General features: G+C 41.8%; 1 protein-coding gene across 1 annotated transcript; it reads right to left on the minus strand.

Moving 5' to 3' along the window:
* Positions 1 to 26,961: 26,961 nt before the first annotated feature.
* SEC61G (SEC61 translocon subunit gamma) lies at positions 26,962 to 55,743 on the minus strand. The gene is made up of 4 exons (XM_044065101.1): positions 55,606 to 55,743; positions 38,944 to 39,043; positions 38,330 to 38,432; positions 26,962 to 27,072 (listed from the first exon to the last, which is right to left on the minus strand). Exons 2-4 carry the CDS (start codon positions 39,035 to 39,037, stop codon positions 27,063 to 27,065), a joined length of 207 nt encoding a protein of 68 aa, XP_043921036.1. The 5' UTR covers positions 39,038 to 39,043; positions 55,606 to 55,743; the 3' UTR covers positions 26,962 to 27,062.
* Positions 55,744 to 72,089: the final 16,346 nt, after the last annotated feature.

The following is a 72,089-nucleotide window of genomic DNA, read 5'->3' on the forward strand; positions in this document are numbered from 1 at the left end:
TGCTTCAGGCTGTTCAAGGTGGGATGAATCAGGTTCTGTGGGTGTGAGATCAACTCCAGGGTTGGATGGAGAATCCATGGTCGATCTAGTAGGTGAGGCCAAAGGAAAGGGAACCAAATCTGTCGAGGCCAGTAAGGTGCGATGAGGATCACCTTGCTCTTCAACCAACGGACTTTCTTCAGAAGCTGGGGAAAGGGTGGAAATGTGTAAAGAAGACCTGAGGGCCAATCGTGGACTAAAGCATCCCTGGGTGACTGTCCCGGAGGGGGAATCAGGGCGAAGTAGTTGCTGCATTTGTAGTTGGTTGAGGATGCAAAGAGGTTGCAGCAAGGACGGCCCCAGCAGTGGAAGATCTCCACTGCTATCAAGGGATTCAGGGACCACTCGTGAGGTTGAAGAATGCACCTGCTGAGTCTGTCTGCTATCACGTTGGAACTCCCGGGAATGTGAGTTATTAGAAGAAAACAGTTGGTAGCCATCACCCATTGCCATATCCTCATGGCCTCTCGACAAAGGGGGTAAGATTTGGTTCCACCTTGCTTGTTGATGTACCAGACCACCGCCATGTTGTCTGGTTGAATTGCAATTGTCTCAGACGGCAGCAGGGGGTGGAATGCTTGCAACGCCAGAAGCACCGCCCTCAGCTCTAGAACATTTATATGCAGATGGGCCTCCAGTTCGGACCAAGTGGCTTGGACTGTCTGTCCCTGACATACCCCCCACCCCATCAGGGAGGCATCCGTAGTCACTGTGGCCTTGGGTTGCTGAGGGGAGAAGGGGCGAGACCATTGTAAGAGATTGTGTGTCATCCACCAATTTAAATCCTGTTTGCACCTGTGGGTTACTCGAATCATGGCTGAAAGAAGATGCTGAAAATGATACAATTGGGTGAGCAGTAGCCATTGTAGAAGCCTCATGTGAAACCTGGCCAGGGGAACAATGGTGATGGAGGCTGCCATGGAAACCAACAGCTGTAGAACCGAGCGAGCTGTGGATTTTTCCTTTGAAAGGATTGGAATTAGTTGTTGCTTTATCCTTAGAATTCTGTGCTCTGGAATAGCAGCTCTGCAGTTTTTTTGTGTCCAAGACAAACCCCTATGAATTCTGTCGACTGAGATGGGGTTAGATTGGATTTCTGCCAGTTTATGGTTATGCCCAGCCTTTGAGCAGTGAGGAGAGGGCATGCCAGGGCTTCTTCCAGTAGATGTCTGGTGGGGGCAGAAATGAGCCAGTCGTCTAGGTATGGAAACACCTGGAATCCTTGAAGTAGCAAGTGAGCTGTGACAACTACCATGCACTTTGTGAACACTCTGGGGGCTGTAGAGTCCGAAGGGCAGTACTCTGAACTGGTAGTGACTGGCTCCCGCACGGAAGCACAGAAATCTTCTTGATGGCCTGTCCACCTTTATGTGGTAATACACATCTTGAAGATCTATAGAGCACATCCAATCATCTTTTTCCAAAAGCAGGAGGATAGACTGTATTGACACCATCCAGAATATTTGTACTCTCTCAAACTTGTTCAATACAGAGATCCAAAATTGGTCTCCAGTCCCCAGTTTTCTTTGGCACCAAAAATAGTCTAGAGTAGAATCCGGATCCTATCTGGTCTGGAGGAACTAGTTGGATGACTCTCTTTCTTAGCAGCTTTTCTATCTCTAGTGCTGCTTCTTCCCTTTGACTGGGTGGAACGTCGGGAAGATATTTTTAAAGGGACGGGACAAAGATCAAAGGGGATATGATAACCTCTGGTTATAATCCTTTGTACCCAGGAATCGGTGGTGATGGTTAGCCAGGCAGAAGGGTACAAGGAGAAACGTCCCTCAACCACCTTCAGAGGAAAGGAGTTGGGCCGCTCTTCAGGAGCGCTGGTAGGATTGACCAGGGAAAGAATCCCTGGAACCCTGGTTACGCAGACCCCCTCTGCCCCAAAAGGAGCATCTTCCCTGTGAGTTTCCCCCTCTGCCTCTGGGGGAGAACTCGGCCTGTGTGTCACTGAAAGGACCCTGAGATTTCTTGAACCATATCTTCCCACTCTCTTGGTTTTGGGAGAAAGCAAGTTTGGGGAAGAAAAACGGACACCTACGGCAGAAAGGGTCTTACCATCCTGTTCACATCTGGCTAGTGTGCTTTTTAACTTTGGGCCCAAACAACGAGGAGGCCTCAATGGGGGCATTAAGAAAAAAAAGACTTAAAAGGTTCCGCGAAGTAGCACAAGCGCATCCAGGCGTGTCGTCTCAAGACCGCAGCTGAACCTGCTGCTCTAGCTGCTCCTTCTGATGCGCAAGATATCAGTCGCATAGAGGAGTTGGATATAGATTCAATGGTGGCCAGCTGAGAGGCCACTTTGTCACGGACCAACCACTCACACCCTATTTCCTATGCTCAAGCATTGGCCAAGTTCATGTCCGCTCAGCCCATCAGATAGTTAACAAGTCAGTGACATCTACACCTACGACCATGTAGTGCCCAGCTAGTACAGCATACTATAGCTTAACAAAAATTAGGCCCGTGAAAATTTGCAAGCTCCCGATTGGCCAAACCACACAAACTACAGGCCATAAGCTCTCAAAACCCATGAAACCTCAACCATGAATTACTCTAAACAAAGAACTTGGCCCAGAATTCATTTATATAACTTATTTCTATTTTATTAGGTTAGAACTTTATACTGAATTTCTATTACATAGTAACACTGTTTGAGACGCAATGTAAGCAGACTCCGCAAGTATAGGGACACACATCAGTTTAAATTATTTTTCACCCACAATACTGGACTAACATTACAGAACAATAAAAATAACAATGAAGAATAAATGTAATTAGATAAAACCCACATATGGAAATATTTTATTAAGTGCTTATGTATACGCTACGCTATGCAAAGCTCAAAATGAAAGATGTCATTCGCTCAGTTCGCAGCACGATTAGTTAATGCTCACAACACAGAAAGTGTTCTTTTGGACTTAAGGCTCCAAGTAAGCATATACCCTCAGCATAATCTCCCCCACAGGGATTTGCTTATCATGTGAATCTGCACACAGCACAAATTTAAAAGTGCACACAGCAGAATATTGTTTAATGTTGTAAAAACATGTTATAAGGTTTTGCTTACACCTTCGATTTACCCCACGGGGAGCCGCATATATCTTACTATAATATGTATTTTGCACACAGCACGTCTTTTTGGTTTGTATGGATCTGGTGCACCCTGCACGATTTTATTTTATACTAGTTGTAACCTACAATGTACTTGCTATTACTGGGCTTAGCTACCACTAATAAAGATGTTTCTTTTGATCAAGAATAAAGGGTTTTTCTTAATGTTAACTTAGCTAACAACCAGTAATACTACTATTTTGTGTAAGGTCATTTTGAGTCTCTACAAACCAAGTTTGTATTGGATCCAGATTATCACCTACGGGATCACCTTACACACACGATTTTTAACATTGATTTTTGAATTATTACAGATTTTCATTCTAGTTTGATTACTGTATAAAATTATTTGTTAATCAAGAATGACCTGACTGAGCAACTCTGCACAAGAGAAGTCTTTGGGCTAGCACTATTGCCCAATATTTCTCAAGCTACTTGTCTTTTTCTGGAGTGAGGAATACAATCTGGGAAGTTGTGTTCAAACTTGCTCCCAGGAATACAACCTTTTGTCTGGGTACCAAATGTGATTTCTTTTCATTGATGGTATACCCCATGAAGTTATTAGTCTCTTTACAAATGTCAGGTGCTGAAGTAGCAATTCCTGACTGTCCACCTGAATCAGGCAATCGTCCAAGTATGGGTAAATTTGAATTTTTCTCTGCCTGCAATATGCAATGGCTGGAGCTAGGCATTTTGTGAATACCCTGGGTGCATTAGATAAGCCAAAGGGAAGTGCATAGAGCCTGCTCTGAAATGTAGATATTTCCTGCAAGATTCCCTTATGGGGATGTGCAGATATGTTTCTTTTAAGTATAGGGTGGCTAGCATAGGAAGCAGCTGTTGCAACATAAGCAGTTTGAATCTTGGAACCACCAGGAAGATGTTGAGAATAGACAGATCCAGGATAGGGCACCAAGAGTTTTCTTTTCTGGTTACCAGAAAGAGTCTGGGAGTAAAAACCTTGTCCCCTTTGCTCTGCTGGGACAGGTTGAATCGCCTTGATATGGAGAAGAGAAAATACTTGCTTTTGGGCATCTGCCCACTGATTTGGGGGGAGGTCTGGCCATCCGCTTGGGGTTGGCAATGAGTGGAAGTAGAATCTGTAGCCCTGGGATACAATGTTCAAGAACCATCTGTCCTGGGTAATGTACTCCCAGTTTTTTGCGTGCAGGGCTAGTTTTCCTCCTAATGGTGCAAGTACTTGGGCAAGGCTTGGAAGGGTAAAGGACAAGTCACTGTGAACTTTTTCCATAGGATGGTGGCTTACTACTCCCTGATTTTTAAGTGGGAGCACTCCATTGTTTAGATCTGTGCATACCCTGAGACTGTAGTCTTGAAGGTATGCTGCCCCTGGGTTTGGACTAAGAAGGTCTAGGCGGGACTGGGAGACCAGTTTTTAGAAGGTCAATGCCCACTGAATCTAGGTGGTTGTACCTGTAGGAAATCTTTAACAGTTTGCATAGATTTAGCTTTTTCCTCCAAATTTTTGAGGACTTCTGCTTTAGTGCCAAACAGATATTCTTGGTTTAATGGAGCATCTAGTAATTTTGCTTTGACATGGTCTGGCACGATTTGTTCCTTACGCCAATTATGCCTTCGAAGAACAGACCCAGTGACAGTAGCCCTGCAAGATGCTTCTAAGGCATCAAAAACCACATTGCAAAGTATGTTTTCCAACTTTGTTAGCAGAATGCATTAACTCTTGTAAATCATGTTCTGCACAATCAGGAATCAACATTTTTTTGTTTAATTAGTTCTATATGTTGCTGATACTTTAACATGTGAAACTGGCAATTTAAAGCCCTGATGGCAAGAGTAGCAGAGGTGTATAGCTTCTTACCCCATCTGTCCAAATCCCTAGAATCCCTGTCCGAAGAGGTAGGGTTTTTGGCTGTAGTAGCCTTAATGCCTTTAGGTCCCTGGGAACTGGTCTCTGGACCCACAGTAGGAATTTGTGAGAGTCAGGTACTCTGTAGTACCTGTCAGGTTTCCTGGGAGCTGGTGGGAAAGTATCAGGGGTAAGACTGGATTCCATGAAGACATCTACAATTTCCACAACAGGAGGGATAGCTAGAGGCCTGTGCTGAGGCAAGTTTAAAAATTCTGAGTCTCTTTTTGGACTGTGGGTAGTCCTGGCACTCCCAGCGGAAATGCTCTGAGGGTATGCAGGGTTTCACCAAAAGAAAAATCCTCTGGTGGGGAGGCAGAGAGAATGGAATACTCTGCATCAGAATCCTCATAGGTAGATAAAGGTATGTCCTGGTAATCAGAAGGGTCAGAGTCATCGGACTCATGATCTGAGGAATCAGAAGGAAAATCAGTTCTTGGTCTTTTAGAGGGGGAAAGGCTGGCTTCCCCTAACCAAGGTAAATAAGGTCTTCAGCCATTCTAAGCATTTGCATCTGTGACATGGGGCCCTGAGAATGCGCTTTGGTCATCTGTTTCCTAGGCGTAGTGTGAACTCTGGGCCTGAGAAATTCGGTATTTTTGGTTTGAAATGAAGTAGTCTGTTTAATATGAACATCGGAAGGTCTGAATACACCCTCAGAAGCCGGTGCCTGCACAGCAGCTCCAGACCCATCCAAGGTAGAGATATCTGCAGGTTCCATAATCGAAGCATCTTGCAGCATACCAGACTCAGAATGGATCTCAGTATAGGCCTGCGAATCTGTAGAAGCAGGTATCAGGGACTGCGAAAGCACCTCACGGAGTACCGATGGACTGGTGACTAGCTTAACGGAAGCATCATCAGCAGTTTTGGACCTTTCCAGTCCGTCTCTGTCTTTATCCTTACGTTTTTTTGGAAGATCAGAAGTCGGATGGCTTACCAAAGCCATTTCAGAATACAGCGAGCAAAATAATTTAGCAACAAAATCAGCCCAAAGAATGGTTCGGGCGTTAAACAAGGCACAAAACCAACAGCGAGGGACATCGTGGTCTGGGCCTAAACAGGTGGTGCAGTAAGAATGACAATCTCTGTGAGGTATTTGCTTTCCACAGGCAAGACAATTGTTAACTTTTTCCGACATCGGTTAGAGCAAGAAAAAAGGATGTCCAATGGGGTACTTAGCTTTAGAAGACTTCAGGATTATCAATTCGAAAAATTAAAATTTCAGGTAGCGAATTGCTTCGGGCTCCTCCTCAGCAAGAAAGACTGATGTAAAGGAGTCGGCTGCTTGTTTTTATACCCCTGACAACCTGACATCATGGAAGCAGCAACATCAGACACTGAAATATTAAGACTGGTATTCGGGCCGAATGAGGGCTACCTGCAGGCAGATAACCCAAGTGTGATGACTGCAACAGTGAAATACGAAGAACATCCACACAGTTCCCCCTCGACATCCGGAGCCTACACCTGCAAAGCCTCAGAGGGTGTGTGAAAAGACTGATCCAGGTCAGCCTCCAGTGGTGTCATGGCAGAGGAATCTGATATAAACACCCAATGACCTACAGAGCTATCACCTGCTTCTAGAGGGGCGCCTGGTGGAGGCTGTTCAGCTAAAGAATCCGGCCAAGATTTCTAGGCCTTCTTCTTACCTATCAGGAGTATCTCAGGGTTAAAGGATTCCGCCACTGTATCCTGGGCCAACTGTTTTAAGCCTTTGGTTTTCCAGATAAATGGCCAAAGACAAACTGCTTCAGAGTGTCTTGGGCACAAATGCTTACAAATACAAGAGGTATGGTTACGAGAAGCACCCAAGAGAGAGAGAGAGTGTTTGTGACAACCCTTATGGGGAATCTGCCTCCCACACTGACATTTTCCCTCTTGGATGGCATGAGCTGCTAGGTATCACTGTTAAATCCAGGCTCAAAAAAACAACCCCTGTCCACATCCTGACAAAACATCTGAGATAGCCACCCTTTTCAACTTGTATTTTATCAGCACTCAAACCTCATCGCTACCTTTCCTCAAGCCTAGTGCAATCCAACTCAACCTGCACAAAACGCCACTAGCCCCACCTAGCTTTTCTCTCTCTACTATACATAACTAAGCTACTTCTCAAACTCAAACCTGCCACCAATGCATCTGACAATTCACCCTCTGAATACCTTCAAATGTCTGCTAAATCCACTGCCTACCCTATTAGTATACTGATTTAACAGATCCACCCAGGAGTCCTATGTTCCTAACATTTGACAAAACATTCTTCCTCTACACAAAAGCGGCAATTGCAATGATATTTCCAACTTCTGCCCTATCGCTATTCTTTCCCCTATCTTTAAAATCATGGAAAATGTATTCATATTCAACTTCTAGACTTTCTTCATAACCAAATCCTTTCCCCAACTCAGCAAGAGTTCAGGCCAGGCCACAGCACTACATCAGCTTTTATTCTACATGGACGTTAACAGAGCTACAGATGCAAATAAAATAGTTCCCTCACTCTTTTGACCTCTCTAAGGCCCTTGATACAGTCTCCCACACCCAACTTCTCACAACTCTCCCAACTAAGCATCTCCCCCATCCCTAAATTGGTTCTCGAATTACCTAAGACAACAAGCTACCAAAGGGCAGCACTCTTTCCCCATTCATTAACTACAGGGGTTCCCCAAGGCTCGATAATTGGGCCGCTTCTTTTCAGTATTCACCAACTTTCACTCAATTAGTTAAGGTTCTATAACACAGTATGCCGATGATCCAACCATTATCTGCTCAGCCAACTCCATTTCTGAACTTCAACAAATTACCCAAAACACCTTTACATCCACCGAAACTTGGATGCCCAACAATCATCTTGCCCTTAACCCTAACAAAAAACTTATACTATGCACCCCAAAAAAAACACTCCCATAAACAAGATCAAGCTCACTAAACACTCAAAACAAATATTGAAATTGTGTCTGACAAAACTACTAGGAGTGACACTGGACGAAAACCTAACATCTGACCAGCATGTTCACAATATCAAAACACACCAAAAACTGGGTTATCCTCTATGTCGATTTCCTTAGCTGCTCCAAAAGACAAACTCTTGCCATAACTTACTTCCTACTTTTCTCTAGCATATGGTGCCCCCACTTAAATATTCAATCCTCTATGAAATCCAAGCTCACGTCCTGCTGCAATAAAATAGTCAAATTTATAACTAATGCCAAATACTCCTCCCACCACTGCTCCTCTACACTCACTGAACTGGCTGCAACTCCCTCATTACCTTACTTATAAACTAACCACAGCCCACAGAATTATCCTCAAACCCTTAGACTGCCCAGAACTTACTTCCATATTCACAATCTACCATCTCAGTAGACGTCTCAGATCAAAAAGCCAAATTTTCCTGAAAGTAGAAAAAAACAAACCTTCCTGCGGCCAGATGCTATACTCATTTGCAGTAGCCAAACTGTGAAACACCCTTCCACTATCAATGAGGACTACTAGGAACACTTCTTTCAAAACATCTCTGCGACACCTCTCTACCCTACAGTACTGCACATTCGCCTACTCTGCACCTCCCAAAACCGGACTCCCAGTTTACCACCACCATTTCCAATACCACCTTAACCTTACTTCAGTAGAACTCTACTACCTAAAAGAGTAACTCAAAATTCCATCTATACTGATCTGATATAATTGACAAGCATACCTACAATGTAGGTATTACCAAATCGCTATTTCTTCCACAACTTATTTTCAATAATTAATATACTTACTATGCTAAGTTTGTGATCTTGACAGGTTTACCTTAACTGTTAGTCTTTACTTGTATATTCCACTGAGACTCGTACTTTGCCTGCATGTTTATATGGAACTTACTACCTGGGCCTCCACTGAAAATGGCCTCACTTCGGCCCAATGGACCATCCTGGTAAATAAATAGTACAGCAACAAAAACTCCAAACCAACTGGCGACAACAGCACTCAACCCGGCGGCAAAAGTTCTGGGTCATTGTGTCCATACCTTTTATGCCCTACATTCTATGCAGGGAGCATAAATGTGAAGCATGGTGCAAACAAGATTTTTTAATCTAATGTACACTGGTCAAGCACAGGCTGCCCAGGATGAGACATCCCTTATATTTAGGAACACTGCAACAGTGACACAGAAGGACATCAAAGCAAACACTGAACATTATCCACATCCTGCAAAACAAACACCAGGTTTTGAGATAGTACAGAGATTGAGGATAAACCCCACACTGCACAGGAGAAGCATATAAAAAAAGTATAAATTCTGAAGCAAGAGCTGCTGAGAGAGGGCTTGAATTAAAAGGTTATCCAAACAAGACAATATCTGAATTCCCTGAACTTTGCAGAAGGCTTCCACAGGTGCCAGACATTTGGCAAAGACCACTGGATCTGTAAGAAAAAAAAAAAAAAAAAAAAAAGCAAACCAGAGAACTAATAAGGAGGAAGAGAGACAGAAATGCAAAACCTTCCTAAAGACTGACTGAACAGGAATGTGGAGGTAAGCATACTTCCTGTCCAGAGATACTAGGAAGGTTCAAGTAAGCAATAGAGGGAAACCATCTGAAAAAACATCCTGAAAGAATTGAGAAAAGAAGTCTAGAATGGGACTCCAACATTACGCCTTCCGGGGAACCCAAAACATTCTGGAATAAAAATCTATTCCCTGCTGAGAAAGGGAATAGGCTGGATGGTTCCCTGTTCCAACAGATCCCATGAAGCCAATGGAAAATAGGGGAGATGGCAAGGAGAGGTCTAAGGAAGGCCCAAGAATGGAGGAAGGGACTTCCAAGCCGTAAATTAAAACTTTGGATAATGCAGAGTACCCAGAAGGCATCTGTGGTTATTTTTGCCAAACAGGAAAAGAAAAGGAAAAGAGAGAAGAAAAAAAAAAAAAAAAAAAAAAAAAAAAAAAAAAAAAGAGTCGGCCTGAGGGACAGAGGAATCTGGCCAAAGGAGAGTGAAGGAATGTCAGAGGCAGATTTTTTTTTTTCCCCCTGAGGAAAGATTTTAAAGGAATGTCTGCGTTTAAAACAAATCTAGAAAGTTCACACCTCTGCCTAGATTCAATGAGGTTACCAGGCACCTCATCCCGAATATTTGGGGAATCACTCTAGGCCATTCAGATATAAATCAGCCATGGTTCCCTCTCTACATCTGCACAGGCTCAGACAGAATGGTAGAAAGCTCATTGTCATCCTCCAGCAAGGTCACTGCAGAGGGAATGGACATTGGCACCACAGTCCACTGGTTCTTCATCCAACCTAATGGAGAAAGCTGGTGTTGGCTGGACAGCAGCAGGATCAGCATGTGCCTTATTTTTTTTTTCTTACGTCGCAGCTAAACCTCAGGGCAGGTGGATTCAGCAGTGGTACCCTGAGCCAAAAGCTTAAGACATTGGTTTTCTAGAGACTGACAACGGATGACTACAGTAGGTCTTAAGACAAACACCTGACAAATCTCAGACTGCATTGTCATGTGTAGCACCCAAACAAAAAAAGGCACTTCCTGTGTCTATCTTTATGGAGAACCTGCCTCCCATACTCACATTTTCCCCTCCTTGATAACATGAAAACAGACAAGGGGGGCCCACAATGACATCTTTATAAGGCTCAGTAGATGAACCAACTTGGTTAACACTGTACAGACCGAATTCAAAGAAAGCATTCAGACAGGTGGCAAAGATGTTCTGATGGTTAGGCATCTATACCTTACACTCTGCACACAGGACGTGTCTGACATACAATTCCTAAAAGTTGCAAAGTCTTTGGTATGCTAGCTGAAGTTCGGGTATCCTCAGCAGGATATCCCAAGAGAAAAGGATACTGCAATAGTGATAAGGAAGGACACCTCAATATTCTAGGTTTACACACTTCAGAAGGTAAATTAAGGGGGTTTCTCCACAAAAATATTTTTGTGCTAACAAGCAGCAAAGAAAGAATAGAAGTGAAAGTTATGGTCAAATTAACAAAGGGTGGAATCTCAGGAGCCATTGGATTTAACACAAGAAAATAGTGAGAGGGTCAGATTTCTCTCGAAAACACTGGAATGTTTTGTTTCCCTTGAAATAGAGATACCTGTCCTCCAGCTCCACCCTAAGCTCAAAGGCAATTAGCTTGTAAAGCCTCTGACTCACTAAGAAACAGACACTGCTCTCTCCTAACCAGAACACAGCACTATACACTACTGTAATCAAACAAGAAACAAACCAAGACATTTACTTCTCACACAGCAGTATGTAGAAAGCAATGATAAAATTAAGAAACAAGGGTTGGAATGTGTGGAAAAGAAGATGGGGTAAATTTGGAAAACTTTAAAGCTAATACAAATATCATAAACACCTACAGTGTGCTTGAAAGAAGCCTGGTGATAACCACTCCAGTATGCCCACACAGGACAAAGGATTGAATATTCATAAATCATAGGCAATCCAAACAAGAGTTTTTAAAATCAGCTTCTGTCTCATGCGCAATATCATGGGACACTTACTTGTCCTTTTATAGCCCTTTATAGCTTTCACACCAAATGAGAGGAAGGCTAATGTCCTTATAGAGATCAATAAGAAAGTCCTCACCCTGGCAACAAAAAAACATAAAAATGGGGGTGGGTTGGAGAAAGCAGATACCATAACAGGGATCAAACATTTTACTGTGGGGGGGGGGGAATAGTTAACCTACACAACTGTACTATGTTCATCATTTGATCTCTACAGAAGTAGCCTTGGCTAGAAGGGTAGACTACCATAGTTTATAATGACAAGAGTAAGAATGAGGGCAGCTCAGGAGCCCCTGCAGAATAGACAAAGCAAAGCCTGCTCTAGACCTGCAGGAGGAGTTTAGTTTGCAGCATTTTTGTAAAAGGTACTACAGAAGACCAATAAGCTGCTTCTAGAATACTTCTAGAATTAACCCCTTTCCAAAAAAGCCACAGGTGGAGGCAAAGTCCTGGTAGAGTAAGCTTTGACCCTGCCTGGAATTGCCGTATTACAATGAGTATACCAAAAGCGTATAGCATAAGACAACCAAATGATCGCTGTCAAAACAGATCATCTTCATAGGAAATGACTGATCAAAGTTTCTGAAAGTTTTCTGTCAAGACAAGAGTTGTCCTTTCTTCATTTTTTTAGGTGGACAAAATGGAGAAACCTTTCTTCACTTATTTTTAGCTTCAGGAAAGAAAGCAGGAAGATACCTTGGAGCAAACAAAAATATGGATACCACTCATGCATGAAACTATTTGTTCTTAAGGAAAACCCAGTCTTTGCAGAAAAGAAGGTAAGGCTGAACCATCATAAGGGCTTGCAACGTGGGCATTTTTTTTCACAGAAGTCAGACCAATCAGCAAAATGGTCTTCCATGTTAAGAACCTCAAAATAAACCTGATAAGCTAGTTCAAATGGTGCACGACACAAAAAGTAATGATCCCAGGAGGAACCTCCAAGTATCTAACACCGCTTTCAAAAATATTTTAACATGGTAATGCATCGACAGGGGAGGATCCATGGGCAGAGTGGCAAAGGTAGTTGTAAATCATTGACGGCGGTGAAGGCTGAAAAATCTGTGAAGCTCCCCGAATCAGCTTCACTCTATCACACTTGGACCTCTGTAGCAGATGGTTCAAAACATCTCATACCTGAAGAGAACTTCAAATTTCAGCTTCAACATCCTCAAGAAGGTTGTGTGTACCCAACCAAACACATTCTCATAACAGCTCTAGAAGTTGCATCAGACAAATCATAAACACACACAGTGTTTGAGACAGATGCAAAAAGATGCAGAGAGTTTATATCAAAACAGGAAAAAGCTATAAATGTCCCTCATATTCTCAAAAGAAAAAGAAACATGCGGGCCTGACAATTAGGAATTCTAAAAATAAGTGTTGTGGAAGAATACACAGCCCCCTGGGGGACTTGCATTGGCTTTCCCATTCATATCAGAGTGAAGAGGGAGTGATTAGCATTTACCATATGTTTACCAGCAGGACTTACCAAGGAATTAACCTGTATCAGAGCTGGGGTTAGAAAATAAAAAGTTAACACTGGGGGAACTTTATACAACCGGTTTTCTTAAAGGCAGCAGGCTGGCTGACAATCAAGCAAGTTACAGGCTGTAATGAAAACAAACGTCTTCCAACGCTGGACACACCGCATGTTTACAGATAATTCAGTTGTAATAATCATATGTCTTTAAAGACAGTGGAATATCATTATGCGCCCAATGAAACTGTGCATTTTGTATATGCTTTCAAAGAAAAAAATCCTTCTAAGGGACTTTCAAGAAGAAAACACTCAGAATTAGAAATGTGACCAAACACAAAAATTGTCCCCTTCACAAATCACTTTCCTGTTCAACATCTTCAAAATCCTTAAAATGGTGAATTCCTTTTACCAGCAAGACCAGAACTGAAAGGGTCAAGAGCTGAACTAAACTTGTACCAAGCTCAAACAACTCTTGTCCAAAGCAACAGGCAAATATGTTTAAATTCTGGCTTCTTTTTGACAGGGATTTCTATAGAAGACCTACTTTTGACAGGCAAATCCTTCCCAAGGACACATATTCCAGTCCAGCTAAGCCAAGCTGTAGTCTGTGCTCGTAACACTCAGTCCATGGTGGCTGTAGAACTATAGTAGGGAGGCAAGGAAAAATAGGAATGGTTTGAGGAAAGGCCACTGCACAGTCACCTACTTGTGGCTGAGGCAAACTTGTCACCTGCTGACAGGTCAAAAAACAAAAGAACCAGTAGGCTATTCCAAGATAGAGAAAATGTTGCCTGAATCCCAAAAGAATGACAGCAGTATCCAGTAAAACAGGTTAAGTAACAAAAAAATAAATAAATAATCCACCAAAAAAAAAAAAAAAAAATAGTTGAATTACTTTTAGGAGCAGGAACAAAAATCCCTTTAACACAAACTTTTGTAAGGCAAAGTACAAATGTCATGCCACAGCCTATCAGAACACTTTCATACCTTAAAATGTATAGAATTTCCAAAAAAAGTTAAATTTCTGCCAAAAATAAAATGAGGAAGCCCCACCACGACCACAGGAACTAATCTGCCCAGCAATGAACAATTAGCTGGCTATCAAAACTCAAAACCCACAGAGGAGTATTCTTCATCATAAGGAAAGCTTTGAAGGTCTTTGTCCCCAAACCATTGTTTTCCTTAAGACTCTGTTCAAGATGTTAATGGTTTTGGTGTGTGAAACATGGCCTTAAAAATTTTGAAAGCTGGCAAGCCGTTATATCCTTGGCAGAATATACTCCATATAACTAAAGCTACTGTAGCAGTGATCAAATCAGCAGCAATGAAAATGCCTTCTCTTAAGACATGCAACAAAGCTGGTACAGAAGATGGATTTACACAGTACTGCACAAGTAAGCACTTGACCACATAAAACTGCAACATTCTGGAGTACGTATAAATACCATGAAGATAAAACACAGTCAAACTGGAACTGCTAAAGAACAATCCAAAACGGAGGACCAAAATGGTTCTTATTAAACAGAGGGATTGGAAGTGGAACTTGCTTCTCCTAATAAAAAGGAGATCCATTATAAAGTTAAATGATGGTCTTATTGCAACAGCCAAGTTCAAACTCTTGCTGCCTGAACAAATTCAGACCTTGCTATATGGGTAAATTGTTCATCACAGCTGAAAAGGTCTGCTGAAGAAACTAATGATGCACATAATCATGAATGACAAATACAACAGCTTTTAAGGTGGAGCAAAATCTTACAAATGTTTTGGAAATAAAAATGCATTAATAAAGGAAAAGGAAAGTACAGTTGTGTACACTTACCATAAATGTAGATGTTAGAGTGTATTCACTGCTGCAGTCATTACATTTGGGTAATCTGCTGGCACGTTGCCCTCAGTCGGCCTGATTAACAAAGTCTTGGGTCCTGCGTCGGTTGCTGTCCCTTCTTCCATGAAGATCAGGTTGTCAGGGGTACAAAACATGCAGCCAACACCATTACATCAGTTTTTCTTGCCCCAGATGTCGTGCCCCCCAAATGGGGAGCCAAATACTTAACTAATTAAAAACACAAAAATATACCTCCAAACAAAAGCAAATACACCAAAAAGGCTGTTAAGTATAGTAAAGGAAAGTAGAGGTGTAGTAAGAGAAAAATGGGGTTGGAGGAAGGGTAACCAGAACTGCAACAGTGAATACACTCATCTACATTTATGGTAAGTGTACACACCTGTACAATGTTATTAGCGTTTCACTGTTGCAGTCATTACATTTGGGTAGATTCACAAAGCTATGGTTGGGAGGATAGACTTGTACCGCATTAGGACCAGCTACAAGGCCCCGTAGGACAGCAGTGGCAAAGCCAGCTCTGGATTTAGAGAAGAAAGGTAAATGGTAATGTTTGGTGAACGTATGAACTGAGCTCCAGGTAGCAGCTTCTAGAATGTCTCTGGTAGGAACACCTCTGAGAAAGGCTGTAGAAGTAGATGCAGCCCTGGTGGGATGAGATCTGATCCCCTGGGGGATAGTTTTACCATGGTGCATATAACAGAAACGAATACAATGGCTTATCCATTTGGATATAGTCTGCTTTGAAATAGCCTTTCCCTCTGCCCCTACAGCAAATGCCACCAGTAGTTGTTCAGATTTTCTTGGAGATTTTGTCCTGTTTAAGTAAAATCCAAGTTGTCTGTGTACATCCAATGAATACAGAATCCGCTCCCCCTTGTTCTGTGGATTGGGAAAGAAAGTTGGCAAATGAATGATCTGATTAAGAGCCACACTGGATACCACATTAGGCATGAAGGATGGATTGGTCCGTAGAGGCACCCTGTCCACATGAAAAAAATAATGAAAGGCTCCACTGCCGTAAGAGCCTGTAATTCGGAAATCCTTCTAGCTGAAGTGATTGCTAAAAAGAAAGCCATTTTGCAGGAGTAAGTCTGCAGTAGCAGCTGGCTCGAAAAGAGGGAAAGTGAGTTTTTCCAATACAAAATTGAGGTCCCAGGCAGGGGTTGGAGCTCTCCTGGGAGGTCTCAAGTTTTTGGCCCCTCTTAGATACTACTTTTAGCAGAGGATGGGAGAAGAGGGGAGAGATTCTGTGTTGTAATGAGCTGAAATGGCTGTGGCATGGGTTTTTTATGGAGGAAAAGGGCAGGCCCTTGTGAAGCATCTCAGTTAAGTATTGTAAAAATCTGAGGAATACTGGGCACTGCTGTGCTTATCCCCTTGTGATCGATTCTAGGCACAGAATCTTTTCCATTTGTCAGCATAAGATTTTCTAATACTAGGCCTTCTTGCCTCCAAAATGACATCCAACACAGGCTGGCTGAGGGATGCTAAGGGTGAATTTAGGTGATTAGCCACACTGCAAGATTCAAAGTTTGGAGCCGAGTGTGCAGAATTTGGTTGTTCTGCTGAGACAGTAAGTAAGGTGTCTCAGGCAGGTGCCATGGTGGAAGGCTTTGCACATTGCGCAGGAGTGGGTACCAGTGTTGGAGAGGCCAGTCTGGAGCAATCAAAATAATTTTTGGTTTGCCCTGTTTGACTTTTAGTAGAACTTTGGAGAGCAGAGGGGGAAAAGCATAGACTGACAGAGCATCCACTTTCCAGGTTATTTTGTGAGGAGTTCTTGTGCAGAATTTGTCCAACTGATAGTTCTGGGGTGAGGCAAAAAGATCTATGTCTGGACTCCCCCCATTTGCGTGTCAACATGTTGAAAATCCGTGGTTCCAGTTTCCACTCGTGTCGATCCATGAGATTTCTGCTTAGTTCGTCTGCCAGAGTATTCAGTTTTCCTGGCAGGAATTGAGCTTGTAGTTGTATTTCATAGGTCAAGGCAGTGTTCCACAATGCCATGGCTAGTCTGCAAAGGGGGTAGTAGGGTGTACCCCCCTGCTTGTTTATGTACCACAACTGTGATGTTGTCTGTCTTTATCATTAATTGTCCTGGAAGGTAGTCCTTGAAGGCTGTCAGTGCATTCTGTACAGCCAGCATCTTTTGATCAATATGAAGGTGCATTTGATTTGGGCTCTATTTGCCCTGAATGCACTTCCCTGCCAGATGAGTCTCCCCATGCATAGTCTGATGCATCTGTAGTTAGAGTTTGGGCGTCAGGGGAGGAGTGAATGGCAGTCCCTTGTTTTGGTGGCAGGCCTCTACCCACCACAGGAACTCTAGTTGCAGGCAAGGTATGATAGAAATCATGGTTTCCAGGCTGTGACAATGTTGACTCCATAAACTTTTTAAGTACCACTGAAGTTTCCTCATATGCAGTCTTGCATATGGAATTAGAGGAATGCAGGAGGCCATGAACCCCAAAGGCTTGCAGAATTTGTCTTCTAGATAGCAGAGTTTTTGTGGCCACCTATTTGAAGTAAGTTACCAAATTAATTTGCTTTTCTGGCATAAGGTAAGCCATCTGGGCAGTTGTATTCAAGCTTGCACCCTGGAATGTAATTTTTTGAGAGGGTATCAGTTGTGATTTCTTTTCGTTTGTCCTTGTTTTCTGCCTGAATTAGACAATCGTCCAGGTATGGATATATCTGAATATTTCTTTGCCTGCAAAACGCAATTACTGGAGCCATGCACTTTGTGAAGACCCTGGGCGCAGTAGATCAGCCAAAGGGCAGTGCAGAGAACTGGTAATGCAAGTAGCCTGCTTTGAAGCGGTATCTTCTGCAAAATTCCCTGATTGGGATATGCAGGTAAGCCTCTAAGTCTAGAGTTACCAACCAGGCATCTTTGCCTAGCATAGAAGTAACTGTTGAAGAGTCAGCATCTTGAATTTTGGAATGTCCAGAAATGTGTTTAGAGTAGATAAGTCCAGAATTGGACACCAGGATTTGTCTTTTCTGGGTACCAGGAAAAGTCTTGAATAGAAGCCTTGCCCCTTTTCCTCTTCTGGTACTGGTTGAATAGCCCCCATGTTCATGAGGGACAGTACTTGTTTCTGGGCCCCTGCCCACTGATTTGGGGGCAGGTCTGGCCATCTGTTTGGGATTGGCAAAGTGTGGAAATGAAATCTGTATCCATGGGATACTACATTTAAAAAACACTTGTCATGGGTTACAAGTTGCCAGTTTCTTGCATGAAGTGCCAGTCCCCCCCCCCCCCAAGGGTCGGCTAAAAGGTAAGTGTAAAGGGAAGTCACTGAGACTGTTTACCATAGGGAAGTGCCTTATTGTTTCCAGATTTGGAGGAGGCACCTCATTGTATTGTTCTAAAAGTCCCTTGTGACTGAAAAGTACAGTTTTGTACCTACCATAAATGTAGATGTCCAATAGGTATGCATCTGCAGTCATCACATATGGGTTATCCTGCCTCAGGCAGCCCTTCGGTCGGCCGGATTCCAAAGTCTGGGTCCGGCGTCGGCTGATGTCGCCCTCTCCCCGACGTCAGGGCGCCTGGGGTATAAAAGCGTCAGCTGACGCCATCTTCCTCTGTTTCTTGGCCCAGATGCCAGGTGCCCTCAAAGGAAGGCTAAATTTGGAGAAATGCAATAAATTCCAAACATGCACAGAAATATATATATGCATATATATATATATATATATATATATATATATATATATATATATATATATATATATATAACAACAAATACACCATAATAGATTCTGGGAAAGTACCCAATAAATACCCAAGAGGGGAAGGAGGGAGTGTAAACCTGACTGCAGATGCATACCTAATCGGAAATCTACATTTATGGTAGGTACAAAACTGTACTATGTCCTTCAAGGATGCATTTGCAGTCATCACATATGGGTAGAATACCATAGCCATATTGGGGGTGGAGGATCTATGTAAAGGATGGTGTAGCTAAAATGCCCTGCAGGACTGCCGTAGCAAAGCCTGCTCTGGATCTGGAATATAAAGGTAAATTGTAATGCTTGGAAAATGTATGCACAGAGCTCCATGTAGCAGCTTCTAAAATGTCCTTGGTAGCCACCCCTCTTAAGAAGGCTGTGGAGGTGGCTGTGGCTCTGGTGGAATGAGGTCTAATGTTAGCTGGTACAGCTTTTCCATGAAAGGAATAACAAAAATGTATGCAATTCCCTATCCATTTTGAAATTGTCTGTTTGGAAATTGCTTTTCCTTGTGCACCAGCAGCATATGCCACCAACAGCTGATCAGTTTTTCTGTAGCTTTTAGTTCTGTCCAAGTAGTAGCGCAACTGTCTGTGTATGTCCAGGGTGTGCATTAGTTTCTCCCCTTTGTTTTGTGGATTTGGAAAGAAGGTAGGCAGGTGAATAACTTGGTTTAATGAGACCCTGGATACCACCTTTGGCATAAAATGAAGGATTGGTTCTCAATGAGACTCTGTCCTGATGAAAAATAAGAAATGGCTGTACTGCCATAAGGGCCTGTAACTCAGACACTCTTCTTGCTGAGGTTATGGCCAGAAGGAAGGCGGTCTACCAAGACAGGAACTGTAGTTCTGCAGATGCTGCTGGTTCAAAGGGAGGCAGAGTTAGTTTTTCCAATACGAAGTTAAGGTCCCAAGTAGGCACTGGAGGTTTCCTTGGAGGATTGATGTTTTTAATTCCTCTTAGAAACCGTCTTAGGAGAGGATGAGAAAAGACAGGTGGGTCAGTATTGTACTCTGCTGAAATTGCTGAAGCATGAATTTTAATGGAAGAGTAAGACAGGCCATTATGGAGCATTTCTGCCAAGTATTCCAGGATATGTGCCATGTTCATCACGGTCGCATCTAGGCCCTTTGTGGTGCTCCAAGTGTGAAATATTTTCCATTTTGCTGAATATGCCTTTCTTGTGGAAGGCCTGCGAGCTTTCATGATGATATCCTTCACTCTCTTGGATAGCTTATCCTGAGGAGGAGTCAAGGTATTTTCCAGGCTGTTAGTTGCAAGGTTTTCAGGCTGGAATGCAGAGTTTTGTAATTGTGCTGTGTCAGGAGAAGTGGCCATTGAGAAGAGGCCATGGTTTTGTGCATGACATGCTCTTTAACAGTGGGTACCAGTGCTGTCTTGGCCAGTCTGGAGCTATCAGAATCACTTTTGGCTGCTCTGTCCTGATCTTCAGTAAGACCTTGGTCATTAATGGAAGAGGTGGAAATGCATACATTGTTAGAGTTCTCCAGCTGAAAGATAGGGCGTCCACTTTCCATGCTTGTGGGTGGTATGTCCTTGAGCAGAATTTCTTCAACTGATGATTGTGGGGGGAGGCAAAAAGATCTATGTCTGGCCTTCCCCATGATTGTGTTATCTGTAGGAAGATGTCCAGGTGCAGCATCCATGATATTTCTGCTTAAGCTGTCCGCCAGTATATTGTCTTTTCCTGGCACAAACTGGGATTGCAGCTCTATATTGAGTTTCAAGGAAAGTTCCCATAGATTCATTGCCAGTCTGCAAAGAGGGTAGGAATGGGTGCCTCCTTGCTTCTTTATGTACCACATAACTGTGGTGTTGTCTGTCCTTATTAGCAGGTGGCCTTGATGCAGAAAGGGTTTGAAGGCCTCGATTGCATGCATCACTGCCAGCATTTCCTTTTGGTTTATGCGCATGCGTAGTTCCTTTTGTGACCATAGTCCTTGAATACATTTGCCCTCCATGTGTGCTCCCCAACCGTGGTCTGAAGCGTCCGTTGTAATGGTTTGGCTGGCTATTGGTTTGCTGAAGGGCAGACCCCTGTTCGACTGGCTTGCTTGAGCCCACCACAGAAATTCCTTTTGGAGGCATGGAATGAGTGGGCTCATTCTAAGCTGCGACTGTGCTGAGTCCATAAACTCCTTAGGTAGCATTGTAGTTTCCTCATATGCAGCCTTGCTTGTGGAATCAGAAGAATGCAAGATGCCATGTAACCCAGGGCCTGCAGGAATTTCCTTGCAGTCAGCTGAGTTTGTCTTGTCAGATTCTTGAAGTAATCCGGTAGTTGTCTTTGTTTTTCTTCTGTGAGAAAAGCCATTTGGGTGGTTGTGTCTAGATCCGCACCCAGAAAAGTTATTCTTTGGGATGGAACAAGTCTTGATTTGTGAATGTTGACTGTATATCCCAAGGCCTGCAGTAGGCGGATGGCATAATTCAAGTCCTTTACCAAAGTTTGTTGGCTGTCCGCTTGTATAAGGCAGTCGTCCAGATATGGGTATATTTGAATCCCCTGAAGTCTGCAGTGTGCAATTACTGATACCAGGCATTTTGTGAATACTCTGGGTGCCGTAGATAAACCAAAGGGCAATGCTGAGAATTGATAATGCTCTGAACTTGCAAGAAATCTGAGGTGCCTTCTGCAACTTTGTCTGATAAGGACATGCAGGTATGCCTCCTTGAGGTCTAGAGTCACCAGCCAAGACCCCTTGCCCAGCATGGGAAGGAGTTGCTGTAGATTCAGCATTTTGAATTTTGGCACAATGAGATAAGTATTCAGTGCGGACAAGTCGAGAATAGGCCTCCACTGATTTTCTTTTCTTGGAACAAGGAATAGTCTGGAGTAAAATCCTTGGCCTTGTTCTGAAAGAGGAACCTTTTCTATAGCTTTCATTTGCATTAAGTTGGAGATTTGTTTCAAAGCCTCTGCCCTTTGATTTGGTGGCAGGTCTGGCATGCCTTTTCTTTTTGGCAATGTGTGAAAATGGAACCTGTATCCTTTGTCTATTATTTGCAGTGTCCATTTGTCTCTTGTAATACTGTGCCAATTTTCTGAGAATAAGGAAAGCTTTCCGCCCAAAGGTGCTTCTAATTGAGCCCTGGTTGGCGGAGTCAAAGCAAAGTCATTGAGTCTGTCCTTGTGCAGAAGTTGAAGGTCCTGCACTACCTCTCTGGTTGGGAGGCTGCCATTGACGTCCTCTGTAGGAGCCTCTAGCTTGCCCTCTACCTCTGGCACGCCTGTTCTTGCCTCTCTGGAATCTTTGTGTGTCCAGAAAGGACCAATTCTTGGTAGGCCAATTTCTGCTGAATCTTGGTGGTTGGACTTGTAGAAAATCTTTGACTGTTTGTACAGATTTTGCTTTTTCCTCAAATTTCTTTAAGCCCTCCTGAGCAGTGGAGCCAAATAACTTTTGCTTTTCCAGTGGAGCATCCAGAAGCTTAGCTTTAACATGGTCTGGCAGAGATTGTTCCTTCAGCCAAGCATGCCTACGTATGACTGCACCTGTCATAGCTGACCTACATGAAGCTTCCAATGCATCATAACCACACTGTAAGAAATGGTTGCTAACCTGCTGGGAGTTATGTACCAGATCCTGAAGTGATTTGCGATCTAGGGGTTCAGGAGAAGACAGTTTCTTATGCAATTCATCTAACAAATACTCTTGGTACTGTATCATATGAAATTGACAATTTAATGCCCTCATAGAAGAGTAGCAGAAGTATACACTTTTTTACCCCATCTCTCTAAAGCCCTGGACTCCCTTTCAGAGGGGGGTGGATTTTTAGTAGTGGTAGCTGCAACCCCTTTAGGGCCCTGGGAAATAGTTTCTGGATCAGCAGAGTGGGCCTTGTAAAGAAAAAGATGCGAGTCTGGGACTCTGTAGTACCTATCGGGTTTGTCTGGGACCCTGTAGTACCTATCGGGTTTGGCAGGGGCAACAGTCAAAACAGGAGGAATAGCCAAAGGTCTATGCTGGGGTAAATGCAGAAAAGTTCTCAATCTTTTCCTGCAGTCAGAGAATTCCTGGCCCTGCCATTTGAAATGCTCTCTCAGTGTGAAGGGTCTCTCCTAAGGATAGTTCTTCAGGAGGGGAGGCCGAGGGGATTGATTCCTCTGCATCAGAATCCTCGTAGGCCGAAAAAGCCTCCTCCTCGTAGTCCGAGAAAGCAGAGCCATCAGAGGCCTCCTCTGAGGAGTGGGGATCAGAGGGCTCAACCCTGGGCCTTTTGTCTAGAGGGGGTTGAGAGCCTCTGTCCGGATGGGGTTGAGAGCCCCTAATTAAGGAGATAAGGTCCTCTGATAAAGTTAGAATCTGTGAACTGGTAGAGGGTTCCCTGAGGAATAACCCTGGGAGGCATAGCTTTTGTATGTTTAGCAGCTTTAGCCCTGGAGAAAGCCTTTATGGACATGGATGCAGGAGGCCTTGCTGCACCACGTGCTGGTGTAGTATTGTCTAGAGGAATGGTGTCAGAAGTTTCCAAGACACCAGTTTCTCGGGGAAATTCAATAACCGACTCAGCAGGGGCCTCCGGGGCAGAGGTTGTCGGTTGAGCGGTTTCGGGGGTGGGAAGTACCAAGGACTCTGTTTCAGCCGAGACAGAGACACTCGCGGTAGGCCTGGTCGTGGTTTCAGCCGAAACTGCAGCCTGCGTGTGTCGGTCCTTGTCCTTCCGTTTCTTTGTTAAACGGGAAGTCGGAGTCTCCAATGGCATATTGTATGAAAAACTAGCCCCAAAAATTCCTCTGCAAACTCAGCCCGACGTCTAAGAGTGCGTCGGTTGAAGGAAGCACAGGCTGAACAGGCCGAGACGTCGTGGTCTGGGCCTAGGCAGGGGAGGCAGTAAGAGTGGAAATCCTTATGAGGTATTTGTTTCCCACAAGTTAAGCAATTATTAACTTTATCTGACATCGGCTGAGGCAAGAAAGAGTCCCCAACGGGGTACTTAGCTTTTGAAGTCTTCGGTAGCTGAATTACAGGAGCTGGCCGACCAGCACTTGCGAACTGCTTCTGCTTCGGGCACCACGCGGCAAGAAAGACTGAGGAAGATGGTGTCGGCTGACGCTTTTATACCCCAGGCGCTCTGACGTCGGGGAGAGGGCGACATCAGCCGACGCCGGACCCAGACTTTGGAATCCGGCCGACCGAAGGGCTGCCCTGAGGCAGGACAACCCATATGTGATGACTGCAGATGCATCCTTGAAGGACATCTTGGAGCCTTTGGGATGTCTGGGTTTGATTTGAGTGGCTCTCGAAGGAACTGGAAAGGATCAGTTCTTAGTAGGCCAGTGCCTACTAAATCTTGGAGTTGCACTTGTAAGAAATCTTTCATAGTTTGCATAGATTTAGCTTTACCTTCCATCTTTTTAAAACTTCTTCAGCCTTATTTCCAAAGAGACGGTCCTGTTGTAAAGGAGCATCCAACAATTCTGCTTTAACAGGATCAGGCAGAGTTTGCTGTTTGAGCCAAGCATGCCTTCTTAGCGCAGACCCAGTTACAGCAGCCCTGCAAGAGGCCTCCAAAGAATCAAAACCACACTGCAAAGTATGTTTTCCAACTTGTCCAGCTGAATGCTGTAAATCTTTTATTTTCCACACAGTCAGAAATTAACAATTTTCTGTTTAAGCAGTCCCATGATATGCTGTTGATGTTTAAGCATATGAAATTGACAGTTTAAAGCCCTGATTGCCAAGATTGCAGAAGTAGTATAAACCTTCTTACCCCTTCTAACCAGCGCCCTGGAATCTCTATCAGAAGGGGTAGGATGCAGTAGAGGCCTTAATGCCCTTGGGACCCTGAGAAATGGTTTCAGGATCTGAAATAGGATTTTTGAAAAGGAATTTGTGGGAGTCAGGAACCCTGTAGTATCTGTCTGGCTTACAAGGAGCCGGAGGCAAAGAATCAAAAGCCATACCAAATTCTAAAAAAAAATCAACAATGTCTACAATAGAAGGCATAGCCAAAGGCCTATGCTGAGAAAGAAGAAAATCCCCAAGTCTCTTTTTAGATTCAGAGAAGTCCTGACTTTCCTAGTGGAAAATGTTCCCTTAAAGTATGTAGTTTCCCCAAAAGAAAAATCCTCAGGGGGAGAAGCAGAAGGAATGGAATCTTCTGCAGAGTGCTCATAAGTAGGTATAGACAAATCCTGTTCATTAGAGGAGTCAGAAGAAATAGAATCCTGTTCAGATGATTCATAATCAGTGTCTTGCCTAGGCCTCTTAGAAAGGCGGGGGGGGGGGGGTTGGCTACCCCTGATCAGAATAATTAAATCTTTAGCCATTTTGATAATTTGTTTTTTGGGCATAGGGGCCTGCACATGTGGCCCAGGAGGCGGTTTTTTAGACAGATTTTGGCCTTAGTTTTGAAGATGGCGTCTGTCTAATATACAAATCTGTAGGCCTGAAAACACCCTCAGAAGTCTGTGCCTGCACAGCGGCTCCGGACCCATATAAGGTAGAGACATCTGCAGGTTCCATAAATGGGTCTCAGTAGAGGCCTGCGAATCAGAAGTAGCGGGCATCAGGGGCTGGACCTAGACTGCCTGTCTTTCTTTGCGTTTTTTTTAGGTATTCCGGTAGTCTGACTGCTAACCGACATTTCTGGACAATTAAAGCGCAAACCAAAATATTACAAAGCAAAAATATACTGACGTTTAATAGTGGGTTGATTAAATTTAGCACAAAACTGACAGCAAGGTACGTTGTGGTCAGAGCCTAGGCAAGGAATACAGTACAAATGAAAATCCTTGAGGTATTTGCTTCCCACAAGTAATGCAATTACTAACTTTTACTGACATCGGTAAGGAGCAAGAAAAAGCTTCCACAACAGGGTACTTAGCTTTTTAGTTGAAGACTTTGGTTTGTGAAACTCGAAAACAAAAATTTCAGGAATTGGCCGACCGGCACTTACGAATTGCTTCTGCTTCGGGCACCGTGCGGCAAGAAAGACTGACGTAATGGCGCTGGCTGCATGTTTTATACCCCTGACGACCTGCCGTCATGGAAGAAGGGACAGCAACCGACGCAGGACCCAAGACTTTGTTAATCAGGCCGACTGAGGGCAACCCTGCCAGCAGATTACCCAAATGTAATGACTGCAACAGTGAAACATGAAGAACATCAAAAATGGAAAGGGCCAAGGTTACTTGAGCTGGCTGAAGACAAATTGTTGAAATCCAGAAAATGTAATTTAGTCACAGTGCAGTTTGATGAGATTCACCTGTAGCAGGACAGAGAAAAGGTGATCAGAAAATGGTATTTATACTTCCTTAGGTTTATATAAAAGTTTGGGGAGGGACTGCAAACCACTCCCAGGAAGAACACAAGGCCAACATGAGAAAACAGCAAAAAGGTTGGTAGGTGTTTTGAGATGCATAAAAGGTACCACAGAAGAAGATCAGCCACCACCACATCTACAAAATGTTCACAAGGAGACAAACTGAGAATACAATATGCAATTCTAAAGACCTCAACTCTGCAGAGAAATCAAAAGGATAAAGCGGGTCAAAAGAAGACTGCAAGATCCCAACCAGAAGCCAGAAATAACATGCACAGTTCTGCAAAGCAGAGAAACTGCCTTGAGGGCCATAGATGTGAATCAGAATCTAAAGGCAGAATTTTTCTTTCAAAAACATTTCAACAAAATGATATTCAGTGAAAACAAAATGAGGATAACTTGAAATGCAAAGTACCTTTTTCCACAAAAAATAATGGCAGACAATCAGAACAATTTTTTTCAAAGGACACAAAGTGAAGAAGTTCAAGAATGTGGCAGACAGAAATAAGCTGTTGGTTAAGTAGGATCCAAATCACAAAAACGCAGACTAAGCCAGTCGCTCCTTCCAACATCCTGTTTCTTTATTGCAAGTACTGATGACAATTACTGCAGGTCTGTGCTGTTGAAGGTATTTCTCTAAAGAAACTCTCTGGAATTGTTCCAGGAGCTGCCAGGTGGTAGAGCGTTCAATGCTACAACTTGTAAGCTGCTGACTAGCAATAATGTTAAAGACTACCAAATAAATACATACCTAAACATACATTAATAAATATATACAAAAACAAGGTAACAGGATCATTATGTGCACATTAATGTAAAATGTGAATATGTTCTGACCAGACAGGAACAACATGTAATAGATAAAAAATGGTGGAGAGAGACTTGCAAGAGCAGTACTTCAACATTTAAAACAGTGCTACAAGTAATCAAGCTGTACAGATAAAAACAAATGTGTTCAAATTTCTAAGAGAATATCATGCCAGCTTATATTTTTAAAGGTCAAACACGGACTTAAATAACCAAATTTAAGACACCGGATCAGAATTAATGTCACTTTATTCGGTCATACAAAAATACAGTGAAAAATTTAAGATATCTCCTGTCACAAAGTTCTGTAGGCAAGTAGATCAGACGAGTCTTCAACCACCACTGTAAGAAAGAGTTAAAACAGTTATGTTAGGTATAAAAAGAAAATCAACCGCCACCACTTTCAAACTTAAGCTCTAATATAAATTTTAAAACAAAATCCCAAAACCACAGCTTGAATTTGCACAAAGTAGGCAAATGTGACATACGCATGGGATAACAGGAAATACATACATGTAAATTTTATTAAATGAACACACACGTGAATCCACAAATACAGGAGGGACAGGCTCTGCTGCTCATATAGATCAATGGGAGGCAAACAGCCATGGCACTGAAAGCAATGACAGTTGAGAGGAAACACATGCAAACCCATTTTAAAACCAAGTGTGTGTGCGATCCTACCCTAAACTTTCAGTGCAAATAAAAATTCACATTCATTTTTCTAACATACATTTGTTCTTCTCGACAGTCTCAAGGGAGATAGAGACCGGATTGGATACCAGTCGGAACATACTCTCAGGCTTGAAGAGCTGCCAATTCACCTTTGTGTCACTGCAAATTTTAACTGGTAAGCTGGTTTGCTATTATACCTAAAAAAATGTATGGAAGCTCAACACAGAAGACAGTATAACTGGAAGGAAGACAATGGATAAACGCCTTTAGAACAATGCTGGATAAACTCGTTTAGAACAATGCTGGGGATTTACACTATAAAATGTAATCAGGTAGCCCTAAAAGATGTTTATCAATGAAGAAAAATTACAAGTGTTCAGTTTAATATACAACTCACTGCATTTCTGAATGTGTATTAATATTAACATGTCTATACATTCACACACACATTCCACATGCAACTCCTCACCCTGGATGAACAATAAGGGGGTAAAGTAAAGCACGTCCGTGTATACATAACAGATTTACTACCATTATCCAAACAAGATGATTCTACTTCCCCTAGGCTACAACTCCTCACCCTGAATGAACAATAAGGGGGTAAAGTAAAGCACGTCCGTGTATACATAACGGATTTATTACCATTATCCAAACAAGATGATTCTACTTCCCCTAGGCTACAAACAGGACAAAATGTAGTAAAACAAAAAAAAAAGTCAAACAATATAAAACACGCACAAAAACATATAAAAAACCCCAAATCACCAAGCCTAACCAAAACACAAACTAAAACATAAAAAGGCAAATTCTTCCCCATTTACCATAACAGGAAAGAAAGCAATAAAAAACATACCCTAGCAATGCACACAGCATCCCTCACCTAAAATCAAACTTGAGGCACATAAATGACAATTAATAAAAGAGGAAACCCATGTGAAACAGTTCTTAAAAGGAGCCAATTACAATGGGAAATGTTTAACATATACCATTATTTTCACAGATAAAACATCATGCAAAAAGACAGATTTAATACCCCAAAAACATTTTGAAAACTTAACCCAAGAAAAACTTCTATATGCAACTACTGCAAGGTAGATAAAGTTAAACCTGACCCAAGATAACCAAATACTACTACACACTTCTAAAAATAAAAAAAATAAAAAAAAAAAAAATTCAGTAAAACAATGAATGCAAATTCAATTCTACACACACACACACACACACACACACTACAAAGTCCAAAACTGCACTTAAAAACTAGACTGTAGTGCAACAAAATATCAGGTGATGTGGGGTATGGAAAATCATGTAGCAACTATTCACATCACAAAACTTTCCCAAAACAAAAAAAAAAAAAAAAAAGCAATACGCTCCAGGCCTCCAGATTTTTGTGGTCCACAACAATGCTGCAGGTCACTTGGATGTGTGTTCAGAAAGTGACATGAAAATGTGATCCATTTCCAAACCCTCATAGCTTCTTAGATAAAGGTAGGATTGCGGATCTGCTATGCTTGTTAATTTACCACACAACTGCCATTGTCAAGAGTGACAATACTACACCTTGGGGTGGATGTTTTGAAATGCCTGTAGTGCTAGGAAGACCACTCTCATCTCCAAGACAAGTGCAACTGGGTCGCTGACACTACCCACCTCTTTGGACCATCTTATTTAAAGTAATGTCCACCCAAGCTCAAAATGCAGACATTCATGGTTAGAGTAGCTACTGGTAGGGGCAGAGAAACTGACTTCATTTCAGTAAGGTTTTGTAGATTTGCCAAGACAGGAGTTTCACACATTACTCGACACCAGAGTGTCTTTGACAATGTTGCAGTTTTAGGAGTCTACTGAAGTATTCTCATGCGGACTCTGGCACGTGAAATAGTTTGGATTATGGTGGCATCTGATTTCAGATTGGGCACAAATCTTACTTGGTGTAGATTATGGATGGTACATCAGAAAAATGTCTATTTTTAGAGTTAGACAAGCAATGCCCAACCGACACCCTAATGAGGGTAAGACTTGGTCTGGCTCCATTTGAAACTGAAAAATGTTACAACCTCCAAATATAATCTCCCTGACCAACTGTCCTGCACGATGGCCTGTCACACAAGTGGGTGCAGAAGGCCAGACATCCTCTGAATACATCCAGAGTAATACAGTCAAGCAATGTTCATACTGCTCAGTCTTGGTAAAGGGACCAAAGAATACTTGTTTATGCTGTCCACCTCAGCTTCTAGGGCAGTGGCCATTACAGATGTCCCCTTTAACTCAGAACTCCTGTCAAAATGTTGCTGTAACTTTTCAAAACCAAACATTCTTAGCTCTCTTTGAAAGTCACCATTGGAGGAGCAAATAATTTTACCACAGCACAGCAGTGAGCATGTTGCCCCCTCACACTACTGCAGCTTGCCTTTAGTTTCTGACTAAACAAGGAGAGTCAAAGGGGTCACTGTTCTGTAAAGCCAATCAATTGCAACCAGGCCTGACATCTCATAGCAATGGCTGTGGCTTCAGAACAAGCTGCCTTAAACTCTGCATTGTGAAGGGGATGCATGGAGAGCAATGAAATCAAATTTATAGTTGCCAACAGTCTCTCCCAACTGTTTAAGAACACCTTTGGTGGCCAACTGTCTCAGTGTTTCTAAGGTCTTACATCATATGCACCAAGTAACTGATCTCCCTGAAGGAGGAAAAATGTACTGGATGCATAGACATGCGTTCCTAGCTTAGCCATCATTCTAGAGTATTTGGGTGAGGGACAGCCTGGGTACCTTGTGGAGACCATCTACTGTGGCCCCTTACTCCAATATGGCTTAATTTTGGAGATCTGCAGCACTGTGCTTCCTAGGTATGGGCTCAACTACACTGGTCTGCCTCTAAGCCTTGATACAAACCATGTCAATTAACTTATTAGGGTGGAGCACCCAAACTGCTGTGGCAAGGACCAATATACTTCCTGTAGGATTTCCTTCTCCTAGGGAGGCGGTAGTCAATGACCACAAACTCCTCTGGACACACCATCTCTAAGATCTCATCAAATCTGGGTTCTGTTGGGGGGGGGGGTATAACAGCTTCCCCTTGGTAGAGATCCATGCCTGGGGAGGGGGACGCTAGAGAGTCTGTGCAGTCCCTCTTGTGTACGCTTTCTTCAGAGGCTGTGTGAGAAGTCATTGTTACCTTGAGAAGGAATATGTTCCCTTGGCCTTTCTGGTCCTAAGTTTCGTCAAGGCAAGAGGGATGATTGGTCTAAAAAGACTAACAACTGTGTACAGGGGTGGAGCTAGTGAAATAGGTCCCAGGTCCTGACAGATCAAAGTATATCTTCGACACAGAATGACCCAGCTGTGTGCTTTGGGCAGACACCTCTGGCAATGACTGTATAGGCAGGAATCCCAGTTCCCAAGCGTTTGGAACAGGCTTCAAACACCAAAAAGCCTGAAGGCCAAACCGTTAGACAGACTACAACCCCATAAGCAATGGAGTAGACATCAGTGCCAATCTTACCAGGCCTAGTGGAGGCACCACCACCAAAAAGGGTAAATTCAAAGGTGACCAAGACATCTGCAGGGGTTCTCCTACCAGTTCCAATACGCCTGATGCGAAAAACAGACCCAGGGTAGGAAAAGTAATGGGGACTTGGGTCTGTTCTGCCACCTCCCCAGGCACAGAAGGAACAGGACTACACTGAACAGAAGCTGGGCCTTGACAAAGACTGCAATCATGTCCCATTTAAGTTGAAATCTGGAGAGACCTGGAGGAACAGGAGGAGGTGAATGACGCAAGCTGGGAAGTCCGACACCTTGACAACCACTGCCGATGAGAAAATTCCTGTTCTCCTCAGAACAGTCAGAGTCAATCAGGCCCAAAGATTGAGCTAGAGCTAAGCTCTGGGGGAATAGAAGGAATGGCTGAAGCAGCTCGGACACCTTGACAACCACTGCCGTTAAGAAGCTTCCTGGTATCATCTTCCTCACAGAAGGAAGAATCAGGCCCGAAGATTCTTGTCAGAGAGGTCTGGTGAGGACGACTGGTAAACAAGGGTGAAAGACCTGACTTGGGAGAAGGGGTCAAGACTCAAGAATTTTGGCTGGAGACAATTTTTTTTCCTGATAAAGTATCTGGCTCCAACAAGCACCTCTTTCTTCTCCATTCTCCCAGTCATGTCTTTCTTCCACTTTTTTCCTTGGGTGGATCACCTTTCAGAAACCCCCTTAAAACCTTTAGAAAAGTTTGTTGCAGTGATCCAAAGGAGTCCTGACTGACACTTTTACAAATACTTCAATCTGGCTATATTGGTTGATTACCCAAGCATGTCCACACAGGAGAAAGGCTGTGGATCAAGGAGGCCCTAGAGAATGGTCCCAGCAAAACTAGTCTTGATCAGGACAAAATAATCCAGTATGTAATTCCCTGTAAAAATACATACAGAGGACCATGTAGCTGTTCCCAGGAAGCTCCTAGAGTCCATCCCTTTCAATATGCCAAAGACAGGGCCCTTAGATAGTGTACTTTAATACTGCCTGGAACTAGTCTATCGCAGGGGTTCAACAAGACACAGTGGCTGAAGACACCCAACTGGGAATAGTCCGTTTGACATGGATTGTCCTTGCTTAGCCCCAACATAAGAAATAAATAGCTGGTTGGCTTTGCTAGAAAGGACTTTGTTCTGTCAAGGTTGTACCTGAGCTGCCTATGTATATCCAGAGTATATAGAATCCTTTATCCATCGTTCTCAGGGTTAGGATAGACCACTAGGAGGAGACTGATGGCTTGATTCAAAGCAACAGTTAACAACCTCAGGCAGGAATGACGGATTTGTTCTTGCAAATATCAGAGCAAACAGAGAAACCACTTTCCATGCAATGATGCTTAAATATGCCCGATGTGCAGGTTCAGATAAGACAATGATGAATATTTCTGGAATCTTAAGCTTTGGAAAAAGTTAACCTATTTGCAAAGTGATCTCAGGTGAAACACTCAAGAAGACTCCATGGGCAGACATTATGAAGTGGCTGCAAGGTGTCCCTTGACAACGGAGAATGAAGGTCAGAGTCTAGTAACTCACAAATTAGTGCACCAGTAGTACAATCCCAGATGGTGCCGCAGGACCACAACTAAAAAAATTCTTCCACATAAAGACAAGTTTTTCTAGTAACAGGTTTTTCTAGTACCAGGATTTCTTGCCTCCTTTAGTACCCATTTCACATACTCAAAAAAGAGGTGCCTAGAAGGAATCAGAAATCAGCCAGATAACTGGTCTTGTATGAGTAGATCCAGAAAGACAATCCAGTGTGACAGAAGATTTCTGAAAGACAATCTGGAATCCCACATTAGTCAGAGTTGAAACGCTCGTCAAGGGCTCTTGATATCTGGGAGAAGACACTGTAAAAAAAAAAAAAAAAAAAAAAAAAAAAAAAAAGTCATCCAAATAAGGAAAAAACTACGAGTGCCATTCAGTCTGCTATATGCTAGGACAGCAGCTAGAAGCCTTCTAAATAAGCCTGTAGCAGCAGATAACCCAAAGGGCAATGCAAAGAACCGAATGTGTGACCCACACCTAGAAGTTCAGAGGTCTCCTGTGTTACCATTAAGCTTCACTGAGGAAGATTAGGTAACAGACTCTGGAATGGTCAACACAGTTTAACACTAGAACTTACTCATACTGAAAGAGAGGGAACGATTTAAAAATGTTCTCCAAGACTACTTGCAGTTGTGTAGCATTCTGGAATAGAAGCCTTCACCTTGTGAATAAAAGGCACTGGTTCTAGTACCCCTACTGTAAGCAAAGAACCACCACCACCACCACAGGAAGAAATTCTGTTAAGATTCCGAGGATGGAGAGGAACCTGCCTAAACAAAAAAAAAAAACCACCACAACACCAACTGCATCCCTCTTGAACCATTTAACACCAATGAATCGTCAAGCTGTTGTCAAAGGGTAAACTGAGCCAGTTGCTGGGACCGGTTTTGAGAGATTGAGGTAGGTGAAAAGGGAGAGGCACGTTAGCATAGCCATCCTGAGGTTGTATGCGGTCCCTTAATTGGAAAGGTTCCAGTTTTGTTAATTTTTCCCTCCTGCCATCTCTATTTGTTTCTTAGGTGTGAAAATGGATCTTGAGACTTGAAGAGTGGAGCCTGAAAAATCTTGAAACTCCCTAATTTCCCTCTTTCATCAAACTGTTTGTGGACCCGAGTAGCAGATGGGCCAAATAAAACCTTTTTTTCCCCTCCAAGGCTGACTTGAAAACAACCTTTATTTCAGCAGAAAGCTTCTGATTTTGTACCCAGGCATACATCTTCAAACAGTAGCAACAGAGGTCCTAGATTCAGTATCGGCACAATCATACATATTTAAGGCATGTTTAGATACTAGAGACAAGTAAAAAATAATAATGGATTAAGATAGGCATGAAATTCCAAATATGGGGCTGGTTGATTCTACATGCCAAAGTGGAAGAACAAACATTCCACTACCAAACCTGTCCCCAAAAATCTTTCCCTCAATATCTACAGGTGAAGGCTTGATGACACCATCCATCTATCTGCATAAAGGAGGATTGACTATTGTGAATCAGGATTGTTACAGGCAGCATAATGCATTCTCCTCCACAGCTGGCATTAGGAGGAGTAAGAGGAATGTGTGCAAAACACAAATGCACTTAACATATTATAAAAATCTAGCCAACAAGCAGTGCTAACATTGGCTCTAGATGATTACCATTGTTGGTGGATGAAGGAATAAATCTCAATACAGTTGAGATGGCCCATTAATTCCCATAAAAACCTCATTCATCCTGAAACAGGAAGTTGCCTGGAAATAGTTTAAGAAAAGAAAGGAAGTTGTGAAGACCAGTCTTCTCTGTATCAGAGCTTTGGACATCAGAATCTGTAAAGACGAAGCCTTAATATCAGACTCGTCTGACCAATCATCCTCCGGACTATTTCGACTGACCTGCAGTTACTGAAGCTGTGTACCAGTACTGATTACCTTGACAATGAAATTGTTACATACAAAAAAAAAAAATTTTTTTACTTATAAGACACTGTCTTCAAACTGAATGTTTTTTCTCAAACTATTTATTTGGAAACAATCTAATCTAGATGAAGAAACTGCTTCAAGAGTCTCTTCCCCAGATGTATCCAGTAGCATCCCCAGTGAAACTTTATGTCGCATTAAGGATGGTTCTCCAACATCCATAGTAAGGGCAATGGAACAGCCAGAAAGGATGTGGCTGATCCCTGGTTTGTGGTAGACTACACTAGAAGTTGTTGAGAATTATGCGAGTGGTCGGAGGAATAAGAGGACCACTGCAGAATCACCCACTATCGGCCGAGTTGCAGACTGATCCTCCACAGTCAGTAAGGGCTCTCAGGCAAGCTGTTTTTCCTTCTGGAACTGCAGAAGTCACAGCAGCAGGACTATGGTAAGGAACCATATTGTAAATGAAGACGCATCAGATGTGGCTTGGATTGCTGGAATGAGTTAGTTGAAGGGAACTTGTCAAATATTTACAGAAGCAGCATACTTATACACTTACTGTGGTTTTGTGGACTTTGCTTTAGTGGGTAATGCACAAGCAGTACACTTAAAACCAGTGAGAAAACTTTTAGAAGTAAAATTATTTGGAGATAAATAAATGACTGGTAAATCGTCACACTGTGAACACAAGCACTACATGCCCAAAATGAAAACAGTGCCCTATACTTACTTTTATAAAAAGGTTTGCAAAGCAGTACATCTGCAAATCAAATAAGCCACCTAAAAATCAGTGATCCCAGACAGGAAACAAGACAGACACGGATTAAGAAATACTGGGTTTTTCTGTGGAAGGTCTCCAACAGGGACTAGTCTGCTAAAAAGGAGCCGAATAGCCAGCTGCCACTCTTCTGAAGATTCTCAGATGCTTCCTCACGATGTGGCAAGAAAATACTTTCCAAAACTGCTAATTTTCTTTCCTCAAGCCTGACCAATCAGCAGTGGGGCAGCACCAGAACTTACTGGACAACTGTTTATAAGGTTTTGGGCAAGACACAACCCACACAGTCCAAGGCCCAATGCAGCAGTGAGAATGCTGAGCATCTGCAGAAACTGTATATCCAATGAAATTCTCAAGTAACAGTAGTAACTGAAAAAAATTCTGGCAACTACTAAAACTGGGGAAGCCAAAGGATGAGCCACAGGAAACAAAAATATCCAAATCAGACTGGCCCAAGAATTATCTGCTTGTCTCCACAACAGAGACTTCTCCACCAGAGAAGGCAGAGAAAAGTGGTACAAGTTGTGCATACATGACCATAACAGTAGATGTCAGAACGATCACTGCTACATCCTTTTTTTATGCCTTATGTTCTGTGCAAGGAGCATAAATAGGACAAAAGGCACAAACAAGATCCATTTCAAGCTTTTCAAATGGCCAGACAGGGCACCCCTTCTTTCAAGAATACTGCAACAGTGAAGGACATCTACTGTTATGGTAAGATTTTACACAACTGTACAATCTCAAAAAAAACCTCTCAGTGGGGAAAAGAGAAGTTTGACCCTGCCATATCAGCCTGCAATTCATTTTACCTGCAGAGGTCAGCACAATCAGTAAAACTGACTTCCATATTAGGAACCTCAAGCCAGATGAGCTAGTTCAAAACAGAGCAAGTGCTAGCTTCTTTAACACAAAATTAAGATCCTAAGGAGGAGTTAAAGGTTCTCTTGGTGGCCTCATGTAGCATCTCTTTCAAAAACATTTTCAAAATGAGAATGTACCAAAACAGGGGAATCCATGTGCAGACATGCAAAAATGGCGGTCACCTGAACCTTGACAGAGCAGTAAGACAGGCCACTGGAAAGGAACCAAAACAGAGAGACTAGCCCTGAATGGATGCTAGTTATTTTCTGTTACAACACCTAGAACATCTTTTCCAATTTGTTTATATATGGATTTTCTGCTAGCAGACATTCTTGCCTCCATTAGTATCTGCTGCACATCCTAAAACAGGTGCCTAAACGGTATTAAAACCCTATCATACAGGCAGGCAGTCAGCTGTAGTTTGGCACTGGGATGTAATAAAACACTACTGTTCTTGTGCAAGTAGATAAATTTTGTAAGGAAGCTTGTGGTAATTACCCCTGGCTCTTTCCAAAAGGGAGAACCACTGCTGCCTGAGCCTGAAGGAGAGTCAACACAATAATCTTTGGGAATTCTTTCCGAATGTTCAGAAGTACCCTGGATACACGGGTATACAGGAACATTCATGTCCAGAGAATAATGGCATCTGTACCCCAGGGCCTTCGTGCATGGCATCCTGGAACAGAATATTGCCAGCTGATAGGCAGATCTGTTTTTGTTTGATTTCTGAACTGACAAAACTCCCCACAGACGGATCAAATCTAAAACAACTCGGATATAGTTTCCATTTTTGAAGCTCTGTCTTTGCCATGCTCAGTTTGCCTGTCACACAATTTTGCTCAACAGAATGCAGGGTACCTGGAGAACGAGACTACACTAAAGCTTTATCCCATGCTAACAGGGATAGTCTGCATAGGGGTAAGATCTGGTTCCCTGGTTGCTTGTTTATGTACAACATCACTCTGCTGTTTCCCTGTAACCACTCCAAGATGTCCTGGGATCACTGTTGCAGTGATTAGAGCTAGCATATGTTTGTGTGCTTTGGTCTCTTCCCCCCCCCCCCCCCACCCTCCCAGACACTGTTCCCAAAGCAAGTGTAAGGCATCTGCTGGGACAAATTTGAAGCAAAAAGGGAGACCTGAAATTCTCCACTAAGTGATTTCTCTTTTCACAAATCCCAGAACTGGAATATGAAAAGATACTGGATGTTGGTATGGACACCAAAGAATCCAGATCTTTCTCATGAGGACCCTTGCAAAAGGTATCATGAGAATCAGGGAAGTCATGAGCCCCAGAATACACAGGTATTCCCTTACAAAAGTCGGAAAGGAAAACCCTTGGAATAAATCTAAGTTTCACTATGAAAGAAAAGCTGACAGACACCCCCTTAACACAATCCTATGTGACAGTATATACAAAAAAAAAAAAAAAGTTCTATCAGTCTGTATAGGAGCTCTTTCACCCTAGAAAAGTTTACTAATATTTTGAAAATGACTCTGCAAAGATAAGCACGGCATCTAAACATGGAAAAATGGGGATACCCTGTTTCCCAAAATGGGCTATGACTACAGCTACGCACTTGAACATTCTTGGAACAGTGAATAGCCCAAAGTGTAAAGCAGAGCATTCATAATAATGTGATCCAGATACACAAAACCTTATAAAATATCTGAAAACTGATGAATAAAACTGATATGAATCTCTTAAAACCCAAGGTTACTACAAATTTCAATTGAGGAAGAAGGGGTTAACAAGTTGTTGGAAAACATTTTGAACTTCGGCACTACCAAACTGATTTAAGAACTGCCCCCCCCCCCCCAGGCATTTTCCTTCTTTCTTTGGCACCAAGAACACTCTTGAATGAAATCCAACTACCTGGTGTAGAAATAGAACCCTCAGCCTTCTGCACCAAAGGTGTGCTACTTGTTGTGCCACTGACACTGCTTTAGCTCTCCGTCTTGCACAACAAGCTGCAAGGCATTTCACTGAGCAACAGAACTCCGAGCTATATAGCAGGCCAGCCCAATACAGGGTGGGGGGCTAAAAGATATGTACAGAACAGACATCAGTACTGACAGGCACTACCCTGAACCACCCTCAGGCAAAGAGAAGAATGCATTACAGGCTGTAGGCCAATATGGGGCAGTAATAAGTGGCCTGGTGAAATTTGGCTAGACAGAGAGACTAACGTTTGCAGCCTTATTCTTAGGAATTACAGGATAGACATCACACCTTTCAGGTAAGTACATATTAAGTTTTTTTTTTCGGGCAGTATTCAACATGATACTACAATGTCTACTTACACAATGATATTGTTGATGGGAATGTGAATAAGTTTCACAAAGAAGCCAATGAATCCCATGATGGCAAAACCAATTGCTGTTGCCATGGCAATCTTCTGAAATTCTGCAAGAAGAAACAAGGTTACATTTTTCCTCTTAATGTTACTATCATATAAAAGTACTGAAACACTAAAAACTTTACACTGCACCCTCAAAGGATCCAAAGTAACTCCTCAGCTAGGCATTCTGCATCTTACAGCACAGACTTAAAAAAATACCACTGCACACTATTAGCATAGCAAAATTGCACTTGTGATGCAAAACTATTAAAGGTCAGGAAACCTATGCCAAACGAAACAAAAAAAAACAAAACACCCAACAGTACAACATGCCCAACTGCAGAAACTGGATCCTTTTTCACTAATTAATCCAAAGCAGAAGCCTTAGATGCTTCATCTAATCATGATTTATATTACAAGCACTACTAACAAAGACCATTAGACTGGCATCATTACTTAATAGGTCATTTGTCACTTGCCATATGTTTATTTATTCTCCAAATGGCTGCCTAAAAAAAATAAATTGAGGAAAATGCCAATGATACATGCCACTTCTGTAATTCATAAACATCATACCTTTCCTGTCTGGCTTTGTACACCTTTTCACAAGTCTGATCGAATCTTTCACAAACTGTCGGCTGGGCTCAACAAACTGCATAACCTGGTCCATGGTTAACTGGCAATATCAGGGGAGAGGAGAGACAAATAAAAAATTAAAAGGAGAATATACACAAATGATCCAATGTTCAGAGTAGCAAAGGTTCATGCAATTATTTTTCAACAACTTGAGGATAGTATAACCACTAACTGGGGAACAAAACAGAAAAGATCAATACTATACTCCAAATATATCAGCAATAAACTGAAACAAGCCTCCAGCCACTACTACTCTATAATGAAATAACCTCACTGGGTTAGAAGTGCTTAAGATTGGGCAGACAAATGAGTACGTAGATGCTACAGCAATACAGAAAGATAACTTCACAGATGAACTGAAGAACTCCAAAATGTAAGACGTGGGCTCAATAATGACTATACAATAAAGGACCATTGGTATTCAAAAACGAGTACTCAAACTGGACAATCCAACCAGCATGCTCATCGTTAATTGAGCATAAGTCAAGCGAACAGGACTTTCTACTACAGTATGCTGGTTAACAGCATTCTAAACCCTCTTATACCAAGGACACACCAAAATAATTAGGCATGTTCTGGAAAACTAAACAGAAAAATCTCTCATATTTTAGCACCGTCCCTTGCAAAGTAATTTATTTTATTTTTACACAGTGAAAAAACGATAGAAATGGTCTTCTCCTTTACCTCTCATACAACATTCCAGAAATCGCAAAACAGCAATAATCCACTCCTTTGTGTGGGTATATCAGGATTTACTCATAGTTGGTGTGGTTTCATCACAAGGGCAAAGCCCAGGTGACTAAACAAAGCCAAATGCTGGCAAATCCTATATTACTGCTTTATGAACCTACATACTGGCCAAAGCCTTTACAAAACAGCAAATGTGCACATACAAGAAAGACTCCCAAGCAACAGTGGACAATTTGCTATGCCCATTTGACAAACATCTCCTCAGAACTTGTACTTATAAATCACCGGACCTATAATCCAGACGAATAACTCCAGCCACAAACCGATATGTATATGCTCAGCTACCACCATATACCATACAAGTAGGTAGACCTATCTGGCAATTATAATACTAATCAGTGATCATGGAGATATGTTATCAACAATTTTTACACTACTCAACTCTTTCTGGAAATCCTGTGATATGAAGTGCTTCCGCTTGAGAACTGCATGGGGGTTAAGTGTGTAAGAACCCCCCACACCCACCCACCGTATTGGGAAATATACAGTCTACAAAATCTGTAGATCAGGGGTGCATTTGCATTATGCTGCTTCTGTTACATTAGATATGTACCATATTCCCAAATTTTTGCAATCAATTGTCTTTAGAATTACCATGACCACATCCCAAACACACAATGAGAAAAAAAATCAGGGAATTCCAGGTGCATGTAGGAATATTCTCGGCCAAGAATTGGAAAAGGTGTAAGATTTTCAGGCCTTCTTGAGCAGAATTCTGCCAGCCGATTGTTCAGAGAAGCAAAAAGAGAGGACTACTTAAGGAACTTTCCACAGATGGATCACATTTTGAAGACTCCTCCTGATCACAAGGACAGTTTGCAAAGGGGGGCAAGACCTGGTTGATGTACTTTATGTACCACTTGCCTGTGGTATTGGCTGTAACCACAGGAGACCAAAGATTATTCAGAGTTCAAAGTCTTGATTAGAGCAAGTATCTTTTACATTTATCAGCCATTCATGTCCCACACACCTTGCACTTTCATTACGACTTTGAAAAAAGTCTGCGGTAACCGACTGCTTTGCAGCAACGGGGGGTGAACCTGGACTGAGGGATATCTGTTGTCTCCAACAGATTGTTTTCCCTTGACAAATATCAGTACTATGATATCAAAAGATAATTGGTGCTGGTGCAGAGACCAAAAAGACTTCAGATGTCACTGCATCTTTCTCGTGTGGAGTCTTGCTAGGGGTATAAGAAGAATCCTAGATTCTAGGACACCCGAAATCCTGAGTGTGTGTGTGTGTGTGTGTGTGTGGGTGGGTGGGCAGAACTAGATGCAAGTCATTTTTTTTCCTGTGAACAAACGCTCTCACATACACCCCAGGAACACAATCCTGTGTGGGAATCAAAGACGGGTGAAAGTTTTCCTGGAATCCCAGCTTGTGTTAAGAGCTCTCTCACCCAAGCAATTCCGGATGCCTTCAAGGGAAAAAAAAAAAAAAAAACACTGCAAAGATAGGAAGCCGTCTAAAGCCTGCAATGAACTTCAACTGTGTCTAGATACTGAGCACTTGGTGCAGTGGACAGCCCAAAGGGCAAGGCAGAGAAGACAATGTGATCCAGATACACAAAACCTTAAGAAACACCTAAAATCTGGATGTATAAGAATGTGATCAGCATATTTTAAAAAAGTGTTAGTAGAAAACTGATGGGTACAATCACAAATTGTTTAGGAAAAAAAGATAACCAGTCTCTAGGCATTTTCTTTGGCACCAAAAACATCCCCGATTAAAAACGTTTCCCAAACTCTATTACTCCCAGATACAGCACATGTTGGAGAACGGGAAAATCAAGGAGTCATGTCTGGTGGACAAGAACATACGCCTTGAAAACGAGAATTTCCTCAAACTGTCATCTGTAACCTTGAATGATCTTCAGAAACCATCTGTTGCCAAAGGGATAAATGGAGATTCAGACTTCCTTAAACAGTCATTCTGGTTCAAAATTAAATTCAGTGCATACTTCTGGCACAAAATATAGGGTTCAAGCAAATGTCTACTCCATATTTAAGGAAGGCCAGATTAGGTGGTATTGCTACACAAACCCTGCAGTTCAGGAATTCTTGCAGACGCGCTGGTCACCAGGAAAAGGTTTCCATGAAAGAAGTTTAGACTCTTCTTTAACTGCTGCTTCACAAGGAGGCAAGATCAGCGTCCTAGAAAAAACTAAAAATCTCATGAATGTACCAGATACTTAAACAGTGGTCTGCAATGACGCACTTTAGAAAATGATTTAAATATTTTTAATGAAGCTAGAGATTAAAATATAAAATCACCGATTCAAGTCCAAAACTGCTGAAGGATGGAACTTGGAGGAATTGATGGAACTTGGAGGAATTGAGAAGTCCTGCTTCAAACATCTGAGAAGTACAGAAAAAAATTGCCTGGCGCTTCTATACATTTGTACTAGTGTTTGGTTCAGGTTTCTGAGAGAGGTTAGAACCTGAAGTCTCTTGGAAAGTATGAGGCATTCCTGGCCATTAAAAACTGGAGTAGCCATGCAGTCAACCAAAGACACGAAGGTCTGAGTGGAGGTCTGTCCGGAACTCTGCTAAAAAACCTCCCAAGGACTTCAGTCGGAAAAGCACCTCTGGAAGAGGCTGCCAAAACAGAGGGCTCCTACCTATCAAAGCTAAGGCCAAGCAGCTTGGGCTTGACCGGTTTGGCTTCTTGAGAAAATTGGAATCAAGTGGGCAATAGCATCCTGGGTGCTATTTCAGCAGTGTCTCTGGACCACTTCCTCAGAATGAGGAATCAGACAGCAGGCGTTGCTGCATTTACCACTGTTCAAGGAGGCAAAAAGTTCAAAGCAAGGCTTTCCCCAAGCAATGCAGTGCTTGCGCCTTAGATAAGTAGACGGAAAACATATGACAACCGAGCCTATCCAGCAGAAAACAGGCTACCCAGGAATATAGGTCTCCAAAATACATCAAAAGAAGACACAGCCCACCTCCAAACTCACAGCTTCACAACATACTGGATTAAAAATCATTCCGCCACAACACCCCGTTTGTCAATTACCACACCAACTTGTTTATGGTAACTTCACCTTGACAGAAGGGAGTCCTACAAAGCCTGCAGAGCAAAAAACATTTTCATCCCAAGAGAAATGACGTACAGGTCGGCCTTGTACTGTGACCAGTCATCTTGGACATTTGCAGTCCACACCGGACTCCTCCTCGGCGATGTCCTGAACCACAGTTGCCTAATGTCTAGAAACAGCATTAAAATCAGAGAAGCACTCTCAACTTTAGCACCATCAACCTTATCTATGGAGGATAATTTCCACGTCTGCGAATTAGGACTCCCAGCCAAATAATTTGTCAAAGTCTTCAAGAGTCATCTTGGCGAAGACAGAAATGTAAACTTACCTGCTACAGTTCTCAGTGACCATCAACATATGATCTAGTCACTAATGACAGGCTAGCACAGTCCTTAATTCATAAAACAAGCGGAGGAAGAAAACAGAAAAAGGAACGGAGAAAAAGTAAGCACCACAACAGAAAAAAATTAAAAATTAGCAGCACAGAATCACAACAGTATTACCAGCAGGAGACCTATACACCACTACACATTACAAAAAGCACAAGACCTTTACCAAATGATGCATAGCTCAGCCACAATCATTCTCTAGCCTCTACACAAGACTACTGCAACAGACAGAAAATACTGTGCTTGCTAATAATGACATGCTGCTTGTTGACATTTGCTACCCATTACATACATGCTCTATATAAAGATGTGCAGTGTATAAAAGCATGTTTAAAAGATGCATAAACAGTCTAGTAGTCAGTCTGTTCTAACACCTCAAATGTATCACGTACAAGAAGGGCCATGGGATTGTGCAGTTTAGCTTCTGTGTGAACCTCATTTAGGAAGTCTGGGGGGGGGGGATTCCAGGGGGACCCCTGGGTTGCTCTCCTCCTCCATATTATACAAATGTGCCTTTATATCTGTCCTGAAGACACAAGGACCCTTTAAAAGAGAATCTCAAATTACGTTAGTAACCCAAGTTGATAAAGTGCCACAAAACTATGTATGCACATGCATAGCCATACTGGATCCCACAGCTCTGGCCAAGCTTACTGTTGCAGAAGTGTGCATCATAAGGATGGTCACGGAAGATGCTGTTGAAGACTTGGCTCAGCAATTTCAAACTAAATAGTCCATCTAGCATATATTGCACAGTGTGGTACATTTTACCTTAAAGCATAATGCATACATTCACCATAAGCTTCCATAGAGAAGCAAGTAGAGGATGCCCAAAACTGCCTGTCTAATTTTCCCATCACTAAGGACTCTGGCAACTGGGCTTTGGTGTGCTGGATCCCTCAGAGCAGCTGCAGAGATGAGATGTCAGCCGCCCAACTCCCTTAGGGTCAAAAGGACACAATTGACATTTACAGAATAGTAGCCACTTTCCAAGTTGTTTTGTTTCCAAAATGTCCACCAATGTAGAAAGTACCCTATAAAGATTGCTGTGACATGCATTTTACAGCTTTCTTCCAGTTTTACACAAGGTTGGTGGCCACAGCCTTAATATACAAGCTCTTAAGGATCCACAAATTCTGGATAATCCAAGAAAAAGGCAAGGGGGGGCAATATCCAACATAGACTGCTGGACTGAAAGACTCAAATGGATAGCGCAAGTGATTTCTCTTACAGGTAAACTTTCTTGGCATCTTTGGAGGGGAAAAAGTCCCAAGAACAGGTAATCAAAATGTGCGAATGCTCATCACAGCAAGGGTCTGCGAAAAGGGCTATGACCATCCTGACTTGCTTTACAAGGAGGAGAAAAGGTAAAGGCCTTAGCAGAGCTTGCTTTGGCTTTAAATATAATGTTGCATGAGGAGTCAAAATGATACAGACTGGGGCAGATGCAAGGAAGCTGTTGGCTTGTCAATGACAAAAGAAGAAGAGTTTGTGCAAACAAGGTTGATGCCAATAACCCCAGATCTAGGTGTCAAGCTTACAGAACCCAGGTCCCACAGACATAAAAAGGTAATTATCAACATGTTGAAAGTAGACATCAACGCACACGTGTTGACAACATGGTTCATAGGTTAGTACTAGGCTAACTGCCTTGTGGGCCATTTTAAGCCTAGCCAATGACCCTATATGAGAATCAAACCCTGCACCTTGTGTTTGCAAGGGAAATACCTTAACCACATGAGTCCCTAATTCACAATAAAGTCCAAGGGAGGGAAGGTAAAGCCAGAATCTCTGAATCAGCATGTACAAATGCAATGCCAGAGAGGAGTTCTGAAGACATTCTAAGAAACGGTGGGGTGGAAATTTCCTCTGTACTCCCAGTTTCTTGGAAGCAGGGTATACAGCACAACTCCTTCCTTGAGCCCTAAGCACTGCTTCGGAAAACTTCCAAACATGGGAGGGGGAAGGGGTAGCTCTTATCATAGGAGACAACAAGGCCAGCCTTCCAGTCTGACCTGGAAGTAAAAGAATCATAAAAAGTGAAAGGATATTAGCACCTTTGGTACTCAAAGCCAAGGCCTCTAAAATATTGTGCTGGCGCGTCACAGCCACTGCAACAACAAGAGCTGCTGGATAGGAAGGTGTTTTTTTTTCCTTTAAGAGCTTCATCTTTTCAAACAAAAGCCAGCCTCACATCACTTTGCCTAAATTTTCCTTGACCAAAAGCAGAGCACAGCAGATGAGCTCTAGGGAGGATTAGTACTCTTGCTACATTATGGGATGGGGGGGGGTCCTGGCAGCCTAAAAATGGTTGTGTGCCAAGTAGTTGTAATACATGCTGGACTTAGTCCTGTATGCATGGTGTATAAACCTCCTCCTACGTCTTCTACCAGTGATCACATAGTTAACCCAACAGCTTTGTTCACTGACTGCACCGTTTCACAGAATCAAAAGTACTGTGCCCATAAAATTACCTGTTAGGAGGACTCTGCACTGTTTCATAGAATCAAAAGTACTTTTCCTGTTAATAAACGGTTAGGAATGTATCCACTTACCATTACTACTGAATAAAAATTCAAAGAACTGCCTGACTTTATCCACAATGGGAGGATGCACGCTCCACCCTTGTGTGTGGTGAGAGGAAGCACTCAACTTCTCCTCGACAGAAACCAGAGATGAAAAAATTTAATTTTAATCCTGACACTATATAAAATGAACAGCCAGCCACTCGAGTGCACAGGACAAGATCAATTAAAATCAGAGCACCACAAGCAAAACAGGGATGCCCCCTCCACCTACACATTCTTCTCCTCAATTTAAGTTGAAATCCTGTTGAGATAAACAAACAGAACGTACTCTTGGCAGACAGAACGTACTCTTGGCAGACAATCCCCACTATTAAAAGGTCAATTACATAGAATATGAACACAGTTCTGGTTCTATAAATAGAAGGACCACAACCAACATACGGAGATACTCAAGACTACAAAAGTGCATGTCAAGAAACAAGTTGATAAGCATAAAACAAAAAAGACTGGAACAGAACCCCCCCCCCCCACCAATGACCCAAAGGTCTGCACTCCTGAATTAAAAAAATTCAAAGTCACTGCCCCTGAATGTTGTGAGACAGGCTTTTCCCAAAAAGAGAAGTGCGATCCCTCTACAACAACACAGTATCCTCTAGTCTCCATTTAAAGGGGGACGGTCACACACACAACTGGGGGCTCTGAACAGTTAATCACTTATACATACAATATAATAGCATTCCATATACTATTGTTATAGTGTATTATCAATTATACATTAACAGTTAAGAAAACTAGGAAGGCACAGAGGATAGCATGGTCGCCTCACAGCAAGAGATTCCCCAGTTCAATTCTCGTGAATGCCTCCTGGGAGGAGTCTGCATGTCCTCCCTGTGTTCACATGAGTTTCCTCCAGGTGCTCTGCTTTCCTACACATTCCAAGATATGCAGTAGGTGGACTGGACACTATAAATTGGCCACAGGTGCAAATGTGCATGCAAGAGTGTGGTGTGGAAGAAATACCACACCAGGGGTAGCCACCTGGCAGTATAAACCTTAATCACTGGTGAAGTGACACTCCGAGCCCCAATGTGCAAAGATGGGAAAAGGGTGTGTGGATGAATAAATCTCTGAATGTTTGCGTTTGTGTGGCTGCTCACCATAACTGGTATAACAGCAAAGGTAGATAATAGGTTCTCATTGTATTATTTCATAATAGGGTCGTGAACCACATTAAAACTACCATTCCTTAGCCCTACTGATCCATAACAAAAACATGCAGCCACTCAACTCAAGACATTTCTTGGATAACCATATCAGACACACAACGGTTTAGGCCAAATCACGCACAGCCTATTTTAGGTTATGGAATATATGCAACATCTTCCCAGCCATGGCAAAATTACAGCCCCAGTTCTGCTTTGACTTCTCCAAGCATTAAAGTCTCATGTGAAGCTGGGGGGGGGGGGGGGGAATACCTAGCCAGCTCAGGCCTTCTAGCGCCAGTCTGGTTTATCAATTACCTAGGTCAGTCATCAAGATGGAATGGGATGCATACACTCTCCATTCCCAACTACTTGGTAAAAAAGTGGATATACAACTTACTCAAGGCTCAGTTTGGGGTTTTTCACCTTTGGTCAATGACATGACTAAAATCACAAGAAAGTAAAATTGATCCAATATGCTAATGGCTTCCACAGCTATCCTGGCAGATGAAACAAGGATCCGTTAAATGATAAAATTACAATCGGACTTTTACTCACCAAATATATAAAACTCTATACATTTTGCTTACAAAGCCAAAAAACAAATCAAGCTACAACTATCAAAGTCTCACACCCCAAATGAGATGCACTCAAATGCATCAGCACTACCTACTTTAGTAGCATCTCAGTTGCAGGCAAATGTTTTATTCAAAACAGCAGTGAAAGCTTGTAAGCACTTTTGTCCCAAGTTTAAAACAATACAGGAACTTCATCAGACAAGCTAAAAAAAGAGAGCCAAGACTGCATTTAAATAAAGCGAGGCATATTATATAATTTCCTCTTTGCAAACTTAAAGGGAAATCATGCTCATAAACAAAGGCTATGGTCCTGGATCCCAAATGTAAAAATGTTACATATTACACAGTATAAACTTCACTTGCTAGTATATAATAAAGGCATATTAAATGTTTCATAAATATTTATGCGCACACACACACACACACACAATTATACTGGTGCTTCAAATGGCATAAAGTTAAGCACTCAGAACATACAAGTTCATATGAAAAATTCACTTCAAAAGTGTCAACATTTACCGTACCCATTCAATTCTAACTAGTATACTTTCACGTGTGTCATCATACTAAAATTGGCAAGACTAAAGGTGAAAAATAAAATAAACTGCACTAAATCCTCCATGTTCAGGGCAGTGGATCTAGATGTAAACATGTGTATGCATGTATTCTAAGTTAATTCTAGGTTCAGTCACATGAATTGTTATAAAGTAATAATCCACATATGGGAACAAAGGAATGTCTTATCTATTTAACACCTTAAGCTTCAAAAGGTTAGATATAGATCTGTGGTCGTTAAAGCCTGGCCAGTGTGGGGAATCTAGCCTGATCTGCCAAAAATCGGCTTTTTCTAACAGGTAAGACCAGGCTCCTCCTCTAAGTAAGGGGGATATGGTGTCCAGCATAACAAACTTGAATTTGTGGTCAGTGTATTGATTAATGTGTTTTGCCAGAGCATCGACTACACAATGGTCGCTAATGTTTCGAAGGTGTTCGCCTAGTTTCTGCTCCGTTCTGCCAATGAAAAAACGTTGGCAAAACTCAGAGGGCACAACTACCTTGTCAGAATTAGTTGAATTTGTCCTTAATCCTTAGTTTCATGCAGTTTATAGTGGTTTTATTTCCCTCTAATATGTAGGGGCAAAAACTTACATGAACCACATTTGTGCATGTAACCTGCCTTATGTGGTTTACCCTGGTGTTCTAACAGGGATTTCATGTTCCGCCCTTTACGGAAAACAAGTGGGTTTGTTCCCTAAAATGGTTGTCAAATCAGTTTCATTTGTTAGCAGTTTCCCAGTTCTTTTCTAGGATGTTCTTAATGGAGTAGACTGAAAAAGTAGTAAGAAAACAAGATTTAAACAAGCTAGTATCATGTCTCTTGTCGTTGAACAACTACATCTGAGGTAGGTTCAATCATTACACTCGTGGTGGAATTAGGAACAGAATATCTCTAACAAACATAGGGAACCTCAAAACACCGGACCAAACCCAGTTTGGCTTTAAGGGCAGATTATGCCTCCTAAACCTGGTGGACTTGGAAAAGGTGGTACACACAGCCTACCTAGACCTCGCTAAGGCCTTCGACACCATTCCCCATTCTGGTATTATAGACAAGCTCACCAGGCTGAACATAAACCCCTACGTCACAAGATGGGTTGCCAACAGGCTCATGGCCAGAACCCACATGGTGAGAGTTGCAGGAGCTAGTCCGACTCTAAACTGGTTACAAGTGGCGTTCCCCAGGGCTCAGTCCTAGCACCCCTCCTGTTCAACATATACTTCTCAGAGGTACAGGCAAGCACAGGAGGACCAGGTTCGCAAACGACTGCAAACTAGGCGCTATAATTGACTCTCCGGCTGACACAGACATCCTCCAAAAGATTCTCACGGAGACAGATACCTGGTGTCAAAATCATGGCCTCAAGCTAAATGCCCAAAAAGGGGCATAGTCACCCCCTTTGGAAAAAAACAAAGTACCCACAAACTACCACATAGGTGGTAGTCCCATAAATATGGAAGAGGTAATAAGGGGTCTGGGGACCCAAGTAGATAGTAATCTCTCCTTTGATAATCACATTGCCAAAGTGGTTAGAAAATCCTTCTATGTGGCCCACCTAATCACAAAAGGGTTCACATCCAGATCAGAGGAGGTCATTGTGCCCCTCTACTCATCAGACCCATCAGAGTACAATGCCCCATTTGGGATGTACCTTACAAGACACCTGCAACAGCTGGGAAGACCACAGAAATACCTCACCAAGAGGATCATTGGCCTCAAACAGATGCCCTATGCAGCTTGACTGAAGAAACTCCAGTTGTACTCGGTTGCATACCATCTACTCAGAGGTGATCTCTGCCCGACATACAAGGCCATGTTCAACCCAGAACTCTGCTGGACAGAGGCACAGGGAACTAATCTAAGGGGGGTGGCGAAAGCCAACATATTCTGGCTAGGCTTATAAATGCCTTCGGGCAGACAGCTTAGTACCTACCTATGAACCTATAGCAGTCATTGTGGGGCACTTGTGTCCAGGAGGGGAGTAAAGTAGCTACTCTCTCGTTTGACCAGGACATTTTTAATATATTTTTTTTTTTTATGAACCTAGAATTAACTTAGAATACATGCATACACATTTACATCTAGATCCACTGACCTGAACATAGAGGATTTAGTGCAGTTTTATTTTATTTTTCATCTTTATTCTTGCCCATTTTAGTATGATGACACACTTAAGAGATGTGAAAGCATACTAAATCAGAACTGAATGGGTATGGTAAATGTTGACATTTTTTAATCTGAAATGAATTTTTCATAGGAACTCATATGTTCTGAGTGCTTAACTTTATGACCTTTGAAGCACCAGTATAGCTATATGAACATATTTATGAAACGTATAATATGCCTTCATTATATTATATGTTTTTAATCATACTACCAGTTTTAAGTATGTACTGTGTAATATGTAACATTTTTACATTTGGTATCCAGGACCATAGCCTTTGTTTGAGCAGGATTTCCCTTTAAGTTTGCAAAGAGGGAATGTAATATGCCCTGCTTTACTTAAAATACAGTCTTGGCTCTTTTTAGCTTGTCTGAAGTTCCTGTATTGTTTTAAACTTGGGACGAAAGCACTTACAAGCTTTCACTGCCGTTTTGAATAAAATGTCTTTTTGGATTCATTGGTTTGTTTACCTTTCTGGCGTTTGTACAACCAGATCATATCCATTACCTTCACTCTTATACTAAAGCAGCTGCAAATCTTAGAACAGACCTGTAGCACAACAGCATGGTGTACAGCTGGTCATCATTGTGAACAAGTACCTTTTAATTCCTTATACCTCCTTACTATCCCTTCTTCACTTCCTTACTGCTATACAATTCTCTTCCCGGATTTTCTTTCTAAATATACCACAAGCCTGTTTTCCCTCGCCTTACACTGCAATTCCTATTTGTATTAGAATAACTTACCTTTAATTTCTCTACAAACTGTCTAAAATGTCTCTAAATATTAAATTATACACTTTTCATCAATTACTAACCAATGTTTTTGTATTAGGTTTAATTTGTTATAACTATTTAAATTACAGATATTTCGTATTATTTTTGAAGACTGTAAAAATATTGTTCTTAAAATAATTTGGAACTTTTCTCCCAGGGCCTCCGCTGAAAATGGGCATCTACCCAGTCAGACTTTCCTGGTAATCAAATGCCAATAAATAAACAGATCTCTGTGCAGTCTACAATGATTGACTAAATGCCAATCGTAGACTGCCAATCTCAAACACAGTTAAAATCCGATTTACATCCCCCTCTCACCAGGTCATACCATTCAACACAGCTGCCTGAATTCAGAGGTGAATGTTCGGTTTGCTAAGATGGTAACCAGAGATTGGAGAAATCAAATTTGGGTCTAGAGAACAAATGAATTTAAAAGACCTCTGCCTAAACCACTAGTTTTCTTGACTCATTAAGCTTCCTAGTTAACAGCCATAAGTCATATAACCTTGGAGCATCAATGGTAAATTATCAAAAAATTAAGTTTGAGGACACCTGCTATTGTGTGGTTATCAGGAAAGTAGAGAACAAAACCCAAATGTATTCTGGCATGATATACCTTAAAAAAAGGCATTCAAAACTGCTCTGAAAAGTTCCTCCAAATCAACAAATCTGACAATGTGGTACGACCAAAAGCAATGGTGCACTCATCATCATCTTTCGGCTTTTCCCCGATAGGGGTTGCCACATCTCTTTCCATTTCTTCCTATCCTCTGCATCTTGCTCTGTCACACCAACCACCTGCATGTCCTCTCTCACCACGTCCATAAACCTTATCTTAGGCCTTCCTCTTTTCCTCTTACCTGGCAGCTCCATCCTTAGCATCTTTTTCCCAATATACCCATCATCCCTCCTCAGCACATGTCCAAACCAACGCAATCTCGTCTGTCTTGCTTTGTCTCCAAACTGTCCAACATGAGCTGACCCTCTAATATACTGATTCCTAATCCTATCCATCCTAATCACACCGAGTGCAAATCTTAACATCTTTAACTCTGCCACATCCAGCTCGGACTCCTGCCTTTTTGTCAATGCCACTGTCTCCAACCCATAAAAGATAGCTGGTCTTACTACTGTCTTGTAGACCTTCCTTTTCACTCTTACTGGTACCAGTCTGTCACAAATCACTCCTGACACTTCTCCACCCATTCCACCCTGCCTGTACTCTTCTTCACCTCTCTTCCACATTCACCATTACTGTGAACTGTTGATCCCAAATACTTAAACTCGTCCACCTTTACCAACTCTACTCCCTGCATCCTCATCATTCCTCTACCCTCCCTCTCATTTACACACATATATTCTGTCTTAGCCCTGCTGACCTTCATTCCTCTGCTCTCTAGAGCACATCTCCACCTCTCCAGAGTCTCCTCAACCGGATTCCTACTCTCACTACAGATCACAATGTCATCTGAAATCACCATAGTCCATGGAGCCTCCTGTCTGATCTCGTCTGTCAACCTGTCCATCACCACTGCAAATAAGAAAGGACTCAGAGCTGATCCTTGATGTAATTCCACCTCCGCCTTAAACGGATCTATCACTCCCACTGCAGTCCTCACCACTGTCACACCACCCTCGTACATATCCTGTACCACTCTTACATACTTCTCTGCCACTCCCGACTTCCTCCTACAATACCACAACTCTTCTCTAGGCACCCTGTCATATGCTTTCTCCAAGTCTACAAAGACACAATGCAACTCCTTCTGACCTTCTCTGTATTTCTCCAATAACACTCTCAAAGCAAACATTGCATCTGTAGTGCTCTTTCCTGGCATGAAACCATACTGCTGATCACTAATCATCACCTCCCTTCTTAACCTAGCTTCTACTACTCTCTCCCATAACTTCAAGCTGTGACTAATCAATTTTATCCCTCTGTAGTTACTGCAGCTCTGCACATCACCCTTAATACAAACAGTCAATGCTAAATTCGCTTTATAAGCTCATGCAATGCCATATGCCATGCAGTACTGATTAACATGATTAAAGTAGCAGCATTACATTAAGACTGTACTATAAAATGCAATGTTAACTACAAGGTAACTTTGATGATGACACATTCTCACAAAATTTCTGCAATGTTTTTCTGCAATGTTAACTGCAAGGTAACTTTGGCGATGACACATTCTCACAAAATTTCTGATAAAATCTTGCAAAATGATTCAATTATAGCATTAGTTGAATGTTCATATCTTGTCTTAAATGTTGATGCATAATGTGAGAAGGGGCTACAAAGGAATCCCGATTCACTGAATGAAAAGATGCACTTCACAAAGTTGGGCACTCCATTGGTCTCAACATGCTTTTTGATAAGGAAATCTAGTTTATAAGGTAGTGAACCTCGTCCCAGTTGAGATAAGGGAAGAAACTGGTCCCAGTTGAGATAAGGGAAGAAACTGATCAGAGGAGCTACATCATATATAAAAGCAAAAATAAACAGAACACAGTTTGCCATAAAACATGAAGAAACTAAACAAACTGGTGGGGAAGCCTTTCCACCTGCTTACTTAGATGTAATTCCATGTTCACAAACTCGGGTGGGCAAAATCCGGCAACTGTGGATTTCAAGCATCATTCTCCTTTATTAAATCAAATTCAACAGACGTGACTGTGTGAGGTTGTTCGTTAAAGGTACTCACTTAAAGTCAGTTTCAGAACTATCAAGGGTCTTAACACCGGAAAGACACCTCACCTTTAATTTGAAGTTGGATGCATTTATCTATGAAAAGAAGACTTTTGAAAGCTGCAATACAAGACAGTGGTACGACAGACACTTTTGCTTGTCCCAACATCACACAAACATCCAGACACTTCAACATGGGAACAGATTAAAAATATATTTTGTGATCCATTATTCACAATAAATCTGTCTATGAAGACAGGCTCAATGAAAACTACTAGAACCGAGTAACATTTTACATGTAGGTGAACCAATCCACAAGGACCTTTCTCAAGCATGACACAGTTACAAATACAGTATTAAAAAAAAATGGTGTGTCAAGACTGAAAAAGCTAGTGTCAATGTGTGTGCGAGCAGCAACAAAGCAAGGAAAAAAAAAAAAAAAAAAAAAAAAAAAGAGTGGGTAGAAAGTGTAGACCTCCTCTTCCTGGTGATGCTTTACAATCTGGTTTGGACATCTATTACATCGCTTACACCACTTACGGAAAAATAAGGCAATGATGTAGGAATACCGTGCTCATGAAAGAAAAGACTAAAAATACTGAAAAGAAAAAGCTCAAGGGAAAATCAGTTTGCTAGAACAAAGAACAAGCCAAACTTTAAACTCCTTGTACTTTACTTTCGCAAGACCAGGTTTCTGAAGGAGCTTACTCATGTAAATCTTAAACCTGCTTCATAATACTGGTTGTTTTCCCAGAGCCAACTTTCTGACTACACAGCTGAATAACCCTATCCCACCCAGACACCAAACAACCCTTCCATCTCACTACATATACAGAAAAATGTTCGAGAGTTTAAAAGCTCATTTTACTCATGTCATTTCTGAGAGTTCTGATGTTAAAAAGTCTAGAAATTAAATACTTACATTACAGAACACACAAGCTAAAATTACTTGTATGGCATAACACAGCTATATTTTATTACATTACTTTGACATTCATACTGGTGGCAATATACTCTCAACCAATCAAAAACAAATCTAAACAGAAAATATTAGTACTATTAACTTAAGCCAGTAACAGAATAAATGAATATCCATTTTCTAAAATAAAAGTCTACAACTCTTAATTGTCATTATTTATCAAGGGTAATTCGCCACATTTACTCCAAAAGTCACCGGTTTTAAGAGGAATTAAGAGGGTTAGAGCTAGAACTTGAGGCAACACTAGGCACAGTAGAAAGGTATGCTATTTATTTATTGCACATTTGTTGACCGAGACAGCCCAACTGGATACACGTCCACTTTCAGCGGAGGCCCGGGAAGAAAAGCTCCAATACTACAGATAAAATAGGAATGCTGTCGAGTAACATGTCTTTCTTTCTTTCTTGCATTGTGTAAAGGTTTAAGGGTATATACAACCCCCTCATAAATAAAAAATAAATACATATCACAGCAATTTAGTTTACAACTACGTGGCTGCATCCGTGGCATACCCTAAACAGCACAAAAACCTCCCTAATGTGCAACATTCAAATTATAAAATTACTCCTTAAAAATCTAATCCCCCCCCCCCCCCCCCCCAAAAAAAATAAATTCACATTACAATTCAATTTGTATCTACGTGGCTGGCTGGCTCCGTCACATACCCTACACACCACACACCACAACAACTTTCCTAATATAAAAGGTTCAAATTCTAAAATTCTCTCTTAAAACTGTGATCCCATAGCCAATCTTTCAACAATAATTAGATCTACTTTGGTATGTCAACAACTCAAATATATATTAAAAAAATACTCCACCTATCTATTCTTATTTCTAGAAAAATCATCATGATGTCTCTACAAAAAGGGTTTAAATACACATATGCGAAACTATTTTTCTTGCGGTTTTATTAACTATTAAACAATCATAATATAATAAACATACCTTAAGTGACTATCCCTTCCTAACACCGACGTAGCACTAAAAGAAATGTTTTCCGTTTTCCCACTGCTGACGTGCCCCTAAGATCAAACAAAATATTCTACCCGCATGCGTATTACTTGATGTCATAAGGACAGTCGAAGTAAAATGAGTACTGACCCGGAAGTAATATTTTGTGATGTCATTTTTTTTTTTTTCTTCTTCTTTCTCCTCCTCCTTCCATGTTTGCTGTGGTATGGTTTAGGGATACGTTTTGTGATATATATATATATGTGTTTTTTTTTTTACCTCAGCTGTTGCTTTCCTTCTCTTCGATTTATTGATTCTTCTCAAATAGATAGTTCTAGGGGCATTAATTAGCTGAAATAAGTCTGTGCAAAGATTCTCTGACTACCACCATCTATGGAGTATAGCATCAAAGTATACCCCTCCCCGAAAAAATGCTCATGTTGAGAGGAATGGTGACTCTAATTTTGTCGCTATATGTCTTTTTCGTTAGAAGCTTGCAACTTATGCGGCAGTGTGTGCTTTCACCATCAGGACCGTTTCTGCTGAAAGACGTTAGAACGTTAACTTTTTTTCCAAGCACTGTATTGCATCGTGCAAATGATTGGGTTATTAGTGTGTTCTGGTAGTTGGAGAACGTATGCCAACCTGAAAAGATGGAAATAAGAGCTTGACATTCAAAACTAGCTCTCAACCTTGTTACCTAAAAAGGTCAATTGACCAGACCACCTACCCGGTTATCAAGTTGTAAACCAAATATCTTGGTACAACACTCGGGGACAAAGCCAGAAGTGATGGAGAGATAAATACCCAAAATCCGAAGATATTTTAAATATTTTTCTTGCATTCTTGTTTTCTTGACTAACAGGTTGCATTAGCATGGATTTTCCGAAGGATATGCAGTCTCATAACTGCAGCCCTTAAGAGATTTGCTAGAATACCACGTATTTTATGAGAATCGGGCCAACATGAGACAAAATCAGGGACAGTTGAGAGTTAAGGATCCACCTGTTCTCTGAGCTGCTTGTTCTAGAGAGGATATTGGTGGTAGCAAGCTGAGAGGTTAAAACAGTCTTGGGAGCCCCAGTAACAGTCTCATGGACATAATGTGAGATCCCTTGGTGCTCCCAGGCAGGTTCATGGACACAATCCCAATCCCTCTGTATCCTGGGTCTGCCCCAGAACTTTCTTCCAATTGGCACACCTTGTACACTTCCAATGGGAGCATAGCCAACTTTAGGCACCAGTGAACCTTGCATTTGCTGGGGGCCCTCAACAATAGCCAAGTTAACGAATACTGATATTTTGTAACATGTCAGTTAAACCAACAAAAGCTAATACAGCAATCTTATGTACTTAAACCAGGTGGGTAATATTTATTTTATTTATTTATTTATTTTATTTTACATTTGTTGACCGGGCTAGTCTAGCTGGATACATGTCCATTTTCAGTAGAGGCCCGGGGAGAAAAGCTCCAAGAAATCATACATAGTTAAAACAGAAGTTATTACAGATATTATAAAACAGCAAGTATTACAAAAGCTAATTATAATAATAAAAAAAAATATATATATATATATATATATATGTATTATTTTTTTTTTAATTATCCCCCCTCCCCCCCACCCACAGGTACATACAAATTGCAAAACACTTGGTGATTACATGATCAGGTGCAAGATACATATATGTTGTATAATAGTATTTTAAAGAATATGTAAATGGAAGAAAAGAAAGGATGTAGGGTGAGGTATAGAGGATAGGAAAATAATTAGTCTGGGTTAGTACAGGAGCATAGCCAGTGTTTATTGAAGTATAGTTTTAGGTTCTTTTTAAAAAGTGAGAGAGAAGACTGAGAAGTGATTTCTGATGGTAGTTTATTCCATATTTTTCCAACAGCGTTCGAGAATAAGGATTCACCTGCTGAGTTGTTGGGTTTAGTAGTATTGATCAGTAGTTTGTTTGAGGAGCGTAGATTTTTGAGATTATTATAAGGTGTAATTAGGGTAGAGAGTATTGGGGTGTTGCTAGGTTGATACAGGGTCTTGTGGATTATTGTAAGCTGGTGAAGTTGGAGCTGGTTAAGTAGTTCTAGCCAGTTTAGATGTCGTGAATTTAGGCAGTTTAGATGTCGTGAATTTAGGCAGTGATGGGTTCTAAAAGGAGAGCCTGTTGCAAATCTAGTAATATTGTTATAGGATGTTGCTAGTTTATTGAGGTTGTTTTTAGAGAGATTGGTGTATATAGGAGAAGCATAGAGGAGAGTGGAGGTTAGGTGAGTTCTGGCTATAGTGGTCCTAGCTTCTGGTGTAAGATAGGGTTTAATTCTGTAAAGGGATCCTAGTTTTTTGTTAACTAATTTTATTGTGGTGTTTATATGAGTGTCAAAGTTAAGATTGTTGTCTATTGTTATTCCTAGCAGTTTAGTGGTTGGTTCAGGAGTGATAAGAGTACCGTTGTTAGAAGTGAGATTGAAATGGAAAGAGGTGGACTTTCGGGTTGGTGTAAAGAATAGTAGTTTAGTTTTCTTGGGGTTTAAGAGGAGGCAGCGGTGTGAGAACCATTGTTCTACAGTGTTGAAAGCTTTTTGAGTAAGATTATGAAGTTCAGTTTGAGAGGAGGCTGAGCAGATTATGGTAGAGTCGTCTGCATATTGAATACAGGCAGAGTAAGGAATAGCAGAACTCAGGTCATTAATATAAATGGAAAATAGGAGTGGGCCTAGTATTGAGCCTTGTGGGACCCCAAGGGAGATAGAGAGGTGATTCGATAGTTTATTTTGCCAGAGTACAGCCTGCTGGCGGTTTTCAAGGTAGGATCTGAACCAGCTCATAGATAGAGGATCGTGTGAAAGAGAGTTTAGTGTATGGAGAAGTAGTTGGTGATTAACCATGTCAAAAGCTTTAGATAAGTCAATGAAAACTGCAGATGAGAGAAGATTTTTGTTGCGGTTGTTGTTAATGCAGTTAGTGAATGACAGCAGAGCAGTGGTAGTGCTGTGGGAAGGTCTGAAACCATGTTGGCAAGTAGGTTGTTCTGGAGAAGGTGGTTAAGAAGTTGTTTATGGATACACTTTTCCATAATTTTTGCAATAGGGGATAGTAAAGCTATAGGGCGAAAGTTAGAGAAGTCATTGGAGTTCCCCCCTTTGTGTAGTGGGATGATATGAGAAATTTTCCAGATAGATGGGACAGTTCCTTCACTTATAGATCTATTTATCAGAATGGAGATGGGATAGGCAATGGCTTTAGCTCCTTTTTGCAAGAATTCTGCAGGCAGTTTATCGGCTGTGGGAGTATTAGGTTTTAACTTTTGGAGAAGAGAGGAAATGAAGGAAGTAGATACTGGTTGTAAGTGAAATAAAGGAGGTAGGTTTATAGAAGAGGTGGGCAGGTTAGAGGTATCTGGGGATAGGTGGCTAGCTAGAGTTTGGATGGCGTCTGTGAAGAAAGAGTTGAAGGCATTGGCTGTTTGTGTGGGATTGCCAGGGTTTGAGCCTTGTGGGTTGGGTAAGATGGATTGGCCTGGGAAAAGAAGATTGTTAATACTAGTCCAGAATTTTCTAGGATCCTTTTGAGTGGTTTGCTGTAAATGTAGATAAAAGTTCTTTTTGTCTAGTAGGATGGCTTTTTTTGTAATATTTCTATGTTCTCTAAAGGTTTGTCGGTCTGCTAGATTCTTAGTTGATCGTCATTTTGCCCAGGATTTGTTTCTAAGAAGGATTTTTTGTTTAGTATTGTTGGTGAGCCAAGGGGCAGGCTTAGCTTTGGTTCTTATAGAGCGAGTTGGTGCATGGTGGTCAAGGATGGTTAAGAATGCTGAATTGAAGTATTCAACTGCTTCATTTAGAGGGAGTGATTTTAATGGTGACCAGTTACATTGTCTTAGTTCTGTTAGGAAAAGTTCTTGGTTAAATTGCTTTTTAGAGCGTATTGTTCTGAAGGTGTTAGGGAATATTATGTTGGTTTTCTGTTTGATAATGTAAGTTAGAGAATGGTCACTTAGGTTGTCTGGAAGGGTTCCTGTTATGTAGGCTTGATGAGGGGTATTAGTGAGTATCCAATCCAGGGTACTTTCTTTGTTATGGAGTGTGTTAGTTCTGGTAGGGCAGTTTATATGTTGTGAGAATCCATATAGGTTGATATGGGTGGCGGGGGTTGTACTAGTACAGGAATTCCAATCAATATTAACATCCCCAAGGACTATGGTTTCTTGAGGGAGATTAATAGAAAGCCAGTTAAGTATATACTCAAGTGTATTAATGTTATTTCCTGGGGGAAGATAAAGACAGGTGATATTTATGGCTTTGCATGTGTTGACCTGAAGTTTGGTTATAATTGCTTCTACTCTATTATCCAAAGGAAGGTTAAGTTTTATAGTGCTGACTTGTAGCTATCCTTTATAAAGGATTGCTACCTCTCCTCCCTTTTTGGTAGTACGGTCAAGTCTGATTATATTATAGCCAGGTGGGGTGATTTTATTGTCTTTAATGGTAGGTTTTAGCCATGTTTCTGATAAACATAGGATGTCAAATTGGTGAGTATGTAGGAGGGCATGAACTTGAGCAATTTTATTGCAAACACTACGTATATTAAGATGTGCTATAGAGAGTGAGTTGGGTAGTTTGGTAGGTGAAAGGGTCCTAGTTTTGTTATGGATACAGTTTGTAGTGGTAAGGGGAATATTAGGGCCAGGGTTGGGATGAATGTCTCCATCCAGTAATGTCTGGGGAGGAGTAAAGTGTTTGGGCTGGAGAGGCTTAACATCATAGATAAGTAGTTTTCTAGTTTTTAAGTTGGTGAGCTTAATGTGTGCTAGTCTGCGATATTTCGCTAATAGGTAGCTAGGTTTAAAGATGAGGTTTAGGAAGTTTGGGGAGAAAGATAATGTTGGTGTTGATGTGTGTTTGTATGGTAAGGGAAGGGTAGAGTAGAGTGGTTGTTCATAGGAAGTAAGGAGATAAATGGTGGCTAGTGGAGGAAGGAGTGAGACCCAGATTAATAGATGTAAATTGTGAGGGAAGATTGATATATGCATTCTAAAGGTAGTGTAGTGAACGAAAAATGGGAGGTTGGTATTAAAAGCAGTGAAGAGATAATAGTAAAGATTGAGTAAATAATCAGGGAAGGATGTGAGGTAGGTATTAGAGGGTATGTTCAGAGAAAAAAAGGGGGGTGAGAGTGTTGATGATTTTCCTGGTATGATAGGAGTAGGTAAAGAGGGGTGTGTCTTATAGAGGAAATAAATGTAGGAGCACTGGGGGTGGGTGGGAATAGGGGGTAGGGTAGGGGAGCGGAGTGAGCCTGGAGGGCGAACGGAGTGGGTAGAGACAGGATGAAAGACTGTCAAGGAAAACAATCAGTAGAATATGAGAATTCAGCAGGTAAGTCTGAAAGTGGGAGAGTGTCGGAGAAAGTTACAAGGCTAGAGAGAGGAGACTGAGACTGTTAGAGGAGTCGAAAGTGATTAAAGATCCCTTGGGACATAGGAGAGATGTAGAAAGATAAAAGTGTGTAGAAAAGGACTAGGGACAGAGTTCTGGAGGAATAACTCTTATTTATACCTCCTTTAAAATTCAAAGATATCTCTGGTTAGAGTAATAGTGTTTTGTCAAGTAACAGGCTTCACAGTTCCAATAAATATTTTACCACTGACATACTGATCCCGGCTTAGTTGAGTCTGACTGGTGGACATTCTCTCCACTAAAACTAACAATATAGATTTAGGTATCTGGAATACCCATGTCTGCAAGGGGATCCTTTAGTTATCCTTGACGTGTGGGGGCCCCACAAAAGCTGCTGCCGTTTGGGAGAAATGAGGAAAAAAAATATTAATTTTTCTGATTATGCTCTTTAACTGAACATGGCTGTGATATGACCCTTTTAGGATAAATCTGAGCACTAGAGAGATCAGCACCCCAGAGTAACCGATCTCAGTGTACCCCTTGGACTTTAAGGAAATCTGATGCTTCCAGTCTTCAAGGATGATTTTCTCATTCAGGGAGTTTTATAAATACTGGCAGAATACCAGATACTACTTCCTTTGCTGACGAATTCTGCACATTGCCAAAGTTAATAGCAGAGTAAAGGCTCAAATTCACTAACACATTTTAAATATCACTGTTAATTCACTTAAAGTTACTAGAACAACATATTTTGCATCAACATGCATTTTTTTGGACAATAAGAAGTATGAAACTTTGATCTCTGGATTTATTGACTCTATAATCCTGAATGATTTACCAGCAAATAAAACTTTTTATGGGGGACAGAGCAAATTTATGAGGCAAAATCGGGGACGGTCTATGAAATCAGGGACAGTGACAGATATGCATTACTCCTCAATGAGGTAAATAAAAGTGACTCACCCCTGCTTCTGTTTCATGACTGCTAAATAACAGTCACTGATCTGGTGTGTCAGTACCAGTATTGTACAGTGTATTGGTATTTGCTGAAATAAGTGCAAAGCTAGTATTGCTATGGTGTATGCTTGTTGTGTGTGTAAAAAATCACTGATTTTTATCTGCACAGCATTACTCTTTTTGGGTATCAGGTAAAATGTAATTAACAAGTAGTAGTATTGTGATGCCACCACTGCTGTCAATATGTGAAGGCCACAAATAGGTGTCATCCCAATGCTGGGCCAATAATCAAAGAGACTGAATCCTCACCACTGACACTGGGGAGGGATGTGCACTTGGAATACAAATGGCTACACTCAGTATTTCCAGATGCAGACCTCCCTGCATCAAGTACAATTTCTCTTGAGAGCACACAGGGAACGCACTCAGCCCGGGGTATGTTCCAAGTCCCCAGAAAGACTCCACACTGGTACAGCTGTAGAGTTAGGTCCTCAGCCGAGTCCTCTAGCACCTTCTCTGTCAACCTTTCATGTCCCTGCCCCAAGTAGCTGACACACACACTCTTTAAGATTTAATTTTCACACACACCTGAGAAAGGCTGGCACAGATTACCCGTGCTACCAACCTTGCCCAGACTATAAGGTTGTTAACACTGCCACCAGTCAGTTACTATAAGGGCCTTAAAAGGGTATCCAATTATACTGTGTAATATTAATACTAATACAAATGGTAGTAGTTTCCCAAAACGGCTAGGCATTTTGGAGTGGTCTACACAGTGTCACCAAATAAATATAAGCATACTTTCTACAAGTACCAGCCACAATAAAAGTATTAAATATATTTAATAATCAATAATAAAAGTACATGAAAATACTAAATGTATATTCACAGTAAACAACAGAGTTCAGATCACAGGAAATATTGAAAAGAACATAGATGGACAGACACAGACAAATAAAGAAAAACACTATCTAAACTAAGCTTCACTATATTCCTGACTGAATCTAAAATAATTACTATTCCCTAGTTAATTTACTTACTACAGCAAGGCAAGATGCTGTGGTTTAGGGTCTTTCTAGTCAGGCTTCCCAAACAGAATACTCAATAGTCTGAGATTTCTCTTTGTAATAACTAAAATATAATTTTGAAGACGTATGGCAGAATGACTTCATCAAGTCACCTGACTGTAGGTTCTCACAATATTCCCATTTGAAGCTGAGGCAGGAAGTTAGCACAGATGGCCACAATACATATCCAAATGTTTATGGCAGTGCCTGGGGCCTCCCCTCTTTTCACAGAGATAATGGACAAAGGCTCTTCCCCAGGCCCATCGTCTCTAGTCCTGTTTAGCACTGTGTCATGCCTTTTAATGATTTAACAGCTCATTTTCATTTCCTTTATTTTTCTTAAAGTTAACCTCTGCTGTGCCAGTATTTTCTATTAAAGCATATGCATTTAATTCAGCTACAATACTAAATGTACTTTTCACTTCATTTCAGCAGGGTGCACTATTGATACATTTCAATATAAGTAAAGCTCACAAATGCATTTTTAACACAAGCATCTGTACAAAATCAGTTTGGTATACAAGTGACACACAGTTCTAATACATTTGTAACACAAGCATCTTGTATAAATCAGTTTGATATTCAAAGGATATATCATTCTTTACAAAACTCCAGTTGGCTGTGCTGGTACTTGCACGTATCATCACATTTCTCCCCCACCCTGAAAGACTCAAGCTAGTTTTTCAATTGACCCTTGAGAAATGTGGCTTGAGAGAAATAAGCCTATCTGGGAATATGTTTCCTCATTCCCTGTCTTGACCGCCCATCTATGCCGGCATTGCTGACCCCACTACAATGTTGTACTGTCATGTCATATGCCTGCAATCCTGAGCTCCACCTTAATGACTTGACATTTTGCTAGCTGGCTCTATGTATCCATGTTAAGGGATTGTGGTCTGTAACTATAGTGAATTTCCTTCCATACAGGTAAGGTTGAAGTTTCTGCAGTGCCCGTAGTATGGCTAGACATTCCTTTTCTGCAGCTACATAGCATTCCTCCCTGAGTTGGAGACTATGGCTGAGATATACCACTAGGTGCTCTTCTCCCTCTGAGGAAACCTGGCTAAGTACAGCCCCGACACCATGGTTTGAAGCATCCACATGCACAACAAATTCTTTGCTGTAACTTGGACTGGCCAACACAGGGGGTCCTCCCAAAGCACCTTTAAACTTTTGGAATACCTACTTACATGCTGGGGTCCATGCTACCTTATCTGGCCAGTTTTTCCTTGTCAGGTCTGTGAGTGGAGCAGCTATAGTACTATAATTTGGGAAAAATTGCTATAGTGCCATGCTGTCCCTAAGAATGCCCTTACCTGCATTTTGGTAACTGGCCAGGTCATACCTGAATGGCTTCCATTTGGGCAGGTAATGGCCTGGTCTTACCACTCTCCACTCTATGTCCCAGGTAGGTGACTTCTGCCATACCCACTTGACACTTACTGGGCTTAATAATCAACACTGCCCTCTACAGTCTGCCCAGCACCTCCCTGACATGCTGAAGGTGCTCTTGCCAGGAATAGCTGTAGAAGGGAATATCATCCAGTTAAGCAAAGGCATAATCTCCTGCTCCTGCTAGGATCCAATTTACCAGCCTCTGGAAAATCGCCAGGGCATTTTTCATCCCAAAGGGCATCTTTGTGAACTCATACAAGCCAAAAGCAGTCACAAAGGCTGACCTCTCTCTAGCATTGGGAGTCAAGGGCACCTGCCAGTAGCCCTTGGTAAAATCAGTAGTGGTCAGATACTTAGCCCCACCCAACTGCTCTAGGGCTTCATCTGTCCTAGGCATGGGATAATCAACTGACTCTGTGTGACTATTTAGTTTCCTGTAGTCCACAGAGAACCTGGTGCTGCTGTCTTTCCTTCATTTGGTAAGAGCACCACTAGGGAGGACCAGGGACTGCTGGACTCCTGGATTACTCCCAGTTCCAACATCTCCTGTATCTCCTCCCTCAGAGTCTGTCTGACTTGCTCAGGCACCCAGTAAGGGGCCTGCTATATAGGTCTTTGGATCCCTGTATCCACATAGTGCGGCACCAGGTGGGTGCACCCTGATTTCCCAGTGAGCATGCCCCCAAATTCCTGTAACACTGCTTGGATTTCTCAAAGCTGGGTAGGGGATAGCCACTGGGACATTGCTACCCCTTCCACTGAGGTGTCAGTCCAAGCCTCACTGAGGAGATTAATCACTAGATCCCCCTCAGACTCCTCCTGACATCCACTGCAAATACTCAGCACAAGGGCCTCTCTGTCATAGTAAGGCTTCATCATATTAACATGGTAGAATTTGAGCTGCTGCCTCCTGCCTAGCAGTTCTACCATGTAGTTAACATTACTGACCTTCCTTACCACCATGAAGGGGCCCTCCCAAGCTGCCTGCAGTTTATTGTGTCTGACAAGAATGAGAACCATTACCTGCTGCCCCACAGCATACTCTCTGGCTCAAGCATTCCTGTCATATCAGACCTTTTTCTGCTGTTGGGCTCCTGCCAGGTTCTCATGAGCCAAGCCCATGAGCTCCCTAAGCCTCGTCCTTAGGTTTAGGACATATGCCACAACAGACTCCTTGTGCGATTCACACTCACTCTCCCACTCATCACGAATCACATCTAAAGGCCCCCTCACCCTACTGCCATACAGCAACTCAAAGGGTGAAAAACCTGTGGATTCCTGGGGCATCTCTCTGTAAGCAAACAATAGATGGGACAAATATTTGTCCCACCTCTCTTAAACTGGTCTGCAAATGCCTGTAGCATGGCCATTAGCATAGAGTTTAACCTCTCCACAAGGCCATCAGTCTTGGGGTGGTAGAGGGTGTCTTTATGTGCTTCACCCTACAGCGCTCCCATAGACAAGCCAGTAGGTCTGACATGAATTTCACACCTTTGTCAGTCAGTATTTCTCTTGGGAAACATACCTTGCTGAAAATCTCTAGCAAATCATTTGCCACCTTCTCTGCCTCGATGGAGGACAGAGCCACTGCCTCAGAGTATCTAGTAGCATAAGCTACTGCCAATGGGATATTCTTCTTCTCTGTGGAACTTGGGGTACTCAGAGTCTCCACAATATCCATAGCTACCCTCTGAAATGGCTCCTCTATCACAGGCAAAGGCATCAAAGGAGATTTGACCTCGTCTCTTGCCTCACCTACTTTTTCGTACTGCTCACAGGTCCTGCAGTACCCTGTTACATCCCTGGCAATCCCAGGCCAATAAAAGTTCTGCATAATACATCTCTTGGTGCGCTTTATGCCCATGTGACCTGCAAAGGGAATATCATGGGCTATAGCTGCAAGTGCCAGACTGCCAGTGCTGTATTACTTCACCTTCTAGCCCTCTCTCAGGGGTGCACTCTCTATACAGTAATGCTTTGTTCCAGTATATAGAATCCCATTTTCCTTGAGAATCAGGTGCCACCCTAACTACCTCCTCAAGCCTAGTAATGTAGGGTCTGAGAGCGGAGCCATTCTCAACTCTCTCTCTTTGTAACTCTTCCCAGCTCCCCTTACACAGGAAGTCTGGTATCCTCTGACAGCAGTGCCTCACTGTCAGCCTGGGTACTACTACTCACCTCTCCCCTTGCAGTCACTCTGTCCAAGGGAACATCAGTACCAACTAGTAGCTGTGGCTCGCCTTCCATCTCACTGCTACAGGGTAGCTCCCTCCCTGAAGTAGCCACATTGTCGGTCCTGGCTTCAGGTGTGCAGTCTGTCTGGGTCTCCCCAGGCTACCAGACCCACATGCCTGTCTCCAAGCCTGACTGCATGCACACAATGTACTGCATTATCAAAATCATTCCCTCTCAAGATATCTGCAGGGATATCTTCAAACACACCTACTTGCTTGCTTCCTTTTCCATCCTCCCAGTCAAAGTGAACCCTGGCCAAAGACATTTGGAATAGGATCTCTCCTAAAGCTCTGACTGGAGTGGACTGCCCAAACAAGTACTGCTCCTCATGAACTACTGCAGGCTTCACAATGATTATATCACTGGCTGTGTCTCTTGGCAGTGACCTGTTTTCCATCTGCCAAGATCGGATATAAATTCTGCTGGTAGTTTCATACCCTTGTTGTCTCCAGATAACTTACCACTGTCATTCTGTTATTCCCACTTGCTGGCTCCCCTACCTTTTGTTCCCCACCTTGCCTGTGTGGATATCTATATGTTACATTGCCCCACTGCTTACATTTAAAACATTTAACGATTCATCCTGGCAGTGTACCTGAACTAGTGGCTTCCTCTGTTGCTGACGGACTCTGTTGGGGTGCTTTAGGCTGCCCAGCATGGGCTCCCTTATATCCATGTACAGCACTGGGTATCCCTTTCCTGTGCAGTGATACCCTGTTTGCTAGGTATGGATCTCCCCTTTTCCCCAACTCATCTGCAGAATTGCATTCCCTATCTGCCAACCAGATTCTCATGTCCTCAGGCAAAGTGCTAAGGGCTTGTTCCCCTCACCAAAAGGTTTGCCAGCCCTTGAAAAGTGGTGACCTGACACCCGCTCACCCAACTATGAAAATAAGTGCTCAGTTCATCAGTATAATCACATACACTTTCATCTGCCTTGCATCTATGCTCACAAAACTTTTTTCTGTAAGCTTCAGGTGTTAACTTAAAACATTGTAATAAACAGTACTTCACTTTTTCATAATCTAAACAATCAATATCAGACAATTTAGAAACAACAGTTACAGCTTTACCATGGAGTAAGGGGGTGAGGAACTGTACCCAGAGTCCTCAGTCAACATTATATTGTTTACCTACTCTTTCAAACATATGAATAAAACTATCAAAACTACCACCTTCGTGTTACTTAAGTAGAAATTTACTGACCTTTATTGCTTTTGGGATATGGCTACTCCCTTCCTCATTACCTCTGTGACTCTGGTGAAGACAGCATTTCCTTTTTATGTTTTCTATGCCTCTCATTTTCTTTGTCTTTCAGACATGTCAGTCTCTCTTTTTCTTCAGTCTCCAAATGCTGCATTCACTCTGCTGATTCTAATTAATTCTAACTATTTGGCCTCCAGTTTAAGTCTCTTTAACTCCAGATGGGTTTTAAGTCCTCTGAGGAAAAGTTAAACTGTCCTGTTTCTGAGAGCTGCAAGCCCCACATCAACAGACTGGTTATCCTCCTGTTTGCTGGTCTGTGTTGTAGCTGTGATTAAGGCTACAATACTTTCCGCTTTAGTCAGGTTGGCATGCCCAAGTCCTTTGGCTTGGCACATCTCAGCCAACTAGTTCCTTGTAAGCTTGTCATAATCCTCTGCTGACATCCTTGCCTGCTCTCCCTGACTAAGATAGCAAAAAGTAAATAAAACTATTGTGATATAAAACTCTGAATGTCTACCATGTGGCTGCTTGAGAGTACAAACACTTTAGTGACCACTTCTTACAGGGTACAGGAGTTCAATATCAACATAACTGCTCAGCAATATATGAGCATGTGATAATCACACTACTGTCAACAAACTAAATGTGATGCCCACCACTTCTACCAATATGTGATGGCCACCAATATCTGTCATCCCCATACTGGGACAGTAATCAAGGAGCCGGAATCCTCACCACTAACACTGGAGAGGGACTGGAGAGGGACGTGCAGTTGGAATACAAATGGACACACGGTATTCCAGCTACAAACCTCTCTGCATCAAGATGCACACATGGAACACATTCAGCCCAGGTTCTGGATGTCTCCTTATCTGTCTCCCTCCAGATCTCCAGCTTCTCTAACATGCTCAAAGCTTGTCATTCATACTGATGTCCTCACTTACCACTGCAGTTCTTATTCCAGCAGAATTATTAAGTAGTGGATTTGCTTACATAACCAATAATCTGTTAAAACGTCCACAATGAACAACATTTCCTGCAGTTGGATTATAATTCAGTTCAATGACTGAACTCTCAGCCATGTCCAACATATTGGGACCCAAAAAAGGAACAACAGAACAGAAGTAAAAGTCCAGAAGTTGGCAAAATACTCTCTATTCAAGCAGTCCAAGTAAAATCCAAAAGAAGAAAGAGAGTATACCACAGCTAAAAACAGTTTAATACACAATAAAACAATAAAAATGGTAAGCGCTTTCACAGTCTGTTTTCACAACTGCTTCTTCAGACTTAACAACATAGAGCCCTCATTCCCATTTATATTAGCAAATGACCAATCAACATTCAACATCAGTTAAAACATCATTATTCAACCAATTAGATCAAAAAATACACTCCAGTGTGTCAGATGTAGTGCTTTCAAGACTTGTTTCAGAGACACTCATTAAGTCCAGGAAATTTATCACTATTCAGTCATATTATCCACACCTGTTCTTTCACCTCAGTTAAATCCTTAAAATCTCCCCCTCTCAGATTATTAACCAAAACTTCTAATGCTAAACACTTAAAATTATGGTTCTGTCCCTTATCAAGAACATGCCAGGCTAGGGCATTAGTTGTTTTTACATTTTTAATATCATTCAAATGTCTTATTAGTTTTTCCTACATAATACCAAAACGAGTCAGCAAAGTGAAATGTGAAGGCACAACTCCAAACGGTAACCCGGCACTCAGAAACGCCGGTAAAATTATGCAGTTCGTGGCTATGTCCAAGAGTAGCTACGATAGTTTATAAGCACTGATAGAACAGCAATAAATCAGCGGCTTCCGCAGCTCTTCAGCTCACAGGGAGATAACACTAAACACAATACTGGCACACAAAGCCGGTAAAGTTAAACAATTCGTAGCTGTTATCCAAATGGCAGCAACAATACTGTATAAACGCTGGTAAAATAACAATGAAACGGTAGCTTCCACAGCTCCCACAGCTTTTCAAGCGCAATAGTATTCAGTTTGCAGACAGATAACTTAATTCACGACAACACCGGTAAAGTTTGAAAAAATGTCAGTGTGCAAATAACAACAATGTCCGTAGCCACACTCCTTCACCACCTTCCTATATATTGGCCTGAGGAAGACTGTGGTTGAAAGCGCTTGCCTTTTATTCTAATTAAAGTTTTGAATCCGCCTAACGCTTGTCCTCCATTCATTTTGGACTTATGATACAAGCTATAGTTAGGTGGTGAAGGAGTGTGGCTACGGACATTGTTGTTGTTATTTGCACGCTGACATTTTTTCAAACTTTACCGGTGTTGTCGTGAATTAAGTTATCTGTCTGCAAACTGAATACTATTGCGCTTGAAAAGCTGTGGGAGCTGTGGAAGCTACCGTTTCATTGTTATTTTACCAGCGTTTATACAGTATTATTGCTGCCATTTGGATAACAGCTACGAATTGTTTAACTTTACCGGCTTTGTGTGCCGGTGTTGTGTTTAGTGTTATCTCCCTGTGAGCTGAAGAGCTGCGGAAGCCACTGATTTATTGCTGTTCTATCAGTGCTTATAAACTATCGTAGCTACTCTTGGACATAGCCACGAACTGCATAATTTTACCGGCGTTTTTGAGTGCCGGGTTACCGTTTGGAGTTGTGCCTTCACATTTCGCTTTGCTGACTCGTTTTGGTGTTCTGGTGGTTTCCTACATAATAGTCATGGCATACCACAAGGTATGCAAAATAAATCAAGTCCTTACTGTGACAATCAGCATAAAGGAAAGTTTCAATAACAAACTTCTGCAGTGGATGTCTAAACCTATTGCCTGTGTGTATATACTTACATGCCTTAAATTTCCTACAACAAAATGTCCCTTCATGGTCTGATGGGGGGATATATAAATCCTTCATATTCTTGTAACATAACTGTCTCTTAAGCGATGGTCTATTTCTAAAAGTAAAACTAGGTTTCGCACTCACTATTCTCCCTATTTTCTCATCAGATTTCAAAATTGCCCATTTTGTCTTGATAATGTCACAGACCACATTAATATTACTAGAATATGTTAATGCCAGCCTCATTTCATTCCTATATCCCTGTCTCTTAACCTGATTGTATCTACGTGGACTAGAAAAATACGGTCTTCCTAAACCTTTCTCTCTAACAATTCTTCAATGCACTTATTAACCTCATTGCTATTATATCCCCTGTCTAAAAAATGTGTCTTAACTTAACTGTTTTTTTCTAAATCATCTTCATCAGTATGCAACCTCATAGTTCTAATCACCTGTCCCTTCACAACATTACTTGGCACATGATGAGGATGCATACTACTATAGTGTATTAAATTATTCTTTTTACATTCTTTTTTTTTAATTTGAGTTTTTTCTGCCTCCTGCTGTCTTACTGATAGCTACATCCAGAAAACTAATAGACAGCAGTGAACATATATCTGTAAACCTTAAAAATGGTGTGGAGTGTACATATTCAACAAAACCTTTTACTAATCTTGATGGGCCTTTCCATAAAATAAAAATGTTGTCCACAAATCTCCTATAATAAAAAATATAATCTACAAAACCATTATTCTTAAATACAAATTCTTGCTCCCATCTGGCTAAAGCAAGATTGGCGTAGCTGTTAGCAAAAGCCGTGCCCATTGCTATGCCAGCCTTCTGTAAATAAAACATTCCATTAAAAATAAATACATCATTATTCAAAACCAAATCCAGTAAAGTAGAAATTAAGTTAACTTTGGTGTCATATAATTTCCAAGTGTCAAAAAAGACCTGATATTCTCAATACCCCATTCATTGGGTATCACAATAAACAGGGGGCTATATCTAGTGTAATAAAAATAAAATCATCATTAAAATTCACATTACATGTGGCACAAAACAAATCTTGTAAAAAACACCCAGTGTCTTTTAAGACTGTAACAACAGTATCTAGGAGGAGGAGAAGAGGCGGAAGACATGCTCGAAGGCAGGTAAGGGCTAGGACTGTGATAGTGAGGGTCGGAACTTTGAATGTTGGCAGTATGACTGGTATAGGGAGGAAGCTAGCTGATATGATGAACCGAAGGACGGTTGGTATATTGTGTGTGCAAGAGACCAGATGGAAGGGGAGCAAGGCTAGGTGTATCGGAGGTGGTTTCAAATTGTTTTATCATGGTGTGGGTGGGAGGATATATGGCGTAGGCATTATCCTGAAGGAAGAGTATGCTAA

This window comes from Protopterus annectens, chromosome 3.part0, assembly GCF_019279795.1.
Source record: "Protopterus annectens isolate FY-2018-M chromosome 3.part0, PAN1.0, whole genome shotgun sequence".
NCBI lineage: Eukaryota > Metazoa > Chordata > Ceratodontiformes > Protopteridae > Protopterus > Protopterus annectens.

Bases quoted from the DNA above. Each gene is read 5' to 3' on its own strand.
- SEC61G (XM_044065101.1), bottom strand. From the start codon at position 39,037: ATGGACCAGGTTATGCAGTTTGTTGAGCCCAGCCGACAGTTTGTGAAA. The intron at 38,433-38,943 runs GTATGATGTTTA...TTCTTCTTGCAG, and splicing joins TACAAAGCCAGACAGGAAAG to AATTTCAGAAGATTGCCATG.